Raw genomic sequence first — 71,278 nt, 5'->3', positions numbered from 1 at the left:
TTGTGCAATCATGAAGGCCTTTAAGAATTCCAACGCCTTTAACGGCAACAATGGCCCGGGCGGTGGCTCAGGCGCCGGCGGCTTTCATGGCCCGGGCGGCGGCTCAAATTCTAATCCTCAGAACGGTCAAGGGGGCTTTAATCAGCAGTCTGGCCAGGGTCATCAACAGCAGCAGGGGGGTTATCAGACCAATCCAAAGCAGCTTAGCGGTGGACAGTATCATGTGTTTACCACCAGTCTGTGTAAGCGAGATCAGAAGCTTCATAAGAGGGCTGTGAATGCTGTTGAGCCGGCGGTTCCACGCTACTTACGGTGGTCTGAGCAGCCTATAGTGTGGAGTAGGGAGGATCACCCTCCCCGGGTGGATAATCCGGGTCACTTGGCCTTGGTGGTGGCTCCTCAGGTGGGAGGATATAAGTTCACTAAGGTGCTCATGGATGGAGGCAGCAGCATCAACATCCTCTATTATGAGACGTTCCGTCGTATGGGGTTGATTGATAAGAACCTCAGCCAGTCAAACACTATTTTCCATGGTGTGGTACCTGGTAAGTCGGCTTATCCAGTCGGCAAGATCGAGTTGGAAGTGGCCTTTGGAGATGAGCACAACTACAGGGTGGAAAAATTGACCTTTGAGGTGGTCAAGATAAGAAGTCCGTACCATGCCATATTTGGGCGGCCGGCTTACGCCAAGTTCATGGCACGGCCGTGTTACGTGTATTTACAGCTCAAGATGCCGGGTCATAATGGGACCATTACGGTTCACGGCAGCCGGAAGGTGGCCTTGGAGTGTGAGGAAGGCGATGCAGCTTATGCAGAATCTGTTTGTGCAACAGAGGAGTTGAAGTTTTACAAGGACAATGTTGACCCAACAGATATGACCTCTCTGAAAAAGCCGACTACGGAGCATGAGCCGGCAATGAAATTTAAGTCGGCTGATGAGACTAAACATTGATTTCGTTCTAGGTGATTCATCTCAGCAGTTTAGCATCAGTGCTAATCTGGATTCAAAATAGGAAAGCGCGCTCATCGAGTTCATCCGTGAGAATAGGGACATTTTTGGATGGAAGCCGTCTGACATGCCAGGTGTACCTAGAGAACTCGCTGAGCACACTCTCAATGTTGATCCGAAATTTAAGCCGGTCAGGCAATTCCTTCGGCGGTTTAATGAAGAGAGGCGGAAAGCTATTGGAGAAGAGGTGGCCCGGCTCTTGGCGGCCGGGTTTATTGTTGAAGTATTTCACCCAGAGTGGTTAGCTAACCCGGTGCTCGTGCTCAAGAAGAACGGCACCTGGCGGATGTGTGTGGACTACACGGACTTGAACAAGGCGTGTCCGGCTGATCCTTTTGCCCTTCCCCGTATTGATCAAATCATTGATGCTACGGCGGGTTGTGAGCGCTTAAGTTTCTTGGATGCTTATTCTGGATATCATCAGATTAAAATGGCAGTTAAGGACCAGGAGAAGACGGCGTTCATCACTCCCTTTGGAGCCTTCTGCTATGTGTCTATGCCCTTTGGACTCAAGAGTGCACAGGCGACTTATCAGCGTTGCGTGCAGAACTGTCTTCATAACCAGATTGGGCGCAATGTTCATGCTTATGTGGATGATATTGTGGTTAAATCCAGGAAGGAGGAAACCTTGATAGATGATCTGAGGGAAACCTTTGATAATCTCCGGGTCTACAAGATGATGCTTAACCCGGCCAAATGTGTTTTTGGTGTTCCTGCAGGCAAGCTCTTGGGTTTCTTGGTTTCTAACAGAGGCATTGAAGCTAACCCGGAGAAGATCAAGGCCATCACCTCCCTGGCTAAGCCGGCGTGTATAAACGACGTCCAGCGCCTGGCGGGTCGTATCGCTGCTTTAAGCCGTTTATAAGCCGTTTGGGGAGAAGGCCATGCCATTATATCAGTTGATGAAGAAAACTGATGACTTTGTCTGGAATGATGCAGCTAATACTGCTTTTGAGGATTTGAAGAGACAGCTGGCCGAGCCCCCAGTCCTTGCTGCTCCGGTTGACAAGGAGCCTTTATTGCTGTATGTGGCTGCTAACACACGAGCCGTCAGTGTGGCCGTGGTGGTGGAGCGCAAGGAAGAGGGTAAGGAGCATCCGGTTCAGCGGCCGGTTTATTATGTCAGCGAAGTACTCATTGAGTCCAAGCAGCGGTATCCGCATTGGCAGAAGCTTGTTTATGGTGTGTTCATGGCAAGCCGGAAGCTTAAGCATTATTTCCAGGGTCACCCCATCACTGTGGTCAGTTCTGCCCCCCTTGGAGATATCATTCAAAACAGAGAGGCCACAGGGAGAGTGGCTAAGTGGGCTATAGAGCTCGGACCTCATGGTCTGAAATACGTGCCACGCACTGCTGTTAAATCTCAGGCCTTGGTGGATTTCATCAATGATTGGACAGAGCTACAAGTGCCCGAACAAAAGCCGGATAACACATATTGGACTATTCACTTCGATGGGTCCAGGCAATTGGAGGGCTCGGGGGCTGGAGTCGTATTGGCTTCCCCTAAAGGTGACAAGTTCCATTATGTGCTACAATTGATGTTTCCTTGCACCAACAATGCAGCTGAGTACGAGGCCTTGCTCCACGGTCTTCGGATGGCTAAGGAGATGAGCTTGAGCCGGGTAAGGTGCTTCGGCGACTCAGACTTGGTGGCTCAACAAGTATCAGGAAAGTGGGACTCCAAGGACCCTCTCATGGCGGCTTATCGCCGTGAAGTTGATGCCATTGCTGGGCACTTTCAGGGTTACCAAGTAGAGCACATCGATCGCAGGAAGAACGAGGCGGCTGATGCTTTAAGCCGGCTGGGCTCTCAGCGAAAACCGGTGCCGCCTAATACTTTCCTGGACGTCCTGCATAACCCTTCTGTTAAGTTGCCTACAGAGGAAGACTTGGCTGTCCCTGACCCGGAGGCACGACTGGTGGCGGCTCTCCACATCATCCCGGACTGGACAGTGCCCTATCTGGCTTACATGACCCGGGGAGATTTGCCTGAGGATGAAACTTTGGCCAGACAAATAACCCGGCGGTCTAAGTCAATGGTTGTTATCTATGGTGAGTTGCATCGCCGCAGTGTTACGGGAGCGTTCCAGCGTTGTGTCTCCCCTGAGGAAGGTCAAGAGATCTTGCGTGAGATTCATGAAGGGGATTGTGGCCATCACGCCGGCTCAAAGTCTCTTGTGGCCAAGGCTTTTCGTCATGGTTTTTATTGGCTGACGGCTCATGCTGATGCGGAGGACTTGGTCAGTAAATGTGATGGTTGCCAAAGGTTCTCGCGACGGGCTCATGTGCCGGCTCAGGAGCTGAGGATGATCCCAATTACTTGGCCCTTTGCGGTCTGGGGGCTTGATATGGTTGGGCCTTTTAAAAGGTCCAAGGATAAGAAGACCCACCTCTTGGTGGCAGTTGACAAATTTACCAAGTGGGTTGAAGCAGAGCCAGTTAGCAAGTGTGATGCAGCCACGGCGGTTCAGTTTATGAAAAAGGTGATCTTTCGCTTTGGCTTTCCACACAGCATTATAACTGACAATGGTACCAATCTATCCAAAGGCGCCATGGAGGAGTTTTGTCAACGAGAGCATATTCGACTTGATGTTTCATCAGTGGCTCATCCTCAATCCAATGGTCAAGCTGAGAGGGCTAATCAGGAGATTCTGAAAGGCATCAAGCCCCGGCTTTTGGTCCCTTTGCAACGGACGCCGGGTTGTTGGGTGGAGGAGTTACCCTCCGTGTTATGGAGCATCAACACTACTCCTAACAGGTCTACAGGTTTCACGCCTTTCTTCATGGTTTATGGAGCGGAAGCAGTCCTCCCCAGTGACATCCGTCATGACTCGCCTCGAGTGGCGGCTTATGTTGAGGCGGATAATGAACAGGCGCGCCAAGATGCTCTTGACTTGTTGGACGAACAGCGTGATGTGGCAGCAGCTCGCTCAGCGATTTACCAACAAGACCTGCGCCGTTATCATAGTCGCCGGGTTAAATCCCGGGTCTTCCAGGAAGGTGATCTGGTGCTCCGGCTCATCCAAGATCAAACAGATGCGCACAAGCTATCCCCGCCTTGGGAAGGGCCCTTTGTGGTCAGCAAGAATTTGCACAACGGGTCATATTACCTCATTGACATTCGGGAGCACAAAGATTCACGTAAGTCGGAGGAGGAGACCCGTCGGCCGTGGAACATAGCTTAGCTTCGGCCTTATTACACTTGAGCCGCCGGCTCTCATACTGTACATATTTCTCTACGCCATGTATATATTATGATAAGCAATAAAGCAGGACCTCTGTCCTTTTTTCTCCTCCAAAGGTGAATGTGTTGTTTCATTACAAGATCACATGGATAACTTGAAGGAGGATCCGGCTTATGATCGTATTCGAATCTAGCCATACGCAATATAGTCACTTGGGGGCTTCCTGTTCAAACATAGGTCGTATTCGAACCAAAGAGAACATAGCTGTCGATACCCATTTGATTGGCAAAGTGCCGAGCTCATTGGGGAGTTTTCTTTGATCATATTTGAATCATAGTTCAACCCCTTTGGGAACCGACGTGGATCGTATTCGAATCAGCGTCGTTAAACAATTCTTAAGGTCATTTGGGGGCTTCCTGTTCAAACATGGGTCGTATTCGAACCAAAGAGAACATAGCTGTCGGTACCCTCTTGATTGGCATCGCCACACCCACTGGGGGCTATATGATCGCATTCGAATCTTAGCATAACCCCTTTGGGACGGGTCTCTGGTCGTATTCGAACCGGAAGCCCCTAAGTTTTTCTGATTTATAGCGAAGTTCTTCTGATTATTTCAAGTATGCACGGCGGGTCTCACTTTGCCGGCTTAACTTTGATTATAGTACTAGTCGAATACAATCGGCGTTATTAAGACTGGTAAACCGGAATTGAGGTACCAACCTTATTACCCGGGTTATATAAGCCGGAAGTGTGCTTGCAGGCCGGTAAGTGTGTTATTACGGGTATATCAAGGACATAATTGAGGACCAGTCTTTTTGATTCATATTCCGGGTTATATGTCTAAAACTATGATTCTCAGTGCGGTAAGCCGCCTAGAGACTTGTGATTTGTCCTTCTATGCAGGATAGTTAAAGGCAACTATTTGAGCTTAAGGAAATGAATGATCGATTATGACCCGGGGAAATATAAAGGAGACAACTTCAATGGACTTCAGCATTCAACGCGTGCACGATGGCACGGCAAAGTTAAAGTGTTGGTCCTACTCTATTACAAGACTCATCGAGTCCAAAAGGGTGAAGCATTGTTTAGTAAGCCGCCTGCAGAGTTACGATGCTTGCTGAGTTGAAGTCTCCGGCTCGTCCCTCTCCGCTCCTCCGGCTGTTCCCAAGACTTGGAAAGTTGACGACTTCCAGTCAATGCCTCTTAGAGCTTCAAATTGAGCTTCCTCGTCAATTAACCCGGCCGGGTCAACTTCCGGGGCAAATGTGTGCTTACGAGTCGGCGGGACTAAGCTGATGGCTTCGTAACGCGGAGTGGGGATCCTCTGATTTTCTGCATCGTAACCCGGCTGGTACTTGGTCAGATCCGTGTCATTTCCAATGAGGGTGTCCACTGGGCGCACGATCTTCACGCAGGCGGCAAAGTCCTTTTGGTCGAAGGGCGTGCCGTCTTCCTTCAAGCTGGGATAGCCGAGGGCAATGTCCGCCGGGTCTAGTTCTGGAAGGAACGCCTTGGCCCGGCTCATAGCAGCTATGGCTCCGGCTCTTGCAGAAGCTCGCCGCAGCTCTTGGACCCGCTGAGGAAGAACGGCAAGCCGGCGAAGAACTTCTGCCAGGTGAGTCGGCACCTCATTGGATAGGGCCACCACGGCCAAGGCGCGCTGTGACCCGGTGTAGAGTTGCTCCACCAGGGTGTACACGGCCTTCAGCTTGGTCACCACACTTTGGTTGAGGTTGGCGCTTCTGGGACCTGTGTAACAGAGTAAGATAAGCCGCCGGCAATGATGGGTTATGAGAAATAAAATTTTTAAACTGGACGAAAGCCGGTGGAATGACTTACCGAAGATTGCGGCAACCATCTGGGACACTTGGCGCTTTAAGCCGGAGAGTTCGGCGGTTTTCTCTGTCAGAGCCTTCTCCGCCTGTTCGGCCCGGTTCACCAGAGTAGCCTTCTCTTCGGCCCAAGCTTTCCGTTCAGCGTCAAAGTCCGTCTTCAGCTTTTCTTGCGCAGCAATACTGGACACAAATTTGGCATTGGCCTTCCGGGTCTCAGTTTCTTGCGTCTTCAGGCGGGTCTTCAGATCGGAGATGTCAGCTTCAAACTTCTTGCAAGCAGCCTGCATAATTTCCGGGTTATAGGATGAACAGTTATTATACAATTTTAAAGTCCCAAGCACTTTCCAAGCAAAGACACTTGGCACTTGGGGGCTAATGCATATCGAACGTTTCTATCTACAATTGCCGGTTCAAGTGAGTAAGCCGGAACTTAAGTCTACAACATATTCTATCATAAGTCGTAGACTTGGGGGCTAGAGCATGGTAAGAATAACAAGATAACTATACAGTAAGCAAGAAGAAAGAAGAGTGGTACCTCAGACTTCTGCTGAATCTGGTTCACCATGCCGATCTCTGCATCCCGGCTCTTGTGCACTTGGCTGACGTAGTCGGAGACGATCTCTCTGATGTTCAGGTTGGCGTAGTCGGTGAGGTCCAGATTAACCCAGCGGGGCTGTAGCAACTCCCCCTTGGCGGAACACTTGGCCAGCGCAGTAGGTCTCCCCGGCTCAACAAATTCCGTCCGGGTGATTACCACGTCCGGGTCATTGGCCGGCTGAGCCGAGCTGGAAGTCTCCGGGTTAGCGGAAGCTTCTGCAGTTGCCTTGTTGGTTGGAGCGGTGGCTTCGGGAGCGGAGGCAGCTGGCGGTTCTTGAGCTGCTACCTCCGGTTCAGGCAAGTCCGGCTCTTCGACCGGCTTGTTCTTCTTCGCCTTCTTGGTGAGTTTTGCCTGGGCACTGAAAAGACAAAAAGGTTAAGCACGAAAGTGTAAGTAAAGACAAGTACAACATGAGATGATCATCATTACCCGAGCACGGTTTTGAAAGCCGGCAGGTTCGACTGCATAGAGTCGCCAGAAGAGGGGGAAGTTTCCTGATAATTTGAGTCAGAAGAATTGAGTGGTTGACGTATAACACCCGCCAAAGGATGAAAAGGGTACAAGTTGGAGATAACCTCAGTTTGGCGTTTCCTCGATGCGTCAGGTAACCTGGAGGAGAGGTCAGCGTCTTTGTTGGTCCGGGTGTGACGCCGGCTCTCATGAACCTGTCGCTTCAAAAGAAATTGAGGATCTTGATAAGCTAAAGGATGTGAAAATCTTACTTTCCGGGTTACCCTTCGGACTTTCAGCCTTGGCAAGGGCTCCGAGTCGGAGGAAAGTATCATTACCTCTTCAACCACCGGGTTACTTGCTCCGGTGTCATCCTATTGATGAACAGTATTGATAAGGTGGACAGAAATAAACAACAAATACAACAAGAGCTTACAGGTTCAGGGGTTACCTCTGACTCGGAGCTGTCGCTTAGTTGCATCAGCTCTGAAGCAGTAGGCCTACTTCCCTTCTTGCGGGGAGCGGCTCTCTTGGCGGCTTTCTTAGCCTTCCTGGCCTTCTTGGCCGCCTCATGGTCATATTTGACCTTCCAGAATTTGTCATCAGCCTGAAAAATACAATGATGATTTCTTAAAGATTCAGATGAAGGTTATCTACAGGAAGAAGATAAGATGTTCAGATCAGCGGCTTACCGCTGGGGCTGGGTTGGTCTTGCAGAAGGGGCTAACCCGGTCCTCCGCAGTCTGCCAAGCTCTCGTTCAAGAGAGCCTTGGTCATGTCCTCGGCAATGTCTTCAGGGAGATCGTTGCGGCTGTGTCACAGGGGGTCATCTTTCCGGCCTGTGTACTCACACATTAAGCCGGGGCGGCGGCTCAAGGGGATCACCCGCCACGAGATCCAGAACCGGACCAGATCAATCCCATTGAGACCATTGCCCAGGAGAGCCTTGATCTTGTTAATAGTGGGGAGGAGAGGTTGGCGCTCCGCTTGAGTCAGCTTGTCTGACAGTGGGTGTGTTGGTTCTAGACGCGAGGGGCGAAAGCCGGGCAGTGGACTCTCGTCAGCCGGCGACGTGTCTTGGCAATAGAACCACGTCTGGTTCCAGTCTTTTGGGTGGCTTGGCGGTTCTGCGTAAGGGAAAAGGCAGTCCCTCCGTCGCTGGATGGAGATGCCACCCAGTTCCAAGCTTGGCCCGTTGGCGCACTCGTTCTGATGATTCAGGTAGAAGAGCTCTCTGAAGAGCAGCAGGCTGGGCTCTTCTCCAAGGTAGACCTCACAGAACACTTGGAAATTGCATATATTTGACACCGAGTTGGGTCCTATGTCTTGAGGCCGCAGGTCAAAGAAATTCAGCACGTCTCTGGAGAACTTTGAGCCGGGCGGTGCGAAGCCCCGGCTCATGTGATCCGCAAAAATCACTACCTCCCCGTCCTTTGGCTGTGGTCTCTCCTCTGACGGGTCAGGGGCACGGTAGCACATGACGTCCTTCTTGGGCAGGTAACCCGACTTCATAAAATCCGTTAAGGTCTCGTCGGTGACGTTGGACCTCATCCAATTGCAAGTGATGGGTGCTTTAGGAGCCTTGGGAGGCATCGTGAAAGTCGGAAGCCTATGATAAAAGGAAACATGCCGGTTTAATTATAAGCCGGAGGAAATTTACAGTTCAAGGTTTAAAGTGGCGGCTTATGGAGGGGCCTAATGACATATATCCTAAGTGCATCGGGTTATCTAAGCCGCTGAAAAGGTGTTAAGAGTAATTCAACTTGTCTACAGCCTTGTTGTAAGTGAGCCGGAAAATTTTACGGCGTGTGGCTTCCTTTGAGCCGGAAGATCCTACGGCGCGTGGTTTCTTTAAACCGGAATTGTAAACCGCCATGACTCAACGAGTGCAGTTTTTTACTAAGTGTGGTGAAAACAGGTTTCAGACATTGCAGTAAATAGTTTGGATCAAATGGTCGGCTGAAAAAGAAAATTTCTAGACCTAAAAACAGACGCGAGGGAAGTTCTTGGGCTCGAACGGAGCCTTTATGCAGCCAAAAGAGGTCTACGTGCATTTGAAATGGGTGCCAAATAGCTACCGCGGCAGGTCTATACAGGTCTAAGATCAAGAAGGGCAGTAAAAATAAAAACTACCAACAGCTCGTGGGTGACGGCGAAGAACACGGACGAACCCTACTGCAGATCTGTTCTACGGGGCAGCCAGGACTTACAGGTGCTGGTGAGTCGCGGAGGTCGCCGCCGTTTTCTCTGGACACAACAGGTTGATGCAGCGGCCGGAGTTGGTGAGGAGGAGGAGACCCGCGGCGGCGACAGCAACAGAGCTCGAGCGGAGGAACAGTGGCGCGAGGAGGAAGACGGGTGGCTGAAGACCCGAGGGTCGGACTAATTATAAGGGTGAGCTCATAAGTGGGCGCGAGAAACGAGGAGGTCACGGCGCGGTTATCTCGCCCGAGAGGCGCCTCGATTTTCAGGACGGCAGTAAAGATAAGATCCGTTGCGGATCTGGTGGAGTAAAAAATGGACTTAATGGAAGATGACGTCACGGCGGATTACCCGGAGTCCAGAGGATGACGTCACGCCGGGTTATGTCCTTCATGCAATTATAAGCCGGAGAATTTCTGTCGAAGGAATTGAAGATTGACATGAGCCGGCTCAAATCAATCTGGGGCCTAATGTTGAGGATATAGACCTTAGAGTCACCCGCCAGAAGGGGCCGGGTTACTCATAATGGTCATCGCCAGAAGCCCGGCGACAAGCTTGAAGACGGTGGGCCAAAGATGGGCTTAAGACCCGGATATGGCTTAAGGCCCGTAGTTACAATCATCATTATGGTAGAACTTGTAGTGTAAGGCAAGAATAGTTGAGAGTCCGAGCCGGACACTCTTATGAGCCGGCCGGGACTCTATGAGCTGCTGGGCGTCGGCCTTCCTATATAAAGGGACGACCCGGCAGCGGTTTAGGGACAAGAAAGATCTCATCGAGAGCCAGGCATAGCAGTTAAAGCTCCCTGGTCATCGAAACCCTAATCAATACCACCTAAACTGGACGTAGGCTTTTACCTTCACCATAAGGGGCCGAACCAGTATAAACCCTCGTGTTCCTTGTCCCGTTAACCCCTTCAAGCTTCCTAGCGGCGATGGCTCCACGACTAAGTCCTAGCTTGAGGACATCTGCCGTGACTATTCCACGACACCGTTGTTTGGCTAAGTTACCACTTTTGCTCAGCCCTTCTTATAGCGTTGTTAGTTGCAGGTGAAGTTGAAGTTTGTTCCCTGTTGGAACATGGATATTTTGGGATATCACAATATCTCTCATTTAATTAATGCATCTATATTTTTGGTAAAGGGTGGAAGGCTCGGCCTTATGCCTGGTGTTTTGTTCCACTCTTGCCGCCCTAGTTTCCGTCATACCGGTATTATGTTCCTTGAGTTTGCGTTCCTTACGCGGTTGGGGTGATTTATGAGACCCCCTTGACAGTTCGCCTTGAATAAAACTCCTCCAACAAGGCCCAACCTTGGTTTTACCATTTGCCACCTAAGCCTTTTCCCCCGGGTTTTCGCGAGCCCGAGGGTCATCTTTATTTAAAACCCCCGGACCAGTGCTGCTTCGAGTGCTGGCCCAAACTGGGCGATGTCCGGCGCCCCCTGGGCAACCAGGGTCTATGCCAACCCGACGTCTTGCCCATCCGTTGTGCCCTGAGAACGAGATATGTGCAGCTCCTATCGGGATTTGTCGGCACATCGGGCGGCTTTGCTGGTCTTGTTTTACCATTGTCGAAATGTCTTGTAAACCGGGATTCCGAGACTGATCGGGTCTTTCCGGGAGAAGGTTTATCCTTCGTTGACCGTGAGAGCTTATGATGGGCTAAGTTGGGACACCCCTGCAGGGTATTATCTTTCGAAAGCCGTGCCCGCGGTTATGAGGCAGATGGGAATTTGTTAATGTCCGGTTGTAGAGAACTTGTCACTTGACCCAATTAAAATACATCAACTGTGTGTGTAGCCGTGATGGTCTCTTCTCGGCGGAGTCCGGGAAGTGAACACGGTTTGAGTTATGAATGACGTAAGTAGGAGTTCAGGATCACTTCTTGGTCATTGCTAGTTGACGACCGTTCCGTTGCTTCTCTTCTCGCTCTCATTTGCGTATGTTAGCCACCATATATGCTTAGTGCCTGCTGCAGCTCCACCTCATTACACCATCCTTCCTATAAGCTTAAATAGTCTTGATCTCGCGGGTGTGAGATTGCTGAGTCCTCGTGACTCACAGATTCTACCAAAACAGTTGCAGGTGCCGACGATGCCAGTGCAGATGATGGGATCGAGCTCAAGTGGGAGTTCGATGAGGAACGTGGTCGTTACTATGTGTCTTTTCCTGATGATCAGTAGTGGAGCCCAGTTGGGACGATCGGGGATCTAGCATTTGGGGTTATCTTATTTTCATTTGGATCTTGACCGTAGTCGGTCTATGTGTGTATTTTGGATGATGTATGAATTATATTTATGTATTGTGTGAAGTGGCGATTGTAAGCCAACTCTTTATCCCATTCTTGTTCATTACATGGGATTGTGTGAAGATGACCCTTCTTGCGACAAAACCACAATGCGGTTATGCCTCTAAGTCGTGCCTCGACACGTGGGAGATATAGCCGCATCGTGGGCGTTACAAGTTGGTAATCAGAGCCATCCCCGACTTAGGAGCCCCCTGCTTGATCGAATCGCTGGCGTTGTTGAGTCTAGAACAAAAATGTTTTGAGTCTTAGGATTATATATATCGGAGAGTAGGATTCTTTTTACTCCTCAGTCCCTTCGTCGCTCTGGTGAGGTCTCCTGACGTAGAAGTTTTGACTCTTCTCTCCTCAAATTTCACTAAAAAATTTTTAGGATCACGCGGGTATCTTGGAATCGTTCCGATGGTTTTGTGACGAGAACATTGTTCTTGGTGCCTCCTGACATTTAGGGGTTGTGGCAGTGTCCCGGGGAGTTGAGCTCCGAGGTGTTGTCGTCACAATTTTATCGTTGCAGTTCTGGAATACCTGAGTTTCGCCGACATCGAAATCTCTTTTATGCAGTTGTTGGTGAGATCACCTCGACGCCACCCAGTACTGGGGCGGGAGTTCGGGAGTATTGCCATAACTCGTATAACGGATGCTTTTTCGAAGGTTGAGGTACACGATTTCCGAAGGTTTCTTGGTTATGTGTTGACGGATGGATACAGCTGGATCTAGGGATTGCTAGTTTGGGTGATATATTTTGTGTCCCCTGTATCCCCAACACCAGATTGCATAACCAGAAAGTTTCGGGAGTTTATAAGTGGGAATTCAAGTAGCCTTAGGATATCTTTCCGACAGACGCATGATATGAGATTGGGGTTCGACGTCTAGTGGTCCGCCTTTCCACGGTTGGTTTTACAGTGGTCTCGTAGTGTCTTAAAGAGTCCTTGGCTATGCCGACTCGGGGACGCTTCGTATGTCATGTGCACAGCCTTGTACATGATGGTGCTGTACGATTGAGCCCGTGTGGGCCCCACCACGAAAACTTCGGACGAAATCTCTATCATATGTTTGTTCCGGCTTATTCTGCAAGCCAATACTTTGTTTTGTTTTATTGTGGTATTCGAGTTGCTTCGAAGTCAATGTTGATTCCATATCTTTTTCAAGTGGCTTCTCAACTTATGGAAGTGTGATGATTTACTATGGAATTCATTCGTTCATCCTCGTTCGAATGTTTATTGTGAAGACTATATGTTGCAATTTCTATCCGTTGATTCTACTTATCTATTTGTCTATCAAGATGCTAACGGATGTCACCCTCTTCAGGATGGCTCCGCCAACGCGTCAGAATCCGGAACGCAATGAAGGGAGTCAGGCGAACCCTCCGCCACCACCTCCGCCTCCGGAGGCATGGCAAGCTATCATGGCAGCCACCAACGCCAATGCTCAGATGATTCTGCAACTCTTGCAAGAACGCACCCAAGGGCAAGGCAATCAAGGAAATCAAGGTCAAGGCAACAATCAGCCTCACTTCGCTACCCTCAACCAGTTTCTCGCAAATCAGCCCAAGTCTTTCAGCTACTGTGCCGAGGCCACGGATGCCGATGATTGGCTCGTGGACATCAACAAGCATTTTGAATGTAGCAATGTCAGGCCTGAGGACTTGTCAAGTTCGCTTCTTTTCAACTCAAGGACCAAGCTGCTGATTGGTATCAACAATACAAAGATTCCAGAGGAGGTCGTGTGATCACTTGGACTGACTTCTGTCGGGATTTCAAAGCGCACCACATTCCACAAAGTGTTGTTGAGAGCAAGCGTGAGGAGTTCCGCAATCTCAAGCAAGGCAACATGTCTGTGTATCAATTCAACATCCAGTTTCAGAAACTTGCTCGCTTCGCTAAACAAGACGTTCCTGATGAAAAGAGCATGATCTATCACTTCAGAGGTGGCCTTAGAGAGGATCTGCAGTTAGCTCTCGTTCTTGTTGAGCCTACTCAGTTTGATCAATTCTACAATATGGCACTGAAGCAAGAGGCTGCTCAGCTCAAGTGTGAGGCTTCTAAGAAGAGAGTCAGGGACGCAGTTCAGTCTTCTTCTTCCTCACTTGTGGCAGCTAAGCAACAGAAGTTCTGGTTGCCTCCTCCTCCTCCGTTTCGTCAGCCTTACCAGCAGAAGAACAAAGGTGGCCATGGATCTTCCCACTCTTCCAACTCTGGCTATCAGAACAAGTCTCAGAATCAAGCTCCAAAGTCCAATGCTCCTTATCACCGTCCACTCTCAGAGGTGACTTGCAACAAGTGTCAGCAGAAAGGTCACTATGCTAACAAGTGCTTCAACCAAAGGCGTCTTCCGCCTCCTCCTCCTGTCAGATCTTCCAGCAATGCAGTGGTCAAGCATAATTCCAAGTTTGCAAAGGTGAACATGATGAATGCAGCTCAAGCGGAGGAATCTACTGATGTGATAATGGGTAATCTCTCAGTTAATGATTTTCCTGCAAAAGTTCTTTTTGACATTGGTGCATCGCTTAGTTTCATCTCAAGACCATTTGCATCCAAGCATGAATTGCATTTCCAAGAATTGCCTAGAACGTTAGCAGTTGTCTCTCCGGGCAAATGCATGAACGCAAGCTACATGGCTCCGGATGTTTCCATCAAGATGGGGAACTATAAATTTCTGTCTTCTCCTATTGTTCTTGGTGACTCGGATATTGATCTTATTCTCGGGATGGGCTGGCTTTCTAAGCACAAAGCTCAACTTGATTGTGCTGCCAGGGAAATTCAATTGACACACTCTTCTGAGGATGTGATTATTTATGCCGCTCGCGATGAAACCATTCGGTTGTTTTCTCTCAATGAGAAGGGTGAATTGAATGCCATCTCTCAGATTCCAGTCGTTTGTGAGTATCAAGATGTCTTTCCAGAAGAGCTTCCGGGTATGCCTCCTCACCGGCCAGTTGAGTTCGTTATCGATCTTGAGCCGGGAACTGAACCCGTTTGCAAGCGTCCATACAAGCTTGGACCCAAGGAGCTGAAGGAATTGAAGAAACAGCTCGATGAACAAGAGCGTCTGGGTTTGATCAGACCGAGTTCATCTCCATGGGGTTGTGGTGTTCTTTTTGTCCAGAAGAAGGATGGCACGGACCGACTTTGTGTCGACTACCGTCCATTGAACAAGAAGACAATCAAGAACAAGTATCCACTTCCCAACATCAATGAGCTATTCGAGCAACTCAAAGGTGCTAAAGTATTCTCCAAGCTTGACCTTCGTATGGGTTATCATCAGATTCGCATTCGTGAAGAAGATATTCCCAAGACAGCATTCAGAACAAGCTTTGGTTCTTATGAATATACTGTCATGTCTTTCGGCCTTGTCAATGCTCCTCCAACATTCTCTCGGATGATGAATTTCATCTTCAACCCCTATACCAATGAATTCGTCCTGGTGTATCTCGATGATATCTTGGTCTTCTCCAAGAATAAGAAGGATCATGCCAAACATTTGCGATTGGTGCTCGACAAGCTCAGAGAGTATCAATTCTATGCGAAGTTCTCCAAATGTGAGTATTGGCTCGATGAAGTTCTTTACCTTGGTCACATCACCTCTGCCAAGGGCATCGCTGTTAATCCCGAGAAGGTGTCCGCAATTGTGAATTGGTAACCTCCTCAGAATGTCAAGCAGCTCCGCAGTTTTCTTGGTCTTGCAAGCTATTGCCGAAGATTCGTTGAGAATTTCTCTAAGATTGCAAAGCCTCTTTCCAACCTCCTCCAGAAGCATGTGAAGTATGTCTGGTCTCCTGAGTGTGACGTTGCTTTCAACACTCTCAAAGAGAAACTAGTCACAGCTCATGTCTTGACTCCTCCTGACGAATCCAAGCCATTTGAAGTTTTCTGTGATGCTTCTCTCCAAGGTCTCGATGCTGTGTTAATGCAAGAGAAGAAAGTTGTGGCCTATACCTCTCGTCAATTGAAGCCCAATGAGAAGAACTACCCCACTCACGATCTTGAGTTGGCGGCAGTTTTCCATGCATTAATAACGTGGAGACATCTCTTGTTGGGAAGACAAGTGGACATTTTTACCGATCACAAGAGTCTCAAGTATATCTTCACTCAGCCCAATCTCAACCTCAGGCAGACAATATGGGTCGAAATGATTCAAGAGTACAATCCGAGTATTGAATATACTCCAGGCAAAGCCAATGTCATTGCAGATGCTTTGAGCAGGAAGGCTTATTGCAACATCTTAATTCTCTAGCCATTCCAACCGGATCTTTGTGAAGCTTTCCGCAAGCTGAATCTCCAAGTTGTTCCTCAAGGATTTCTTGCCAACCTCATAGTCGCTCCTACTTTGGAAGATCAAATTCGTGAGGCACAACTCCTTGGATGCCATGGTGAAGAAGGTGAAACGTGGTATCGACAAGGGTCTTTCCAAATACAAGTGCTATCGCATTGATGACAGAGACACTTTATTCTTCGAGGACCGGATTGTGGTTCCTAAAGGTGATCTAAGGAAAGTCATAATGAACGAGGCGCACAATTCTCTTCTTTCCATTCATCCTGGAAGTACGAAGATGTACCATGACCTCAAGCAGTCGTATTGGTGGACTCGAATGAAGCGAGAAATTGCTCAATTCGTGAATGAATGTGATGTCTGTCGAAGAGTGAAAGCAGAACACCAACGACCAGCTGGTCTCCTCCAACCTCTTGCTATCCCAGAATGGAAGTTTGATCATATCGAAATGGACTTCGTGACTGGTTTTCCAAAGTCCAAGCGCGGAAATGATGCTATCTTCGTTGTCATCGACAAGCTTTCTAAAGTGGCTCATTTCCTTCCAATCAAAGAATCCATCACAGCAGCTCAGTTGGCAGAGCTATACACCTCCAGAATTGTCTCCTTGCACGGCATTCCACAATTGATTTCTTCAGATCGTGGAAGCATCTTCACCTCTAAGTTCTGGGACTCCTTCCAGAAGGCCATGGGCACCAACATTCGCTTCAGCACAGCTTTCCATCCTCAAACTAGTGGCCAAGTCGAGCGAGTCAATCAAATTCTTGAAGATATGCTTAGGGCTTGTGTCATTTCCTTTGGCATGAAATGGGAAGATTGTCTTCCATATGCCGAATTCTCCTACAACAACAGCTTCCAAGCGAGTTCGGGCAAGGCCCCATTCGAGATTCTCTATGGCAGAAAGTGCCGTACTCCTCTCAATTGGTCAGAGACTGGTGAACGCCAACTTCTTGGCAATGACTTAATCACAGAGGCTGAAGAAATGTGTAAAGTCATCCGTGAAAATCTCAAAGCCGCGCAATCGCGCCAGAAGAGTTACTATGATAGTAAGCACCGTGACTTGGCTTTCGAGATTGGAGACCATGTCTACCTCCGCGTCTCTCCAATGAAAGGCACTCGTCGCTTCGGTATCAAAGGGAAGCTTGCCCCTAGATACGTGGGTCCTTTCAAGATCATTGGCAAAAGAGGCGACCTCGCCTATCAACTTGAGCTTCCTTCCAACTTCGCGAACGTGCACGATGTGTTCCACGTGTCACAGCTCCGCAAGTGCTTTAAGGCGCCCGAGCGCACCATCAACTTCGAAGAGATTGACCTCCAAGAAGATCTGTCTTATCATGAGCACCCCGTTGCTATTCTTGAAGAAACTGAGCGCAAGACTCGCAACAAGTCAATCAAATTCCTGAAAGTGAAGTGGTCGCACCTTTCCGACCGAGAAGCCACCTGGGAACGCGAGGACCACCTCCGTTCCGAATATCCGGAGTTCTTTCAGTCCTAGATCTCGGGACGAGATCCTCTCGTAGTGGTGGAGTGTTGTAACACCCCGCATGTAACTTTCCATATTTGTAACTCCAACTCTTGCCATTTCGTCTATGTGTTATGATATTCCCTCCGTGGTCGGGTTTTGTTTGTCGTTTTGCATTTTGTTCATGTCATGCATTTCATATCATGTCATCATGTGCATTGCATTTGCATACGTGTTCGTCTCAGGCATCCGAGCATTTTCTGTTGGGAATCGTAGCATAATTTTAAAATTTTCCTACGTTCACCAAGATGCATCTATGGAGTATCCTAGCAACGAGGGGAAAGGAGTGCATCTACATACCCTTATAGATCGCGAGCGGAAGCGTTCCAATGAACGTGGATGACGGAGTCGTACTCGTCGTGATCCAATTCACCGATGACCGAGTGCCGAACGGACCGCACCTCCGCGTTCAACACACGTACGGTGCAGCGACGTCTCCTCCTTCTTGATCCAGCAAGGGGGAAGGAGAGGTTGATGGAGATCCAGCAGCACGACGGCGTGGTGGTGGATGTAGCGGGTCTCGGCAGGGCTTCGCCGAGCTTCTGCGAGAGAGGAGAGGTGTAGCAGGGGAGGAGGGAGGCGCCCAAGGCTGTAGGTTGCTGCCCTCCCTCCCCCCCTTTATATAGGCCCCCTGGGGGGGGCGCCGGCCCTGGAGATGGGATCTCAAGGGGGGGGCGGCGGCCAAAGGGGGGAAGGGGTGCCTTGCCCCCCAAGGCAAGTGGGAAGCCCCCCACCCTAGGGTTCCCAACCCTAGGCGCATGGGGGGAGGCCCATGGGGGGCGCCCAGCCCACTAGGGGCTGGTTCCCTTCCACTTCAGCCCACGGGGCCCTCCGGGATAGGTGGCCCACCCGGTGAACCCCCGGGACCCTTCCGGTGGTCCCGGTACAATACCGGTAACCCCCGAAACTTTCCCGGTGGCCGAAACTTGACTTCCTATATATAATTCTTCACCTCCGGACCATTCCGGAACCTCTCGTGACGTCCGGGATCTCATCCGGGACTCCGAACAACTTTCGGGTTTCCGCATACATATATCTCTACAACCCTAGCGTCACCGAACCTTAAGTGTGTAGACCCTACGGGTTCGGGAGACATGCAGACATGACCGAGACGCCTCTCCGGTCAATAACCAACAGCGGGATCTGGATACCCATGTTGGCTCCCACATGTTCCACGATGATCTCATCGGATGAACCACGGTGTCGAGGATTCAATCAATCCCGTATACAATTCCCTTTGTCAATCGGTATGTTACTTGCCCGAGATTCGATCGTCGGTATCCCAATACCTTGTTCAATCTCGTTACCGGCAAGTCTCTTTACTCGTACCGCAATGCATGATCCCGTGACTAACGCCTTAGTCACATTGAGCTCATTATGATGATGCATTACCGAGTGGGCCCAGAGATACCTCTCCGTCACACGGAGTGACAAATCCCAGTCTCGATCCGTGCCAACCCAACAGACACTTTCGGAGATACCCGTAGTGCACCTTTATAGTCACCCAGTTACGTTGTGACGTTTGGCACACCCAAAGCACTCCTACGGTATCCGGGAGTTGCACGATCTCATGGTCTAAGGAAAAGATACTTGACATTGGAAAAGCTCTAGCAAACGAAACTACACGATCTTTTATGCTATGCTTAGGATTGGGTCTTGTCCATCACATCATTCTCCTAATGATGTGATCCCGTTATCAATGACATCCAATGTCCATAGTCAGGAAACCATGACTATCTGTTGATCAACGAGCTAGTCAACTAGAGGCTTACTAGGGACACGTTGTGGTCTATGTATTCACACATGTATTACGATTTCCGGACAATACAATTATAGCATGAATAATAGACAATTACCATGAACAAAGAAATATAATAATAACCATTTATTATTGCCTCTAGGGCATATTTCCAACAGTCTCCCACTTGCACTAGAGTCAATAATCTAGTTACATTGTGATGAATCGAACACCCATTGCGTCCTGGTGTTGATCATGTTTTGCTCTAGGGAGAGGTTTAGTCAACGGATCTGCTACATTCAGGTCCGTATGTACTTTACAAATATCTATGTCTCCATTTTGAACACTTTCACGAATGGAGTTGAAGCGACGCTTGATATGCCTGGTCTTCCTGTGAAACCTGGGCTCCTTCGCAAGGGCAATAGCTCCAGTGTTGTCACAGAAGAGAGTCATCGGGCCCGACGCATTGGGAATCACCCCTAGGTCGGTAATGAACTCCTTCATCCAGACTGCTTCCTGTGCTGCCTCCGAGGCTGCCATGTACTCCGCTTCACATGTAGATCCCGCCACGACGCTTTGCTTGCAACTGCACCAGCTTACTGCTCCTCCATTCAAAATATACACGTATCCGGTTTGTGACTTCGAGTCATCCAGATCTGTGTCGAAGCTAGCGTCGACGTAACCCTTTACGACGAGCTCTTCGTCACCTCCATAAACGAGAAACATATCCTTAGTCCTCTTCAGGTACTTCAGGATATTCTTGACCGCTGTCCAGTGTTCCATGCCGGGATTACTTTGGTACCTTCCTACCAAACTTACGGCAAGGTTTACATCAGGTCTGGTACACAGCATGGCATACATAATAGACCCTATGGCCGAGGCATAGGGGATGACACTCATCTTTTCTATATCTTCTGCCGTGGTCGGGCATTGAGCCGTGCTCAATTGCACACCTTGCAATACAGGCAAGAACCCCTTCTTGGACTGATCCATATTGAACTTCTTCAATATCTTGTCAAGGTATGTACTCTGTGAAAGACCAATGAGGCGTCTTGATCTATCTCTATAGATCTTGATGCCTAATATATAAGCAGCTTCTCCAAGGTCCTTCATTGAAAAACACTTATTCAAATAGGCCTTTATACTTTCCAAGAATTCTATATCATTTCCCATCAATAATATGTCATCCACATATAATATGAGAAATGCTACAGAGCTCCCACTCACTTTCTTGTAAACACAGGCTTCTCCATAAGTCTGTGTAAACCCAAACGCTTTGATCATCTCATCAAAGCGAATGTTCCAACTCCGAGATGCTTGCACCAGCCCATAGATTGAGCGCTGGAGCTTGCATACTTTGTTAGCATTCTTAGGATCGACAAAACCTTCCGGCTGCATCATATACAACTCTTCCTTAAGGAAGCCGTTAAGGAATGCCGTTTTGACGTCCATCTGCCATATCTCATAATCATAGTATGCGGCAATTGCTAACATGATTCGGACGGACTTCAGCTTCGCTACGGGTGAGAAAGTCTCATCGTAGTCAACCCCTTGAACTTGTCGATAACCCTTAGCGACAAGTCGAGCTTTGTAGATGGTCACATTACCATCCGCGTCCGTCTTCTTCTTAAAGATCCATTTGTTTTCTATGGCTCGCCGATCATCGGGCAAGTCAGTCAAAGTCCATACTTTGTTTTCATACATGGATCCTATCTCGGATTTCATGGCTTCTAGCCATTTGTCGGAATCCGGGCCCGCCATCGCTTCTTCATAGTTCGAAGGTTCACCGTTGTCTAACAACATGATTTCCAGGACAGGGTTGCCGTACCACTCTGGTGCGGAACGTGTCCTTGTGGACCTACGAAGTTCAGTAACTTGATCCGAAGCTTCATGATCATCATCATTAACTTCCTCCCCAGTCGGTGTAGGCACCACAGGAACATTTTCCCGCGCTGCGCTACTTTCCGGTTCGGAAGGGGTGACTATCACCTCATCAAGTTCCACTTTCCTCCCACTCAATTCTTTCGAGAGAAACTCCTTCTCTAGAAAGGACCCGTTCTTGGCAACGAAGATCTTGCCTTCGGATCTGAGGTAGAAGGTATACCCAATAGTTTCCTTAGGGTATCCTATGAAGACGCATTTTTCCGACTTGGGTTCGAGCTTTTCAGGTTGAAGTTTCTTGACATAAGCATCGCATCCCCAAACTTTTAGAAACGACAGCTTAGGTTTCTTCCCAAACCATAATTCATACGGTGTCGTCTCAACGGATTTCGACGGAGCCCTATTTAAAGTGAATGCGGCAGTCTCTAAAGCATAGCCCCAAAATGAGAGCGGTAAATCGGTAAGAGACATCATAGATCGCACCATATCCAATAGAGTGCGATTACGACGTTCGGACACACCATTTCTCTGAGGTGTTCCAGGCGGCGTGAGTTGTGAAACTATTCCACATTTCCTTAAGTGTGTACCAAATTCGTGACTTAAATATTCTCCACCACGATCTGATCGTAAGAATTTTATTTTCCTGTCACGTTGATTCTCAACCTCACTCTGAAATTCCTTGAACTTTTCAAAGGTTTCAGACTTGTGTTTCATTAGGTAGACATACCCATATCTACTTAAATCATCAGTGAGAGTGAGAACATAACGATATCCTCCGCGAGCCTCAACACTCATTGGACCGCACACATCGGTATGTATGATTTCCAATAAGTTGGTTGCTCGCTCCATTGTTCCGGAGAACGGAGTCTTGGTCATCTTACCCATGAGGCATGGTTCGCACGTGTCAAATGATTCGTAATCAAGAGACTCCAAAAGTCCATCTGCATGGAGCTTCTTCATGCGCTTGACACCAATGTGACCAAGGCGGCAGTGCCACAAGTATGTGGGACTATCGTTATCAACTTTACATCTTTTGGTATTCACACTATGAACATGTGTAACATCACGTTCGAGATTCATCAAAAATAAACCATTGACCAGCGGGGCATGACCATAAAACATATCTCTCAAATAAATAGAACAACCATTATTCTCGGATTTAAATGAGTAGCCATCTCGAATTAAACGAGATCCAGATACAATGTTCATGCTCAAAGCTGGCACTAAATAACAATTATTGAGGTTTAAAACTAATCCCGTGGGTAGATGCAGAGGTAGCGTGCCGACGGCGATCACATCGACCTTGGAACCATTCCCGACGCGCATCGTCACCTCGTCCTTCGCCAGTCTCCGTTTATTCCGTAGTTCCTGTTTTGAGTTACAAATATGAGCAACCGCACCGGTATCAAATACCCAGGAGCTACTACGAGTACTGGTAAGGTACACATCAATTACATGTATATCACATATACCTTTGGTGTTGCCGGCCTTCTTCTTGTCCGCTAAGTATTTGGGGCAGTTCCGCTTCCAGTGACCACTTCCCTTGCAATAAAAGCACTCAGTCTCGGGCTTGGGTCCATTCTTTGACTTCTTCCCAGTAACTGGCTTACCGGGCGCGGCAACTCCCTTGCCGTCCTTCTTGAAGTTCTTCTTACCCTTGCCCTTCTTGAACTTAGTGGTTTTATTCACCATCAACACTTGATGTTCTTTTCTGATCTCCACCTCCGCTGATTTCAGCATTGAATATACCTCAGGGAATGGTCTTTTCCATCCCCTGCATATTGAAGTTCATCACAAAGCTCTTGTAGCTTGGTGGAAGCGACTGGAGGATTCTGTCAATGACCGCGTCATCCGGGAGATTAACTCCCAGCTGAGACAAGCGGTTGTGCAACCCAGACATTCTGAGTATGTGCTCACTAACAGAACTGTTCTCCTCCATTTTACAGCTGAAGAACTTGTCGGAGACATCATATCTCTCGACCCGGGCATGAGCTTGGAAAACCAATTTCAGCTCCTCGAACATCTCATATGCTCCATGTTTCTCAAAACGCTTTTGGAGACCCGGTTCTAAGCTGTAAAGCATGCCGCACTGAACGAGGGAGTAATCATCAGCACGCTGCTGCCAAGCGTTCATAACGTCTTGGTTCTCTGGGATTGGTGCATCACCTAGCGGTGCTTCTAAGACATAATCTTTCTTGGCTACTATGAGGATGATCCTCAGGTTCCGGACCCAGTCCGTATAGTTGCTGCCATCATCTTTCAGCTTGGTTTTCTCTAGGAACGCGTTGAAATTGAGGACAACGTTGGCCATTTGATCTACAAGACATAGTGTAAAGATTTTAGACTAAGTTCATGATAATTAAGTTCATCTAATCAAATTATTTAATGAACTCCCACTCAGATAGACATCCCTCTAGTCATCTAAGTGAAACATGATCCGAGTTAACTAGGCCGTGTCCGATCATCACGTGAGACGGACTAGTCAAGATCGGTGAACATCTCCATGTTGATCGTATCTTCTATACGACTCATGCTCGACCTTTCGGTCCTCCGTGTTCCGAGGCCATGTCTGTACATGCTAGGCTCGTCAAGTCAACCTAAGTGTATTGCGTGTGTTCCGAGGCCATGTCTGTACATGCTAGGCTCGTCAACACCCGTTGTATTCGAACGTTAGAATCTATCACACCCGATCATCACGTGGTGCTTCGAAACAACGAACCTTCGCAACGGTGCACAGTTAGGGTGAACACTTTCTTGAAATTATTATAAGGGATCATCTTACTTACTACCGTCGTTCTAAGCAAATAAGATGCAAAAACATGATAAACATCACATGCAATCAAATAGTGACATGATATGGCCAATATCATTATGCTCCTTTGATCTCCATCTTCGGGGCACCATGATCATCTTCGTCACCGGCATGACACCATGATCTCCATCATCATGATCTCCATCATTGTGTCTTCATGAAGTCGTCACGCCAACGATTACTTCTACTTCTATGGCTAACGCGTTTAGCAACAAAGTAAAGTAATTTACATGGCGTTATTCAATGACACGCAGGTCATACAAAATAATAAAGACAACTCCTATGGCTCCTGCCGGTTGTCATACTCATCGACATGCAAGTCGTGATTCCTATTACAAGAATATGATCAATCTCATACATCACATATATCATTCATCACATCTTCTGGCCATATCACATCACATAGCACTTGCTGCAAAAACAAGTTAGACGTCCTCTAATTGTTGTTGCAAGTTTTTACGTGGTTTGTAGGTTTCTAGCAAGAACGTTTCTTACCTACGTATGACCACAACGTGATTTGCCAATTTCTATTTACCCTTCATAAGGACCCTTTTCATCGAATCCGTTCCGACTAAAGTAGGAGAGACAGACACCCGCTAGCCACCTTATGCAACTAGTGCATGTCAGTCGGTGGAACCTGTCTCACGTAAGCGTACGTGTAAGGTCGGTCCGGGCCGCTTCATCCTACAATGCCGCCGAAACAAGAAACGACTAGTAGCGGCAAGAAGAATTGGCAAACTCAACGCCCACAACTGCTTTGTGTTCTACTCGTGCATAGTAACTACGCATAGGCCTGGCTCATGATGCCACTGTTGGGAATCGTAGCATAATTTTAAAATTTTCCTACGTTCACCAAGATGCATCTATGGAGTATACTAGCAACGAGGGGAAAGGAGTGCATCTACATACCCTTGTAGATCGCGAGCGGAAGCGTTCCAATGAACGTGGATGACGGAGTCGTACTCGCCGTGATCCAAATCACCGATGACCGAGTGCCGAACGGACGGCACCTCCGCGTTCAACACACGTACGGTGCAGCGACGTCTCCTCCTTCTTGATCCAGCAAGGGGGAAGGAGAGTTTGATGGAGATCCAGCAGCACGACGGCCTGGTGGTGGATGTAGCGGGTCTCGGCAGGGCATCGTCGAGCTTCTGCGAGACGGAGAGGTGTAGCAGGGGAGGAGGGAGGCGCCCAAGGCTGTAGCGTGCTGCCCTCCCTCCCCCCCCCTTTATATAGGCCACCTGGGGGGGCGCCGGCCCGGGAGATGGGATCTCAAGGGGGGGCGGCGGCCAAAGGGGGGAAGGGGGTGCCTTGCCCCCCAAGGCAAGTGGGAAGCCCCCCCCCCACCCTAGGGTTCCCAACCCTAGTCGTATGGGGGGAGGCCCATGGGGGGGCGCCCAGCCCACTAGGGGCTGGTTCCCTTCCCACTTCAGCCCACGGGGCCCTCCGGGATAGGTGGCCCCACCCGGTGGACCCCCGGGACCCTTCCGGTGGTCCCGGTACAATACTGGTAACCCCCGAAACTTTCCCGGTGGCCGAAACTTGACTTCCTATATATAATTCTTCACCTCCGGACTATTCCGGAACCTCTCGTGACGTCCGGGATCTCATCCGAGACTCCGAACAACTTTCGGGTTTCCGCATACACATATCTCTACAACCCTAGCGTCACCGAACCTTAAGTGTGTAGACCCTACGGGTTCGGGAGACATGCAGACATGACCGAGACGCCTCTCCGGTCAATAACCAACAGCGAGATCTGGATACCCATGTTGGCTCCCACATGTTCCACGATGATCTCATCGGATGAACCACGGTGTCGAGGATTCAATCAACCCCGTATACAATTCCCTTTGTCAATCGGTATGTTACTTGCCCGAGATTCGATCGTCGGTATCCCAATACCTTGTTCAATCTCGTTACCGGCAAGTCTCTTTACTCGTACCGCAATGCATGATCCCGTGACTAACGCCTTAGTCACATTGAGCTCATTATGATGATGCATTACCGAGTGGGCCCAGAGATACCTCTCCGTCACACGGAGTGACAAATCCCAGTCTCGATCCGTGCCAACCCAACAGACACTTTCGGAGATACCCGTAGTGCACCTTTATAGTCACCCAGTTACGTTGTGACGTTTGGCACACCCAAAGCACTCCTACGGTATCCGGGAGTTGCACGATCGCATGGTCTAAGGAAAAGATACTTGACATTGGAAAAGCTCTAGCAAACGAAACTACACGATCTTGTATGCTATGCTTAGGATTGGGTCTTGTCCATCACATCATTCTCCTAATGATGTGATCCCGTTATCAATGACATCCAATGTCCATAGTCAGGAAACCATGACTATCTGTTGATCAACAAGCTAGTCAACTAGAGGCTTACTAGGGACACGTTGTGGTCTATGTATTCACACATGTATTACAATTTCCGGACAATACAATTATAGCATGAACAATAGACAATTACCATGAACAAAGAAATATAATAATAACCATTTATTATTGCCTCTAGGGCATATTTCCAACATTTTCCCCGTTGTCCGTTTTGCAATCCGGCACTCCCACCTCCTCCGGCGCACCCCTCTTGTTTTATTTCGTGTGCGGGTGTCAAACGTTCTCGGAATGGACCGAGGCTTGTCAAGTGGCCTTGGTATACCACCGGTAGACCGCCGGTCAAGTTTCGTTCCATTTGGAGGTCGTTTGGTACTCCAACGGTTAACCGGGCAACCGCAAAGTCCGTTTGTGTGTGCAGCAAAAACCCCCTCTCTAAACAGCCCAAAACCCACCAAACTCTCTTCCATGCTCTAGGTCGTTCGATCACGATCGTGTGGGCAAAAACCGCACCTCATTTGGACTCTCCTAACTCCCTCTAGCTATATATATGCCTCCCCTCCCGAAATAATCCGCAGTCCAAACCCTAAGCCTATCCCTCCGCGCCGCCGGACACGTCCGCCGCCGGCCGGACGCTCCCGCCGCCGCCCGCGGGCAACCAGGGGCTGCCACGTGGCAAGCCGCCCCCGCGCCGCCGCCGCGGCCCGCCGAAGCGCGCGGGAGGCCCGCGCGCCTGCCCGCGCCTCCCCCGGGAGCCTGCGCGCCTCCGCCGCCCGCACGCCTCCCCTGCTCCCGTGCGCCGCCGCCGCTCGCCGCCGTCCCCGCCGCCTCGCACGTCGCCGGCGCCTCCCTCCTCTGCCGCCCGCGGACCCGAGCATCGTCTCCCTCCGGCCTCTCCCTCCTCTCCTCCGGCATCGCCATCCACCGCCGGCGAGCTCGAAGCTCGGCCCCGGCCAGATCTGGATCGGACGAACCGTGGTTGACTTCTTTCTCCCTCTCCCGAAATCTCTGTCTTTAAGGTTTTACAATATCTTGTCCTGTTCATCGCATCATAACTCTCTGCATATAGCTCTGTTTCGCACGTGTAATATATCGAAATGTTCGTCTCGTGATGCTCTTCATTTTATTCCATTTCACCATGTTCATTAGAGTCCATCTTGATGCCCAAATCTCTGGTGTAAGAGTGCTAGTTGCTGTTATCTGCTGTTACTTAGCAGAATTTGGAGATTTGTTATTTTTGTTGCATTTAATCTGTGCATCTTATGGGCATGAACTCTACATGTGTTTTGTTGTATGCCATGCCATCTTTCCAGGGGTGTATGCCATGTATTTTTGTGATCTCTGTGGTGACTAGCACAAGCATGCAAACTAGGCTCCGTAATGTTTCTGATTTCAGGGACTTGGTAATTTCTCCAAGTCTTTGTCTGCTGTTATTTTGTTGCCATGTAAACTTGATGCTACAGAGAGATCCATGCATATTTTTGTGATGTTCAGTAAGGGTGTTTTGTAGATATTGTTGTAATAGATCCATTTCTGCCCTTGTTTGCATTTATCGAGTTCCATAGCATGACTCAATCTTGCTCTACTTTTGCTATAAAATATTTCTGGCAGATTCTTAACATGATATTCAATTTTGCCAAGCTTGTTGTAGTTGCTTAATTCATGCTATGTACTTGCTCTTGCCATGTATAGCTTCATAAACATGTCATATTGCTGTAGGTATGCTTTTTTTGTCATGCATTGCTCTGTAGTGAGTGCATCAAGCTCACCAAGATGCCTTCATATTATTGTTTCTGGCATGCTCTGTTTTCTGCCAAGTCTGAAACCTGTTAACGAAACTTGCTATGTTTACATGTTTGCCATCATATCTTCTGGTCCTTTTTGGCTTATGGTCGGTAAGGGACTTTTGTCATATGCTTTTAGTATAATACTGCCGTGCCTTGTTTTGCCATGTTAAGTTCCTGTAGCATGTTGATTTCATGCTCTGAACATTGCTACCTGATGCTGTTTCAGGCATGTCCAGTAATTTCACCAAGTCTGTGAACCTGTTATCTTTTGCACTTTTGCCATGCTTGTTTGAGCTTGTTATGTTGTGATCTAGCCGTAGGTCAGTGTTCATCTTTTGTCAAGCATCTCCTGTAGATTTCTGTCATATGCTTTGTTGCTATATTGGAGTGCTGTAGCATTGTTACTTGTTGCATTCTAAGTGCTATCACGCTGTTAATCACAGATTCGTGTCATTCTTGTTTTGCTTGCCATTTGCAAACCGTGCATCTGTTTCCGGTGATCTTTATATCGATTTCGACCGAAATCATCTCATATTTCCAATGGCATGCTTGGTTTGCCAAGTTACTGCCTTGTTCATCATTTTTCTACCGGAGCACGCATATGCATCGCATATCATATCTTGCATATCATTCATGTATTGCATCATGTTGCTTGTGCATTTCCCGTGATTGATTGTGGTTCCATTGCTTGTGTTCTTGTCTTGGGTAGAGCCGGGAGACGAGTTCGTGAACGAGGAACCTGTTGAGTACGCTTACGAGGATCAAGCTTTCGACAACTCTGAGAAGCTTGCAGGCAAGATGACCACCCCTCGAAATCACTTCTATCTTTGCTTTGCTAGTTGTTCGTTCTTTTGCCATGCTGCGCTACCTACCACTTGCTATAACATGCCTCCCATATTTTCCATGACAGCCTCTAACAATCTTTTCCTAGCAAACCGTTGTTTGGCTAAGTTACCGCTTTTGCTCAGCCCTTCTTATAGCGTTGTTAGTTGCAGGTGAAGTTGAAGTTGGTTCCATGTTGGAACATGGATAATTTGGGATATCACAATATCTCTTATTCTATTAATGCATCTATATATTTGGTAAAGGGTGGAAGGCTCGGCCTTATGCCTGGTGTTTTGTTCCACTCTTGCCGCCCTAGTTTCTGTCATACCGGTATTATGTTCCTTGAGTTTGCGTTCCTTCCGTGGTTGGGTGATTTATGGGACCCCCTTGACAGTTCGCCTTGAATAAAACTCCTCCAGCAAAGCCCAACCTTGGTTTTACCATTTGACCACCTACCACCTACACTTCCCTTGGGTTTTCGCGAGCCCGAGGGTCATCTTATTTTAGACCCCGCGGGCCAGTGCTCCTTCGAGTGTTGGTTCGAACCGAGCTGCCTGCGGGGCCACCTTGGGGAAACTTGAGGACTGGTTTTACTCGTAGCTAGTCTCATCCGGTGTTGCCCTGAGAACGAGATGTGTGTAGCTCCTATCAGGATTTGTCGGCACATCGGGCGGCTTTGCTGGTCTTGTTTTACCATTGTCGAAATGTCTTGTAAACCGGGATTCCGAGACTGATCGGGTCTTCCTGGGAGAAGGTTTATCCTTCGTTGACCGTGAGAGCTTATGATGGGCTAACTTGGGACACCCCTGCAGGGTAATATCTTTCGAAAACCGTGCCCGCGGTTATGAGGCAGATGGGAATTTGTTAATGTCCGGTTGTAGAGAACTTGTCACTTGACCCAATTAAAATACATCAACCGCGTGTGTAGCCGTGATGGTCTCTTCTCGGCGGAGTCCGGGAAGTGAACACGGTTTGAGTTATGAATGACATAAGTAGGAGTTCAGGATCACTTCTTGGTCATTACTAGTTGACGACCGTTCCGTTGCTTCTCTTCTCGCTCTCTTTTGCGTATGTTAGCCACTATATATGCTTAGTGCCTGCTGCAGCTCCACCTCATTACCCCATCCTTTCCTATAAGCTTAAATAGTCTTGATCTCGCGGGTGTGAGATTGCTGAGTCCTCGTGACTCACAGATTCTACCAACACAGTTGCAGGTGCCGACGATGCCAGTGCAGATGATGGGATCGACGTCAAGTGGGAGTTCGATGAGGAACGTGGTCGTTACTATGTGTCTTTTCCTGATGATCAGTAGTGGAGCCCAGTTGGGATGATCGGGGATCTAGCATTTGGGGTTATCTTATTTTCATTTGGATCTTGACCGTAGTCAGTCTGTGTGTGTATTTTGGATGATGTATGAATTATATTTATGTATTGTGTGAAGTGGCGATTGTAAGCCAACTCTTTATCCCATTCTTGTTCATTACATGGGATTGTGTGAAGATGACCCTTCTTACGACAAAACCACAATGCGGTTATGCCTCTAAGTCATGCCTCGACACGTGGGAGATATAGCCGCATCGTGGGCGTTACAGATTATATGTATGATCTTCTATTAGGAGTATGTTATATTGTGCAATCTGGTGCTCAGTTAACGTTTGGTTCATTTGTTGTGGTGTTTAGTTAACTATTTTGTTTGGTTCAATTCTGCAATGCGGTGTTCAATAGTTGTGGGCGCATTCTGTTATTGTATACCATGTGAGGAATAAATTGAATTTGGCTGTAGTAATACATGAGAAACAAATACAATTGCTATATTTCCAAGTTGTTAAGTATGCTTGGTTTGGTTAACTGTCTGATCTTCTACTAGGAGTATGTTATATTGTGCAATGTGGTGCTCAGTTAATGTTTGGTTCATTTGTTGTGGTGTTTAGTTAACTGTTTGGTTTAATTCTGCAATGCGATGTCCAATTGTCGTGGGTAGAAGTTTTTATTGTTGTGCATGTGAGGAATAAATCAAATTTGGCTGCACTTAATACATGAGAAACATATACAAGTGCTATATTTCCTAGTTCTTAATCATGCTTAGTTTGGATAAATGGGATTTCCATGTGGCTTGAATTAATCTGATGAATTTGCAATGTGCTTATTTTGCATCAACATATTTTACTGATAGCATGCAAACTCTTACTTAACCTGATGACTAACTACCTTATATGTGTTGCAGGGAAACAATGGGAAGTACTGAGGTTTACAATCGAGGTTAGCACGTGCATGGTCCATTGTCTAATAGCACATTATTGTGCAATTGCAAGAACCATTCTAATATTTAGGTTTTTAACAATTTTTTCTTGCACATGTAGGTCCTGCTATCAGAGGTTTTGACCCACTGTTCGATCCTTTTTGCATATGGGGAAATGAGTTGTCCATGAATATCAGTCAAGTCAAGAAACTCACAAAGATTGTTAGGATAAAGAAATTAGCGAAAAAAACAACAAGATCTTTGTCTGCACAATGAAGCCTTTTTTATTCCTTTGCCCCATTTCCAATATAGAGAAGATATTTATGCACATCCTTGTTTCCAGGCCTTTTCAAAGCAGTTCACTGATGATTACCTCTCAAACCACCTGTATGGTCTGGAGGCGAGGAAGGTATTCATACAACACCCACGGTTCAATATTGAAGTGTTCCTGAAGAGGACGAAGGATGGACGGTCAATCATCCACAGGCACTGGCCTAAAGTTACAAAGACCTTCAACACCAATGAAGGCTCAATATTCGCCTTCTGTTTCAACAGTTTTCCAGATGAGATACATCTGTCTATGTACCGTCTATGATGCTAATTTCGAAAGGTTATAGATGTTGCATGTGAAACTTGGTGCTGGTGTAGTTGTGTAATGGGTTAGCTGAGTGCTGAAGCTATATGATGTTGTACTCTGATGTATTTCAATTATGAAAATGAAATATATTGTGTGCTTAATACGAAATGTCAATTAGATTAATAAATGGATTATTAATAATCAGATAATTAGCCTGCTAATTGGGTTTTTCTATTGCAAACGGTTATTGAGAAAACACCGTGTGCGATGCATTCAATAACGCACACAGTTTCTAGGAATAAACTGTGTTAGATTAATGAACAATCACACACGACATCCTCTTGAATACTGTTTGCGTTAGGCCACCTGGCGCAAACGTTTACCACATAAAAACTATGTGTGATGGACAGCCCTTGACACACAGTTTCTTCTAGGCACCGTGTGTGATGCATTCAATAACACAAATGATAAAATTGTTAATACCGTGTGCAATGGAAACTCTATCACAAACGATTTAACGGAGAAAATTGTGTGTGATGTACTTGTGAACAGAAACGTTTTCCTTGGAGCGACTGTATGGGATGTATATATGAACGGAAACGTTTAGCGGTGACTGACTGTGTGGGATGTACTTACGACCGGAAATGATTTCGTCTGTATAATTGTATTTTTTTAGCACTACTGTACGTATTTCTATATTTGAGTGCTCGCCGATCGCACACGACCTCATTTTGCCGAGCGTGTGTGCCAGGAGGGCATATCCCCGACGGTTTCTGGGTCATGTGGGAACTACCCCCCTATCGCCCACACTCACTAGGCGACGGTTCCAAATGCCTTCGCGGAAAGGTGTTAAAACCGTTTGTATAGCACCTCGCTGTACTAGTGAGGGTCGTACTTAAAATAGACTTTGAAAAAGCTTATGACAAAGTCAAATGGCCCTTTCTTCAACAGACTCTCGGAATGAAAGGATTCTCTGCAAAGTGGCGCGCAATGATCCATAGCTTCGTTTCAGGAGGCAGTGTTGCCATTAAGGTCAATGATGACCTTGGACACTATTTTCAAACGAAGAAGGGATTGCGACAAGGTGACTCGATATCGCCCATGCTATGCAATATAGTGGCAGATATGCTAGCAGTCATGATTGAGCGTGCCAAGGCTGATGGACAAATTGATGGGGTAGTAAATCATCTAGTTGATGGTGGCCTCTCCATACTTCAGTATGCCGATGATACGATTCTCTTCATGGATCATGACCTCGAGAAAGCGAGAAATCTGAAATTAATTTTACCAGGATTCGAGCAACTCTCAGGTCTTAAGATCAATTTTCATAAAAGTGAATTGTTTTGCTTTGGCGAGGCCCAAGACGAGGCTCACCTGTACGCCAACCTGTTCGGATGCGGGTTTGGGCCAGTTTCCGATCACATATTTGGGGATACCGATACATTATCGGAGACTCACAAATGCTGAATGGAAACACGTCGAGGAGAGGCTGCAAAAAATACTTAGCAGTTGGAAAGGTAAGCTATTGTCTCTAGGAGGAAGATTGGTCCTAATAAATTCAGTACTAAGTAATATGGTACTATATATGATCTCCCTCTTCCAGTTGCCGAAAGGAGTTTTACATAGATTGGATTATTTCTAATCAAGATTCTTTTGGCAAGGAGATAGCGAGAAAAATAAATATCGACTGGCTAAATGGAGTGTGGTTTGTCGCCCCAAAGACCAAGGCGGGTTGGGCATTCATGACCTTGAGGTTAAGAATAGGTCCCTACTTGGTAAATGGTTGTTTAAATTACTGACGGAAGATGGTGTATGGCAAACCCTCCTCAGATGGAAATATGTGGGCTCCAAGGCGGTATCCCAAGTATACTGGAAGTCGGGGATTCTCACTTTTGGGCGGGTCTAATGGCTACGAAGAAATATTTCTTCTGCTATGGATCTTTCTCGATTAAGGATGGCTCGGAAATTAAATTCTAGGAGGATAAGTGGCTAGGAAATGGAACTCCCCGGGAAAAATATCCTGCTCTATACAATATTGTGCATCACAAGAGTGATACCATCGCCACGGTAATGGAACCATTTCCGCCAATGTGACATTCAGAAGGGATTTATTCGGACCCAGACTACAATCATGGACATCCTGCTCCAGCGGTTGTCCACGGTGCAATTGTCACATGGGTCCGATGTATTCTGATGGAACCTACATGAGAATGGACAGTTCTCACTGGAGTCTATTTATAGAGCGTTAATCCAGTCTGATGTCCCAGTTGATAATAACAAGAAGATCTGGAAGATGAAGATACCGCTTAAGAATAAAATCTTCGCACGGTATCTTCGTCGCGAAGTCATTCTTAGTAAAGATAACTTTATTTAGAGGAATTGCCATGGAAGTCCGCAATGTGTCGTTTGTCACCATGATGAGACAATAAAACATTTATTCTTCCAATGCAAATTGGCTCGTTCTAGATGGTCAGTCATCCAAATAGCTTCTGGTTTATATCCTCCTTGTAGTGTTGCTAATGTATTTGGCAACTGGCTACATGGGATTGATCACATGTTTTTAACGCTAAAAGTACTTCTCTTATGCAGGCTATCTACAGATGTACCGGGACTCTTCGTTTATGGTCCTCTCTACAACATGTGGAGAATTGAGACTTGTTTATGGAGGTGTGTACACGATTGGAGGCTACAACGAGGGATACTTTTACCCAACATGGGTGGCAGCATGATCTTAGGATCCCCCCCCCCTCCGCTTTAGGCGTTATACGGATACTACATGTTTTCCTTGTATTTCGCCTTTTTATATTATTTTTTATTTAAATGAGAGGACATTGTTTGGCTGCGTGCATCTTAGCTATGCAGAGGCCGGGTGTAATGCTTAAATCTTTTAAGTAATAAAGTGCCTCTTTTCCAAAAATATAATGTGTAAATATTATTTCGTAATGAATCTAGTTAAGAAAATTTGGTGTTTTAAATATTGCTATAATTTTATATAGATTTGGTCAAATTTAATGAGGTTTGACTTAGCAACAAGGTAGAGCTTCAATTATTTTGTAACAGAGTAATTAACAATGACACTCTAACATGGGAGATATAATAAGAGCATGGTTAATAATACAGCCAATAATCTGAGGAGTTGCCATGTCATCTATAGCCAGCATTGTGGTTCGCATGTACAATAGTAAATTTTATATGTGTACTATTTTATTAGTAGTTGGTCCATCTTACAATCTCATAAAGCGTCTTGGGGTTCGTGCTAGAGCCTACTACTAATCAAGAGCCCGCTTCTCTTCTCTCTCCTCTTCTCTCTTCTCCAACTAAGTGAGATATAATAGTCTATTCCTTATAGTATGCTTATGTCACCTTATTGTACTTGCTCTAAGTTGGTGATCGTAAGCATGTACAAATACATGCAATCTTTATTTATTACTCCCTCCGTTTTAAAATAAGTGACTCAAGTTTGTACTAACTTTGTAGTAAAGTTAGTACAAAGTTAAGTCACTTATTTTGGGACGGAGGGAGTAGTAATAATAATAAATGATAATAAAATGACGACGCAAAGAAATTATACAAACCAGGGTTGATTATTTAGTGTATATACCAAATTAAACTAAACTGGGGTTTGGGTATCAGAAATGGGTATCCTGATATAAGTATCTAGGGAGAACATGGGCCTCCTCATAGCTCAGCGATTTCTGGCCGTCAGATCTATTGTTTGATGCGTTTTCAGCCGTCAGATCAGGCCACCGGAGGACCTCGGCCGTTGCATCGACCCGGTAACACTGCTACAATGAATAGTTACCTCCCGCTGTAAAAGATCTCGTGCCACCGCCTGTAATTCTCGTGCCACGCCGAGGGCATTTTAATCATTTCACTATAGGGTATAAAATCTCACCAGCTCCCCGTAGAACCCTAGCCGCTCGCCCCGCCGCCTCGCTCGTCCTGCCCTGCCGTCTCGCCCGTCCCGCCGCCCCGTCGTCTCGCCCGCCCCACCTCCCCGCCCCGCCCCGCCCGTCCCGCTCGCCGTGGCCGTGGCTGATGACCGTGGCCCCGCCATCCCGCCCTGTCGTCTCGCCCGTCCCGCCGCCCCGTCGTCTCGCCCGCCCCACCGCCCCGCCCCGCCCCGCCCGTCCCACTCGCCGTGGTCGTGGCCGATGACCGCGGCCCCGCCGTCCCGCCCTGCCCGCCGCGGCGGCCATGGACGGTCCTTGCTGCGCCGCATCCCCCGCCGGTCCTCCTTCTCCTCCTCCCGCACGCGCGCCGCGCCCTCACCTCTCTCTCTTCCTCCAAACCCTGCACCGCGCCCGCCTCCCAGCCCCGCCGCCGTCGTCTTCTTTGCCCAGCGGCCGCCGCCGCACCGCATGCTTGTGTGCAGGGGCGAGAAGGGGAACCACCGCCCGCCCCCGGAGCGCGAGAGGTGAGACAGCGCCCAGATCCACGGCGGCATCGACGCGCCGTCGTCCACCTGAGCCGCTATGGTCTCACCCTGCTGTGCTCCTTCCCCTCCACAGTGTTGGGGAACGTAGTAATTTCAAAAAAAATCCTACGCACACGCAAGATCATGGTGATGCATAGCAACGAGAGGGGAGAGTGTTGTCTACGTACCCTCGTAGACCGACAGCGGAAGCGTTATCACAACGCGGTTGATGTAGTCGTACGTCTTCACGATCCGACCGATCAAGTACCGAACGTACGGCACCTCCGAGTTCTACACACGTTCAGCTCGATGACGTCCCTCGAACTCCGATCCAGCCGAGTGTTGAGGGAGAGTTTCGTCAGCACGACGGCGTGGTGACGATGATGATGTTCCACCGACGCAGGGCTTCGCCTAAACTCCGTAACGGTATTATCGAGGTGTAATATGGTGGGGGGCACCGCACACGGCTAAGAGATCTCAAGGATCAATTGTTGTGTCTCTGGGGTGCCCCCCTGCCCCCGTATATAAAGGAGCAAGGGGGAGGCAGCCGGCCAAGGGGAGAGGCGCGCCATAGGGGGGAGTCCTACTCCCACCGGGAGTAGGACTCCTCCTTTCCTTGTGGGAGTAGGAGAAGGGAAGGGGAAAGGAGAAAGAAGGAAGGGTGCGCCCCCCTTCCCTAGTCCAATTCGGACCAGACCATGGGGAGGGGTGCGGCCACCTTTTGAGGCCTTCCTCTCCTTTCCCGTATGGCCCATTAAGGCCCAATACGAATTCCCGTAACTCTCCGGTACTCCGAAAAATACCCGAATCACTCGGAACCTTTCCGAAGTCCGAATATAGTCGTCCAATATATCGATCTTTACGTCTCGACCATTTCGAGACTCCTCGTCATATCCCCGATATCATCCGGGACTCCGAACTCCTTCGGTACATCAAAACTCAATAAAACTGTCATCGTAACGTTAAGCGTGCGGACCCTACGGGTTTGAGAACTATGTAGACATGACCGAGACACGTCTCCGGTCAATAACCAATAGCGGGACCTGGATGCCCATATTGGCTCCCACATATTCTACGAAGATCTTTATCGGTCAGACCGCATAACAACATACGTTGTTCCCTTTGTCACCGGTATGTTACTTGCCCGAAATTTGATCGTCGGTATCTCGATACCTAGTTCAATCTCGTTACCGGCAAGTCTCTTTACTCGTTCCGTAACACATCATCCCGCAACTAACTCATTAGTCACAATGCTTGCAAGGCTTATAGTGATGTGCATTACCGAGTGGGCCCAGAGATACCTCTCCGACAATTGGAGTGACAAATCCTAATCTCGAAATACGCCAACCCAACAAGTACCTTTGGAGACACCTGTAGAGCACCTTTATAATCACCCATTTACGTTGTGACGTTTGGTAGCACACAAAGTGTTCCTCCGGTAAACGGGAGTTGCATAATCTCATAGTCATAGGAACATGTATAAGTCATGAAGAAAGCAATAGCAACATACTAAACGATCGAGTGCTAAGCTAACGGAATGGGTCAAGTCAATCACGTCATTCTCCTAATGAGGTGATCTCGTTAATCAAATGACAACTTATGTCTATGGCTAGGAAACATAACCATCTTTGATTAACTAGCTAATCAAGTAGAGGCATACTAGTGACACTCTGTTTGTCTATATATTCACACATGTATTATGTTTCCGGTTAATACAATTCTAGCATGAATAATAAACATTTATCATGATACAAGGAAATAAATAATACTTTATTATTGCCTCTAGGGCATATTTCCTTCACACAGCTCCTAGCTTGGGTAAGCACCCCCATCCCCATGGCCGTTTCACATTCCAGATCCTCCTTCTCTTATCTTTTGTGTGTGTGTGTGTGCTCAACTGCTCATGAAGCTTCTCTCTTCTCCATGGACGGGCCTCACCAGGCAGCAACAAGCCATCTCAAGGGAGTGGATTCTCAAGTCACCCCACTTCCAATCCATGGACGCCATCCACAAGGACCAAGATGACGACGCGCACATCCTCCCTCTCCGGTGAGTGACCCCACATCTCCTACCTCTGGCTTCATCTCTTTCTCTTGTGCTGCTCTAGGTAGGTGGTACTATATGCTCTGTTTCATGGCTATGTGTGTAGTGCTTGATGTGCTTCGATTATACTCTTGTGTCATATCATGGGAAAGATTATGTTCCGTATCTACTATCACCTCCACATTACTTACTTGTTTGTTTGATATATTCAGAGCTGCAGGCACCCTCCGTGGATGAGGACGACAACCAGGGCATCCATGGTCGACAGCTCGATGGCTCCTCGGGTAAGCAACACCCCCACATGGTCGCTTCAGTTTTCAACGCCTTCTTTTCTGTTTGTGTGGGCTGAAAATGTGTGAGCTTTATATGGCACAAGGGTGTGCATTCACTGATGAATCATTATATCTTTGATATTACGAATGTTTGAAGTCTGAACCTCCTATGTACGACGATGTGTATATTCTGTAAAATGTGTATTTTCGTCATTTGTCTGACAGTCTAATACTGAGCTTAAACATGTACTCTTGGATGATATGTGTGAGTTGTGGACTTCCTGCCCTTTATCACAAATCTACAGTACGTGCTTCAGAATTTAGTTGGCATAAGATTAACTGTGATTTTTATTTTGAGGAGGAAAGAGTACCTTGTTGAACCAACTCTTTGGGACTAATTTTAGGGAGAACCTACTCGGCGGTCCTGATGTTGCACTCGGCAGCGGCGCCGGCGGTGGCATCGTCTTGTTTCAGATTTACTGAATGTGAGTGTGCATCAAGTTTCAGATTTGTGCAAGAATCATCTTGTGTCTTTCGCGTTGTGTCTTTGTGTTGTTGAATTCAGGTTCCTGTCTTTCTGTTCGTGGAAAATCTTGTTCCTCCAAATATATTTGAGAGAGAGAGAGAGAGAGGATTGCGATCTTGCTTGGGTCGTGTAATCAGATTTAAAGGACACTATTTATAGTAGATAGGCATATGGTTCATTGCTAGCTTGCTAGACCTGCGTGGCAAATGCCAGTGTGTATTTATGCAAGGTATAGCTTTCTGGATAAGTAATACCCCTTTATCTGTACATATAGTGGCCATGAAGGGTGGCTGAGCCATCAGGAGCGGCAGCGGTGGCCTGCTGTGGACGCTGCTGCGGCTCCCTGTTCTTCATCGCCTGCGTCTACCTGCTCCGTGCCGACCCCATGTATATCCTCTCCTCCCCGTGCTTCTCTTGCCTAGGAGGCAACTCTTCAGTGTGCTTGACATGGTCCATCTTCTCCTCCCCATTGCTCTCTCTAATCCCCCAATGTTCACATTTGGTCTGCTCTTGTCTTGTAGATGTGCAGGAAGAAAAGGGCCATAAGATTGTACAGACAGATTAGCATGTTGTTCTGTTCAACCACATTGATCCTGGTAAACACGATGTAGGCAGTGTGGCGTGGATAGCCGATGCTTTAAAATAATTATAGCGTTGATCCACTTTTCACATACTGAATCCTAATAACAGGGAATAAGGGCTAGGATCAAATACAATGAGTAAGTAGCAAAATTAGAACGATCATTGTCGATTAGAAGCATTCATCCGGATGGATTTATGAGATGCATGTATGATGATGGCTCCAGTTCAAGTGATGACATAGCACTAGCTGAAATAGAAATTTAGTGAGCATCTTCGCGTTAGATTTCATTTAGTTTCAATTAGCATTGGGCACTGGCTGGTTTCAATCTTGCTACCATCTATTTGGGAGCCCCCTTCTAGAGGTTAGCACGGATGAAGTGGCAGCCACTGATTGCATTGTAAACAACATGAATAGTGAGCCCGATGAGCAGGCTAACGGTGCGGGCGAGATCAGTTAGTACGACAGATAGAATGTTCATGCATATTGAAATGTGCCTTATTGACTAAATTTGATATTAACATGTGTTGTTCACCTTACGCGCAGATATGGTTGCAAAGGTTGAAGAAGAGTATGTCGATCCAGAGCCTACGCAAGCTACCACCCCCAGCCAACAGTAAGTTCCTGCAAGACAAACACAACAACATGTGTGTGGCATAAGTAAATAACTGAGTTAATTTTGTTCCTATGATATGACCTGAAACATCTTCGCGTTAGATTTCATGTACTTACTAATGCTTTGACCTGAAACTGGAACCACTGTAGCTGTTCTGCTGCCAATATAACTTCGTTTGCATTTAGTTTGTCGTAATATTAATTCAGGTTCTATAGTCTGCTAGGTTAAGTTGTTTATTCAGTTAAGTTCCCATCTAATTGCCTGAATTAGTCATGTATGGAGAGCAGCTGAAAGTTAGAACAGGGTATGCAACAATAGTGTGATTTATGTTGCTGGAAGTACTGCCAATGCTCTTGTCATTTTTTAGCTTTGCTCTCGGTTTTGTTGGCAAGGGGTCTTTGGTCATGAATCCATATTAGAATGTAAATAGTTCGGCACCAAGGGACAATCGAAATTACTATCATGATATTCTAGGTAGTAATTACTCAAAAATAATTTTTTTTGTTCTTTCAGTTTTCTCCTTTAGTTTGGTATGATGATGAGTTGATGCCCCCGTCATGTAATTATTCCAAGATAACATGAGTGTAATATTTCTGGGAGAAATATTATTACGAATGGAGAAAGCTTTATTTCAGGCATCTCAATTATCATCCTAATATTACAATCAGACTATCTTGGATGAAAGACATAGTTCGTGTGCATCATGACATTCCCTGGAATATTTCTTTCTACGTAATCATTCATGTGTGTGTATGTGGGTATGTTTGTTGGTAGAACATGGGCCTCCTCATAGCTCAGCGATTTCTGGCCGTCGGATCTCTTGTTTGATGCGTTTTCAGCCGTCAGATCAGGCCACTGAAGGACCTCGGCCGTTGGATCGACCCGGTAACACTGCTACAATAAATAGTTACCTCCCGCTGTAAAAGATCTCGTGCCACCGCCTGTAATTCTCGTGCCACGCCGAGGGCATTTTAGTCATTTCATTATAGGGTATAAAATCTCACCAGCTCCATGTAGAACCCTAGCCGCTCGCCCCGCCGCCTCGCTCGCCCTGCCCTGCCGTCTCGCCCGTCCCGCCGCCCCGCCGTCTCGCCCGCCCCACCTCCCCGCCCCGCCCCGCCCGTCCCGCTCGCCGTGGCCATGGCCGATGACCGTGGCCCCGCCGTCCCGCCCTGCCGTCTCGCCCGTCCCGCCGCCCCGCCGTCTCGCCCGCCCCACCGCCCCGCCCCGCCCCGCCCGTCTCGGTCGCCATGGCCGTGGCCGATGACCACGGCCCCGCCGTCCCGCCCTGCCCGTCGCGGCGGCCATGGACGGTCCTTGCTGCGGCGCATCCCCAACCGGTCCTCCTTCTCCTCCTCCCGCACGCGCGCCGCGCCCTCACCTCTCTCTCTCTCTCCCTCCAAACCCTACACCGCGCCCGCCTCCCAGCCCCGCCGCCGTCCAGGTCCAGCCCCATGCTGCCGTCGTCTTCTTTGCCCAGCGGCCGCCGCCGCACCGCATGCTCGTGTGCAGGGGCGAGAAGGGGAACCACCGCCCGCCCCGGAGCGCGAGAGGTGAGACAGCGCCCAGATCCACGGCGGCATCGACGTGCCGTCGTCGACCTGAGCCGCTATGGTCTCACCCTGCTGTGCTCCTTCCCCTCCACGGCTCCTAGCTCGGGTAAGCACACCCCATCCCCATGGCCGTTTCACATTCCAGATCCTCCTTCTCTTATCTTTTGTGTGTGTGTGTGTGTGCTCAACTGCTCATGAAGCTTCTCTCTTCTCCATGGACGGACCTCACCAGGCAACAACAAGCCATCTCAAGGGAGTGGATTCTCAAGTCACCCCACTTCCAATCCATGGACGCCATCCACAAGGACCAAGATGACGACGCGCACATCCTCCCTCTCCGGTGAGTGATCCCACATCTCCTACCTCTGGCTTCATCTCTTTCTCTTGTGCTGCTCTAGGTAGGTGGTACTATATGCTCTGTTTCATGGCTAGGTGTGTAGTGCTTGATGTGCTTCGATTATACTCTTGTATCATATCATGGGAAAGATTATGTTCCGTATCTACTATCACCTCCACATTACTTACTTGTTTGTTTGATATATTCAGAGCTGCAGGCACCCTCCGTGGATGAGGACGACAACCAGGGCATCCATGGTCGACAGCTCGATGGCTCCTCGGGTAAGCAACACCCCCACATGGCCGCTTCAGTTTTCAACGCTTTCTTTTCTGTTTGTGTGGGCTGAAAATGTGTGAGCTTTATATGGCACAAGGGTGTGCATTCACTGATGAATCATTATATCTTTGATATTACGAATGTTTGAAGTCTGAACCTCCTATGTACGACGATGTGTATATTCTGTAAAATGTGTATTTTCATCATTTGTCTAACACTCTAATACTGAGCTTAAACATGTACTCTTGGATGATATGCGTGAGTTGTGGACTTCCTGCCCTTTATCACAAATCTACAGTACGTGCTTCAGAATTTAGTTGGCATAAGATTAACTGTGATTTTTATTTTGAGGAGGAAAGAGTACCTTGTTGAACCAACTCTTTGGGACTAATTTTAGGGAGAACCTACTCGGCGGTCCTGATGTTGCACTCGGCAGCGGCGCCGGCGGTGGCATTGTCTTGTTTCAGATTTACTGAATGTGAGTGTGCATCAAGTTTCAGATTTGTGCAAGAATCATCTTGTGTCTTTCGCGTTGTGTCTTTGTGTTGTTGAATTCAGGTTCCTGTCTTTCTGTTCATGGAAAATCTTGTTCCTCCAAATATATTTGAGAGAGAGAGAGAGAGGATTGCGATCTTGCTTGGGTCGTGTAATCAGATTTAAAGGACACTATTTATAGTAGATAGGCATATGGTTCATTGCTAGCTTGCTAGACCTGCGTGGCAAATGCCAGTGTGTATTTATGCAAGGTATAGCTTTCTGGATAAGTAATACCCCTTTATCTGTACATATAGTGGCCATGAAGGGTGGCTGAGCCATCAGGAGCGGCAGCGGTGGCCTGCGGCGGACGCTGCTGTGGCTCTCTGTTCTTCATCGCCTGCGTCTACCTGCTCTGTGCCGACCCCATGTATATCCTCTCCTCCCCGTGCTTCTCTTGCCTGGGAGGCAACTCTTCAGTGTGCTTGATATGGTCCATCTTCTCCTCCCCATTGCTCTCTCTAATCCCCAATGTTCACATTTGGTCTGCTCTTGTCTTGTAGATGTGCAGGAAGAAAAGGGCCATAAGATTGTACAGGCAGAACAGGATGTTGTTCTGTTCAACCACATTGCCCCTGGTAAACACGATGTAGGTAGTGTGGCGTGGATCGCCGATGCTTTAAAATAATTGTAGCGTTGATCCACTTTTCACATACTGAATCCTAATAACAGGGAATAAGGGCTAGGATCAAATACAATGAGTAAGTAGCAAAATTAGAACGATAATTATCGATTAGAAGCATTCATCCGGATGGATTTATGAGATGCATATATAATGATGGCTCCAGTTCAAGTGATGACATAGCAGTAGCTGAAATAAAAATTCAGTGAGCATCTTCGCGTTAGATTTCATTTAGTTTCAATTAGCATTGGGCACTGGCTGGTTTCAATCTTGCTACCATCTATTTGGGAGCCCCCTTCTAGAGGTTGGCATGGGTGAAGTGGCAGCCACTGATTGCGTTGTAAACAACATGAATAGTGAGCACGATGAGCAGGCTAACGGTGCGGGCGAGATCAGTTAGTACGATAGATAGAATGTTCATGCATATTGAAATGTGCCTTATTGACTAAATTTGATATTAACATGTGTCGTTCACCTTACGCGCAGATATGGTTGCAAAGGTTGAAGAAGAGTATGTCGATCCGGAGCCTACGCAAGCTATATTACCACCCCCGGCCAACAGTAAGTTCCTGCAAGACAAACACAACAACATGTGTGTGGCATAAGTAAATAACTGAGTTAATTTTGTTCCTATGATATGACCTGAAACATCTTCGCGGTAGATTTCATGTACTTACTAATGCTTTGACCTGAAACTGGAACCACTGTAGCTGTTCTGCTGCCAATATAACTTCGTTTGCATTTAGTTTGTCGTAATATTAATTCAGGTTCTATAGTCTGCTAGGTTAAGTTGTTTATTCAGTTAAGTTCCCATCTAATTGCCTGAATTAGTCATGTATGGAGAGCAGCTGAAAGTTAGAACAGGGTATGCAACAATAGTGTGATTTATGTTGCTGGAAGTACTGCCAATGCTCTTGTCATTTTTTAGCTTTGCTCTCGGTTTTGTTGGCAAGGGGTCTTTGGTCATGAATCCATATTAGAATGTAAATAGTTCGGCACCAAGGGACAATCGAAATTACTATCATGATATTCTAGGTAGTAATTACTCAAAAATAATTTTTTTTGTTCTTTCAGTTTTCTCCTTTAGTTTGGTATGATGATGAGTTGATGCCCCCGTCATGTAATTATTCCAAGATAACATGACTGTAATATTTCTGGGAGAAATATTATTACGAATGGAGAAAGCTTTATTTCAGGCATCTCAATTATCGTCCTAATATTACAATCAGACTATCTTGGATGAAAGACATAGTTCGTGTGCATCATGACATTCCCTGGAAGATTTCTTTCTACGTAATCATTCATGTGTGTGTATGTGGGTATGTTTGTTGGTAGAACATGGGCCTCCTCATAGCTCAGCGATTCCTGGCCGTCGGATCTCTTGTTTGATGCGTTTTCAGCCGTCAGATCAGGCCACTGGAGGACCTCGGCCGTTGGATCGACCCGGTAACACTGCTACAATAAATAGTTACCTCCCGCTGTAAAAGATCTCGTGCCACCGCCTGTAATTCTCGTGCCACGCCGAGGGCATTTTAGTCATTTCATTATAGGGTATAAAATCTCACCAGCTCCATGTAGAACCCTAGCCGCTCGCCCCGCCGCCTCGCTCGCCCTGCCCTGCCGTCTCGCCCGTCCCGCCGCCCCGCCGTCTCGCCCGCCCCACCTCCCCGCCCCGCCCCGCCCGTCCCGCTCGCCGTGGCCATGGCCGATGACTGTGGCCCCGCCGTCCCGCCCTGCCGTCTCGCCCGTCCCGCCGCCCCGCCGTCTCGCCCGCCCCACCGCCCCGCCCCGCCCCGCCCGTCTCGGTCGCCATGGCCGTGGCCGATGACCGCGGCCCCGCCGTCCCGCCCTGCCCGCCGCGGCGGCCATGGACGGTCCTTGCTGCGGCGCATCCCCAACCGGTCCTCCTTCTCCTCCTCCCGCACGCGCGCCGCGCCCTCACCTCTCTCTCTCTCTCCCTCCAAACCCTACACCGCGCCCGCCTCCCAGCACCGCCGCCGTCCAGGTCCAGCCCCATGCTGTCGTCGTCTTCTTTGCCCAGCGGCCGCCGCCGCACCGCATGCTCGTGTGCAGGGGCGAGAAGGGGAACCACCGCCCGCCCCGGAGCGCGAGAGGTGAGACAGCGCCCAGATCCACGGCGGCATCGACGCGCCGTCGTCGACCTGAGCCGCTATGGTCTCACCCTGCTGTGCTCCTTCCCCTCCACGGCTCCTAGCTCGGGTAAGCACACCCCATCCCCATGGCCGTTTCACATTCCAGATCCTCCTTCTCTTATCTTTTGTGTGTGTGTGTGTGTGCTCAACTGCTCATGAAGCTTCTCTCTTCTCCATGGACGGACCTCACCAGGCAACAACAAGCCATCTCAAGGGAGTGGATTCTCAAGTCACCCCACTTCCAATCCATGGACGCCATCCACAAGGACCAAGATGACGACGCGCACATCCTCCCTCTCCGGTGAGTGATCCCACATCTCCTACCTCTGGCTTCATCTCTTTCTCTTGTGCTGCTCTAGGTAGGTGGTACTATATGCTCTGTTTCATGGCTAGGTGTGTAGTGCTTGATGTGCTTCGATTATACTCTTGTATCATATCATGGGAAAGATTATGTTCCGTATCTACTATCACCTCCACATTACTTACTTGTTTGTTTGATATATTCAGAGCTGCAGGCACCCTCCGTGGATGAGGACGACAACCAGGGCATCCATGGTCGACAGCTCGATGGCTCCTCGGGTAAGCAACACCCCCACATGGCCGCTTCAGTTTTCAACGCTTTCTTTTCTGTTTGTGTGGGCTGAAAATGTGTGAGCTTTATATGGCACAAGGGTGTGCATTCACTGATGAATCATTATATCTTTGATATTACGAATGTTTGAAGTCTGAACCTCCTATGTACGACGATGTGTATATTCTGTAAAATGTGTATTTTCATCATTTGTCTAACACTCTAATACTGAGCTTAAACATGTACTCTTGGATGATATGCGTGAGTTGTGGACTTCCTGCCCTTTATCACAAATCTACAGTACGTGCTTCAGAATTTAGTTGGCATAAGATTAACTGTGATTTTTATTTTGAGGAGGAAAGAGTACCTTGTTGAACCAACTCTTTGGGACTAATTTTACGGAGAACCTACTCGGCGGTCCTGATGTTGCACTCGGCAGCGGCGCCGGCGGTGGCATCGTCTTGTTTCAGATTTACTGAATGTGAGTGTGCATCAAGTTTCAGATTTGTGCAAGAATCATCTTGTGTCTTTCGCGTTGTGTCTTTGTGTTGTTGAATTCAGGTTCCTGTCTTTCTGTTCGTGGAAAATCTTGTTCCTCCAAATATATTTGAGAGAGAGAGAGAGAGGATTGCGATCTTGCTTGGGTCGTGTAATCAGATTTAAAGGACACTATTTATAGTAGATAGGCATATGGTTCATTGCTAGCTTGCTAGACCTGCGTGGCAAATGCCAGTGTGTATTTATGCAAGGTATAGCTTTCTGGATAAGTAATACCCCTTTATCTGTACATATAGTGGCCATGAAGGGTGGCTGAGCCATCAGGAGCGGTAGCGGTGGCCTGCTGTGGACGCTGCTGCGGCTCCCTGTTCTTCATCGCCTGCGTCTACCTGCTCCGTGCCGACCCCATGTATATCCTCTCCTCCCCGTGCTTCTCTTGCCTGGGAGGCAACTCTTCAGTGTGCTTGACATGGTCCATCTTCTCCTCCCCATTGCTCTCTCTAATCCCCCAATGTTCACATTTGGTCTGCTCTTGTCTTGTAGATGTGCAGGAAGAAAAGGGCCATAAGATTGTACAGACAGAATAGCATGTTGTTCTGTTCAACCACATTGATCCTGGTAAACACGATGTAGGCAGTGTGGCGTGGATAGCCGATGCTTTAAAATAATTATAGCGTTGATCCACTTTTCACATACTGAATCCTAATAACAGGGAATAAGGGCTAGGATCAAATACAATGAGTAAGTAGCAAAATTAGAACGATCATTGTCGATTAGAAGCATTCATCCGGATGGATTTATGAGATGCATGTATGATGATGGCTCCAGTTCAAGTGATGACATAGCACTAGCTGAAATAGAAATTTAGTGAGCATCTTCGCGTTAGATTTCATTTAGTTTCAATTAGCATTGGGCACTGGCTGGTTTCAATCTTGCTACCATCTATTTGGGAGCCCCCTTCTAGAGGTTAGCACGGATGAAGTGGCAGCCACTGATTGCATTGTAAACAACATGAATAGTGAGCCCGATGAGCAGGCTAACGGTGCGGGCGAGATCAGTTAGTACGACAGATAGAATGTTCATGCATATTGAAATGTGCCTTATTGACTAAATTTGATATTAACATGTGTTGTTCACCTTACGCGCAGATATGGTTGCAAAGGTTGAAGAAGAGTATGTCGATCCAGAGCCTACGCAAGCTACCACCCCCAGCCAACAGTAAGTTCCTGCAAGACAAACACAACAACATGTGTGTGGCATAAGTAAATAACTGAGTTAATTTTGTTCCTATGATATGACCTGAAACATCTTCGCGTTAGATTTCATGTACTTACTAATGCTTTGACCTGAAACTGGAACCACTGTAGCTGTTCTGCTGCCAATATAACTTCGTTTGCATTTAGTTTGTCGTAATATTAATTCAGGTTCTATAGTCTGCTAGGTTAAGTTGTTTATTCAGTTAAGTTCCCATCTAATTGCCCTGAATTAGTCATGTATGGAGAGCAGCTGAAAGTTAGAACAGGGTATGCAACAATAGTGTGATTTATGTTGCTGGAAGTACTGCCAATGCTCTTGTCATTTTTTAGCTTTGCTCTCGGTTTTGTTGGCAAGGGGTCTTTGGTCATGAATCCATATTAGAATGTAAATAGTTCGGCACCAAGGGACAATCGAAATTACTATCATGATATTCTAGGTAGTAATTACTCAAAAATAATTTTTTTTTGTTCTTTCAGTTTTCTCCTTTAGTTTGGTATGATGATGAGTTGATGCCCCCGTCATGTAATTATTCCAAGATAACATGAGTGTAATATTTCTGGGAGAAATATTATTACGAATGGAGAAAGCTTTATTTCAGGCATCTCAATTATCATCCTAATATTACAATCAGACTATCTTGGATGAAAGACATAGTTCGTGTGCATCATGACATTCCCTGGAATATTTCTTTCTACGTAATCATTCATGTGTGTGTATGTGGGTATGTTTGTTGGTAGAACATGGGCCTCCTCATAGCTCAGCGATTTCTGGCCGTCGGATCTCTTGTTTGATGCGTTTTCAGCCGTCAGATCAGGCCACTGAAGGACCTCGGCCGTTGGATCGACCCGGTAACACTGCTACAATAAATAGTTACCTCCCGCTGTAAAAGATCTCGTGCCACCGCCTGTAATTCTCGTGCCACGCCGAGGGCATTTTAGTCATTTCATTATAGGGTATAAAATCTCACCAGCTCCATGTAGAACCCTAGCCGCTCGCCCCGCCGCCTCGCTCGCCCTGCCCTGCCGTCTCGCCCGTCCCGCCGCCCCGCCGTCTCGCCCGCCCCACCTCCCCGCCCCGCCCCGCCCGTCCCGCTCGCCGTGGCCGATGATCGCGGCCCCGCCGTCCCGCCCTGCCGTCTCGCCCGTCCCGCCGCCCCGCCGTCTCGCCCGCCCCACCGCCCCGCCCTGCCCCGCCCGTCCCGCTCGCCATGGCCATGGCCGATGACCGCGGCCCCGCCGTCCCGCCCTGCCCGCCGCGGCGGCCATGGACGGTCCTTGCTGCGCCGCATCCCCCGCCGGTCCTCCTTCTCCTCCTCCCGCACGCGCGCCGCGCCCTCACCTCTCTCTCTCTCCCTTCCATCCCTGCACCGCGCCCGCCTCCCAGCCCCGCCGCCGTCCAGGTCCAGCCCCACGCCACTGTCGTCTTCTTTGCCCAGCGGCCGCCGCCGCACCGCATGCTCGTGTGTAGGGGCGAGAAGGGGAACCACCGCCCGCCCCCGGAGCGTGAGAGGTGAGACAGCGCCCAGATCCACGGCGACATCGACGCGCCGTCGTCGACCTGAGCCGCTATGGTCTCACCCTGCTGTACTCCTTCCCCTCCACGGCTCCTAGCTCGGGTAAGCACCCCCATCCCCATGGCCGTTTCACATTCCAGATTCTCCTTCTCTTATCTTTTGTGTGTGTGTGTGTGCTCAACTACTCATGAAGCTTCTCTCTTCTCCATGGACGGACCTCACCAGGCAACAACAAGCCATCTCAAGGGAGTGGATTCTCAAGTCACCCCACTTCCAATCCATGGACGCCATCCACAAGGACCAAGATGACGACGCGCACATCCTCCCTCTCCGGTGAGTGACCCCACATCTCCTACCTCTGGCTTCATCTCTTTCTCTTGTGCTGCTCTAGGTAGGTGGTACTATATGCTCTGTTTCATGGCTATGTGTGTAGGGCTTGATGTGCTTCGATTATACTCTTGTATCATATCATGGGAAAGATTATGTTCCGTATCTACTATCACCTCCACATTACTTACTTGTTTGTTTGATATATTCAGAGCTGCAAGCACCCTCCATGGATGAGGACGACAACCAGGGCATCCATGGTCGACAGCTCGATGGCTCCTCGGGTAAGAAACACCCCCACATGGCCGCTTCAGTTTTCAACGCTTTCTTTTCTGTTTGTGTGGGCTGAAAATGTGTGAGCTTTATATGGCACAAGGGTGTGCATTCACTGATGAATCATTATATCTTTGATATTACGAATGTGTGAAGTCTGAACCCTCCTATGTACGACGATGTGTATATTCTGTAAAATGTGTATTTTCATCATTTGTCTGACAGTCTAATACTGAGCTTAAACATGTACTCTTGGATGATATGCGTGAGTTGTGGACTTCCTGCCCTTTATCACAAATCTACAGTACGTGCTTCAGAATTTAGTTGGCATAAGATTAACTGTGCTTTTTATTTTGAGGAGGAAAGAGTACCTTGTTGAACCAACTCTTTGGGACTAATTTTTAGGGAGAACCTACTCGGCGGTCCTGATGTTGCACTCGGCAGCGGCGCCGGAGGTGGCATCGTCTTGTTTCAGATTTACTGAATGTGAGTGTGCATCAAGTTTCAGATTTGTGCAAGAATCATCTTGTGTCTTTCACGTTGTGTCTTTGTGTTGTTGAATTCATGTTCCTGTCTTTCTGTTCGTGGAAAATCTTGTTCCTCCAAATATATTAGAGAGAGAGAGAGGATTGCGATCTTGCTTGGGTCGTGTAATCAGATTTAAAGGACACTATTTATAGTAGATAGGTATATGGTTCATTACTAGCTTGCTAGACCTGCGTGGCAAATGCCAGTGTGTACTTTTGCAAGGTATAGCTTTCTGGATAAGTAATACCCCTTTATCTGTACATATAGTGGCCATGAAGGGTGGCTGAGCCATCAGGAGCGGCAGCGGTGGCCTGCGGCGGACGCTGCTGTGGCTCCCTGTTCTTCATCGCCTGCGTCTACCTGCTCTGTGCCGACCCCATGTATATCCTCTCCTCCCCGTGCTTCTCTTGCCTGGGAGGCAACTCTTCAGTGTGCTTGACATGGTCCATCTTCTCCTCCCCATTGCTCTCTCTAATCCCCAATGTTCACATTTGGTCTGCTCTTGTCTTGTAGATGTGCAGGAAGAAAAGGGCCATAAGATTGTACAGGCAGAACAGGATGTTGTTCTGTTCAACCACATTGCCCCTGGTAAACACGATGTAGGTAGTGTGGCGTGGATAGCCGATGCTTTAAAATAATTGTAGCGTTGATCCACTTTTCACATACTGAATCCTAATAACAGGGAATAAGGGCTAGGATCAAATACAATGAGTAAGTAGCAAAATTAGAACGATAATTATCGATTAGAAGCATTCATCCGGATGGATTTATGAGATGCATATATAATGATGGCTCCAGTTCAAGTGATGACATAGCAGTAGCTGAAATAAAAATTCAGTGAGCATCTTCGCGTTAGATTTCATTTAGTTTCAATTAGCATTGGGCACGGGCTGGTTTCAATCTTGCTACCATCTATTTGGGAGCCCCCTTCTAGAGGTTGGCACGGGTGAAGTGGCAGCCACTGATTGCGTTGTAAACAACATGAATAGTGAGCCCGATGAGCAGGCTAACGGTGCGGGCGAGATCAGTTAGTACGACAGATAGAATGTTCATGCATATTGAAATGTGCCTTATTGACTAAATTTGATATTAACATGTGTCATTCACCTTACGCGCAGATATGGTTGCAAAGGTTGAAGAAGAGTATGTCGATCCGGAGCCTACGCAACCTATATTACCACCCCCGGCCAACAGTAAGTTCCTGCAAGACAAACACAACAACATGTGTGTGGCATAAGTAAATAACTGAGTTAATTTTGTTCCTATGATATGACCTGAAACATCTTTGTGTTAGATTTCATGTACTTACTAATGCTTTGACCTGAAACTGGAACCACTGTAGCTGTTCTGCTGCCAATATAACTTCGTTTGCATTTAGTTTGTCGTAATATTAATTCAGGTTCTATAGTCTGCTAGGTTAAGTTGTTTATTTAGTTAAGTTCCCATCTAATTGCCTGAATTAGTCATGTATGGAGAGCAGCTGAAAGTTAGAACAGGGTATGCAACAATAGTGTGATTTATGTTGCTGGAAGTACTGCCAATGCTCTTTGTCATTTTTTAGCTTTGCTCTCGGTTTTGTTGGCAAGGGGTCTTTGGTCATGAATCCATTGTAGAATGGAAATAGTTCAGCACCAAGGGACAATCGAAATTACTATCATGATATTCTAGGTAGTAATTACTCAAAAATAATTTTTTTTGTTCTTTCAGTTTTCTCCTTTAGTTTGGTATGATGATGAGTTGATGCCCCCGTCATGTAATTATTCCAAGATAACCTGACTGTAATATTTCTGGGAGAAATATTATTATGAATGGAGAAAGCTTTATTTCAGGCATCTCAATTATCGTCCTAATATTACAGTCAGACTATCTTGGATGAAAGACATAGTTCGTGTGCATCATGACATTCCCTGCAATATTTCTTTCTACGTAATCATTCATGTGTGTATATGTGGGTATGTTTGTTGGTATCTACTCACTATATTATATACTGTGTTATTCAGAGATCCCGGGCCCTGCTGGGAGATCAAAGGCTGGAAGTGCATGCAAGAGGGCATGTTAATCAGGCAGATTATCATTCAAAGTGTGGATCTATGATGCTTGTGGCGCAGGTCCTGTTTCTCTCATTCCTCCCTCCCAATCCTCAACTTTCTGGATCATGGACGTAATCTGGGCACAGTCACATCTTTTTTTTGGTAAATGCATATGAGCAACGAACTTGGGAGGATTTTTATTCTGTTGTTAGTTTGCTTCATCTAAATATATGATGTATTAATTTGTACGCTGATGAACAATTTGGCTGATACATATGGTTCCTTAGCTTATATTTCCGACCATTACAGTTAGGTGTCTTGATTGGCTTTGTGACTTGATAACATATTGTGGTTCGACCAGATTGGATTGCGAGATGCGACATTATGCAGGGGAGTCCTATTTTTATTTCAAAAGCTCGGTATTTTTTTTACAATGGATGGCACAACTTAGGCACGCTTCGCTTCTTTGCCCAACTTGTTCCCGGAATGTTTATTTTAGTTCCTTCCCGCTTCAGTTCTTTTTTATCTTTAGGCTGAATGATAGAGTGGAGATGTTAAACTCCTTCATGATTTGAACATGGTGATAAGGAGAACATCTTTTTTGAGTTATGATTTATTTGAGATGTTTAGACAACGATTGCTACTTTCAAATTGATTTGATATGTTTCTCTGAAGTTTCATTCATTTCATGTGTGTTCAGGTATATATACTAGAAGTTGTTATGGCTCACTTCCATTTATATCATGTTGACACGGCGAATCAGCTGGTTAGAATTCTGTATATTTTTCTTCACCTTGTGAGAGGCACGTCTTTCAACCAAGAATGTCACCAGTGACTATCCGGAGGACATGGTAAGAATACAATCTCAACACTTGCATTTTCATCTCCTTCTACCTTTTTGTTTCTTGAGGTGTTAGAATTTGTGGGAAACAGTTCTGGATTTTTTTTGTGTATGGTAGTTTGCAAGTGAATTTGCGACTATTTTGGATACTGTCCCCAATTAAGGTTAATTAGAAATTGTGGATGCACACGTGGTTTGTGTTCTTTATCATGGGGTATCTGTTCTTTTGCACATAGGTAGAACGTGCAATATAAAGATTAATTAAAGGTATACATTAGTGTCTATGCATTTCTAATCTCTGTTGAACTGATGAAAGGATGCACAATTATGTTTCTACTTAGGAAAACCAGTTTGATTAGAGTTTTTCGTTCACGTGAACTTTGGGACGGTCAATGTGATGTTCATTTAGCTTTCGACTATGCAATGTGAGGCAAGCCGCGCCCCCTATATCACGTTTGTGGTAAATGTAGCAAAGCTTGTGCCTACCCTTTTAGTATCAATATGGTTCAGATGCAATATTTTTTATTTCATTTTTTTGCTTCCATCACACACATATGGCATTAAAGTTCTTTATCATGTATGTAGGCAGAGTTGCTGTATCACTTACTGATGCTCTTATGGTAAACTGTACAATATTAAGGTGTTGGGCCCAGAAACAGGACGAGTAATCCTCTTTCAAGGTTAGTTTTGTGCCTACTTCTTTATGTACATAACTCGTGATTTGATGAATAGTTAAGTTCCCTATATTTTAGTATTTTTTCTCTTTCTCTTTCTCTTTCCTATTTATGGTTCCGGAACTGAACTTCTACCATTTTCTACAAAATTAGAAGAGCAAATAATGTTGACAAATGATTATGATTGCTTATTTATTTTCTTGGTGTTAGATTACTATTGTGGAGAAATGTAATTACTTACATACCAATACCATGAGTCCGCTGTTCATTAATGTTCACCAAAAATGATGATAAATTTGGTAATTAATTGGTGTCTATTAAGTGTAAACTTTATTGAAAAATATTTTGTGTTCCGGGCCTATGAGTCTTTGTTTTGTTTGTTTTCCAGAGCACACAGTAAATACAACATAGCACAGAGCAGTAGCCTTTGGAGCAGGTTACAGTTTCTACTTGGTGTTGGAAGGATTTGGAGCAGGCTACATCTATGATGACACAGATTGGTTATGCAGGATCTCTTGGTAATGAAACTCTTCCATTGGTTGTACCTAATCTTGTATGTTCCATTCTTTTTCCTTTTGAGTGGATTGCTATATGGAATACCATCTATTTCTAATGAATTTATATGTTGCTTGCTACCTTTTTTAATTAGATAGATCTAATAACTATACCAATTAATAGATTTTTTTGTGACTGATATATGATTCAATGATATAAATGCTATATATTTTGTATCCGATATGCAAGGTTACTTGAATCTCCTCGCATTTTTTTTGCCATTGTTGCTTTGTATGGAAAATAGCCTACTTAGTTGATTTTGGTTTAGCCCTGTATGTGGTTTGCTTACTCAATATTGACCTCAGTGCCACTATGCCTGCTTCTGAAACTCTTTAGCACTGATATATATGCTCTATTACTCTTAATCAAGCTGCTTTTGTACTGAACTCTATGTCATGCTGCACTTACTCAGGCTAAATCCTTCTGCTTTACCATTAGGACAACAAATAGTGGTTACTTCTCATCTGAGCTTGAGCTGTGGTGAATGCGACCGATGTTTCGACCGCATATGAAGATGTAGTTCTTTTGGTTTATCAACTAATATTATCGTATATAGACGTGATGCCTGTACAGAGGCGATTTGAATCAGTATGGTAGCAGACTACCTTGTTCTTATCATAAATTACGTGTGATCACCACTATGAGACAGTCCTTCAGATGGATTTACCACTTCATGGTTATTGTAAATTATGAACGAATTATGTAGTTTTAGTATCGGTTCTTTAATCTACTTCCTTTGCATGTGTTATTCTTTATTAATGCATATACAAAACCTGGATTCCTACTAACTTATCATTACCTGATTGATCAAAATGTTGGGACCGGCACCCTCGCGCCAAGGCGCGATCCCAATCTAGTGGGTATGAGTGTGGGCGGCGTGATCAATCCACCGGAACCAAACCATGGAATGGAACCCGATTCTACCACCTGTCTACATCACGTTTGCATGCTGTACGTGAAAACTGTGCAACGTTGCACGCATGGCTAGGCCACGCAAATATTGTGCCTTATTCTTCTCCCAACCTTTCGGTAAGCATCCACATAAATCCGTTGATTCATATACTCGGAGCCACTTCCGGATCGTCATCGTCATCATCATGAACTATACCATTCAGTACACGTGCCATGATAAATATATTCTCCGTCCAAAAAGGATAAAAGAAAGGTGAGATTGGAATTTAGCAATATGTGAGATCCTTGCGTCTAGAGTCCTCAAAGGACAAAATTAGCTTTCTTCTCAACGAGTCGTCACTTGCCACGAGTCATTTGCACTGGAAATAAATACTATAGCTTCTATTTTTACAAAAAAGGCATCCAGATCTCTTATAAAAGTTCATTATAAATACAAAGCATTTTAAACATAATAAAAATTATATCGAGATACTTAGACCACCAAACTACAAATACTACCGCGAATGAGCCGATGACGCGTCGTTGTCGCCGCTCCCATACCAGAGCCGGTTTGACCTTATCGATGACAGTCGGGAAGTCTTCATGCACGTGCCCTTAAGGACGAGTGCCCTGGAGCCGCAGTCGTCGTTGTTGAACCCTTGAATCGTTCTGAAGTGCCTGACATCATAACTCGCTGCCGCACACGCATGACAAGAAACTCTAACCTCACCGTGCCGAGGAGACGACAGGAATCTACGCCAGAGCTCTGTCGATTCTGTCCAAATGATGAACTCGAGGAGGATTGGAGCCCGAAAAACCAACTCAACAAACATGCGTCGTCATCCGCCCAAACGCCGCCCTGCAAGGACTAAAAAAAATCCTAACCTAAACTACTAGCCAAAGCAGAGGCACTGGGACTCTCCTCCCGCCATGGGCCGCCAGAGTGGCAGGCAGAAGGAAGATGAATCCACGGGTTAGTTGGTGGTGCTTGTAGGTGAGTTGTAAACCCTAGCCTTTGCTTGGGAAAAAGAACGCTTCGTTGGTGCGTTGGTCCTATGAGGTCTTAGCACGGTGACTTCCCGACTGTCTATCATAACAAATTATATCTGACTCTGGCGAGGAAGGGGCGATGACGGCAGCACGCCTTCGGCTCGTTTCAGTGTTTGTAGTCATCGCTAGTTGGTCTATGGATTCGAATGTAATTTTTATTATTTTTGATGTTCTTTGTACTGCCATGATTGAAAACAAATAGAAAGTTTTCTTATAAAAAAGAAAACGCTGCGCTAAAAACGGATGTAGTACTATTACTTTATTACTCACACAATAGTAGTGGGTCTGATACAGTTTCCACAGCGTCACGCTGGGAGAGAAGACCACGCCGCTCTCGCCTATTTAGCTGTTGCGTCTAGGCCCTCGCTCTTCTTTTTTTTAGAATTCTAGGCCCTCGCTCATGGGCTGCTTCCCTTCCCTCTTGGGTTTGCTTGCTAACTGGGCCTCACTCTGTCTTTGGCGTTCATATTTTCTCCTTTTCACCTTCATCGCTTCAGGTACATAGCTAACTTTGTCTAAAAAAAAAGGAAACGTTTCCTGACAGCAGGCCGGCGGAACGCTCCGCCGGTCCAACGCGCGTCACTCGATCGTTTAGATCGTACGCCTCATGTCTCGCGTCCCTCACGTAGAAACCACGCTTTTTGATGGCCCCACGTCCCCGCAGCCTGCCTTATCTACTTTAACTCGTCCTCCTCCACACATCTTCTTCAAAACACATCTCTTCTTCTCTCTCTCAAATAAGTCACAGTTCATGGCGACGCACGGTCCGAAAAGGAGGCTGCAACCGGTGCCGGAGGAGGCTGCGACCGACCATGAGACGGCGAGCATGGTCACCGCAGGATGGCGAGGATGGGGCAACGCTCCTCCGCTCCTCCGAGGAAAACCGATGTCGCAGTTTTTGCTACATGCTTCAACCAGCGTTTGAATTTGCTACAAACGGCATCACATACTGCTGCCACCGGCGTCATGTTTTGCTACAATGCACAAGTGGGTCGCGTTTTTGTTGCAACCAGTGTCGCATTTTGCTACAACTATTTTCATTTTTTGCTACATACACGATTGAAGCTTTTTCCGTCCATGGTTGAAACTTTTGTGTAAACTATTGAAACTTGTTTTGTTTTGAGCAGCCCTTGGTTAAAGCTCTCTCTATCATCTGGTTGAAACTTTTTTCATCTAAGGTTGAAGCATTTTGCGTCAGCTGTTGTATCTCCTCGTGAATCGCAGTGCCAGTTGAAGCTTTTTCATCTAGGGCTTGAAGCTTTTCCATCCAGGGGTTGAAACTTTTTTAACAACGTTTGCAACACAGAGGGTGTGCGACGGTTCAAGCCTTGCCTCGGTTCAGACGTGAGCTCGTCTTCGAGGGCGCGCGTCCGGTGATCTTCGCCGCCGCAGCTCCGACCGTCGCAGCGGAGTTGCGACCATCACCGGGGGAGCTGCAACCGGCGCACACGCTGCTGCATGCGCCGAGCCAGCATGAAACACAGGTGGCCACCGGCGGCGAGGGCGGCAACCGATGGCGAGGGCGGTGACCGGCGCCGGGGGCGGCCAAGCCCGGTGGTGCTTCGAGTCTGGGTGCCTCGCTCATCCATGGCGGCTAGATGTGTACACCAGCGGAGGAAGAAAATGAGCTGCGTTTGACTTGGCGAGGATTAGATCTGACGGTTAATATAGAGGTAAATCGGGCGGCTGCGGTGCGACCGGCCGAAACTTTCGGCCGGTGCACCGGCGCAGATTACTGCCAAAAAAAAAGGTACATAGCTAACTCGTGACACAGTCACTCATCACTGTGACCATCTCAAATGTGAGATTCGCACACATTTTCATAAAAAGATGACGTTTGAACCACCCTGAGCATAAAAGAAACTATCGCCACAAAATGCATTCATATTTCCACAAAACGATTCAGATTTCAAGTCCGGCAGCCATTCCAAGGACAAAAGTAAATATGTTGACAGGAACAAACAAAACACCCTTTCTTGGAACGAAAATATTAAGGAAGAAGAAACGGCTTCAAATTGAAGTTCAAACATTGGGGGGTGGCCAGATCTTGGCGAAGAGCTCCTCCACGCGCCGCGCCTGGTTCGCGTACCCCTCCAGCCCAGAAGCAAGCAGCTCCTCCGCCGCTGGCCCCATCGCCGCCGCCAGGCTCAGCTGGTCCCACTTCACAAGCTGCGTTCATCGCAACTACCCACTTAGCGCACAAATACCACATCAAAACTACACTTCTGTTCACATAAGATGTGAACAAGCCAAACGAACGAGCGAACGAACAAACCTCCTCTTGGCTGAAGTTGTACATCTTGTCAAGCGAAAGAGTCAGCCTCTGGACATAACCGTACTTTTCATCGGAATCGGTCACAGATTCATCCAAGGACTGCAGTATCTTCAGGGGCGCTATGATGTAGTCGATCCTAAAATACTCAAAAACATTAATTAGTACAGTACCTACCAATTCAGGTCCACAGTCTATATTAAGGGGAAAAAGGCAAGTATTTACCCCAGAAGGCTAAACACGTCTTGCTTGTTGCGCACGGCAGCGGCCATCAACTTTGTCTTGTACCCATTCTTGTGAATGTACACATACGCTTTCTTCACCTGAAATCCAGATCAGAATCATATATAAAGTCCAACTCCTAGCCAAGGAAATAGCACAGCATATTATGTAATCCACTGCAAATATGGAAAACTCGACTCGACGCCGTGTTATCTTCAGCATCTAATTGGGCAGACAAGAGCTCCTGAATAACCCTACTCTTGTTCATTCAAACTTTCCTTATTATTTTCATTAATTGTTCAATTAATCTATTCTCACCAAAAAACAGTATAAGTGTACTGCCATTCAACCCTAGTTCCCTTGCAACTCTCATTAACGCTAGTTACGATATAGCATGGCAAACCAGCATATGATGTGCTAAAAGAAATGATGAGAATTTTGCATCAAGTAAAAGGAAACAGTACAAAATGGGCAAAATACCCAGGACAGAGAACACAACAACAGCAGAAAGGACTGGAAATGGTCAGCACATTTTCGCTGTACAGGGAGCCCTGTTCATGGGCCAGACCCCTCTACAAGGAGGCTAATGTCGTCTTGAATGAGGCGTGCTGCTATTGAGCACATGATCGCAGTTTGGCTTTCAAGAGATGATGCGAATCAGGTGGAATTTTAAAATAATAGTCAGTGCTATTACTTGCTGGTAGTGACCGCAAAACTTTTGAAATTTTCACTTTTTAGCACAAAACATAGCTACCGTAAAGTACTGGGGAAAGCGACACCAGGAACATTAAAAATTGCAGAACTGCAGAGTAAAGAAGCCCTGTTTCCAGATATTAGCTTATGCTGATAAACACAAAAATGAAATGGTAACTGATGCTAACCAAGGCAAGCCCAGCATCTTCTCCCTTCTTTAAAGCTTCATCGATCTCTGGGTCACCAGAGTGATTCTTTGCCCAATCCTGTATAGTTTATGGTCATTGGTCAGCATAACATCTACTTACATTTTAGCGCGAGGTAATGAAAACAGAACATGGTAAATTTACCCGAATACGCCCCACAAATATTTGTACGACGGATGCACCAGCTTGCGCTGCAGCTGCTGCTTGTGCAAAACTTAAGAAGAAGACACACACAAGGCTTCAGTTATTAACTATCAGGTCAAAGTTACAAATTCTACAGAGAAAAAATATCTTTCCAAAATTGCCTTACTATCTTACATAAATTGAAAGTCTATGTAAGTGCACCTACAATAGTGCATGTCTTTTCGTAGTAAACATGTTCGTCTCAATAACTAGTAAGGCCTGTTGAGCTGTCTTGTGGAGCCTCCCATACAAAGGGGTGCCAACCCTCGCAAAGATATGAAAATCTTTGAGTGAAGTGCATTGTAGGTCCTCAAACTATTTCAGAGGTGTCACATAGGTCCTCGAACTATGAAAAGTGTCATCCAGGTCCCCGAAGTGCAATATGCGTGGCATCCAGGTCCTCGAACTATTTTAGAGGTGTCACGTAAGTCCTCGAACCCATTTTAGAGGTGCCGCATATGTACACACTTATTGCACTTCGAGGACCTTCGAGCACAATCCCGCAACTACTCATCATGTGAGATGAGTACTTCACTTATAAGTTACAAGACAGACTGGACTGACAACCTCTCCTTGTGCTAACACCAAAGCGCAATAGGTATTGATGTTGCCGACAGGCAAAAAATGGGATACTTTAGCCATTTAGCCCTCTTCAGCTTTCTACAAGTCCCATGCTAAGTAATTTAAAGACAGTTCTGTGGTTCCAAATTGTGACAAGAAGTTTCAGGCATCAAAGCATTGTAACATTAAAGAAGAGAGGGAAAAACATTCATACAACTCCCCACTACAAGAAATATGGTTGGGACCAAATTAAGCAAAGTGCATGTACGTGCCTGTAAACGAATGTTAGATGTGTTTGAGTTCCTTCAGATTCAAGTAATCTTGACGCTTCTATACCCTGATGATTGTAAACAAGTTGACGACAAAAATGCATAGTCAGCAGGTATGAACAAGACCACACTTAAGAGATTAATGCAGTGCAAACTTACTTGCCATGTAGCAGGAATTTTGAATAACAGACGTTCTGATGGGATATCATGTTCATTGTATATCTGCAACAGTTCATGCACCTGAACATAGAAATACCAAATATTTTTCATCAAACATAAGTTCTTTTTGTTTCTTCAAATGATATCAGCCAACAGCACACATGCTTTACTCTGAAGCATCAGCCAGACAAGGCTATGAGTAAAAAGCATATGCCAAAACTTAGATAATAAGTAACTACACATGCTCTCGGCCTTAACTTTAGGAAAAGATATTACAGACATCAAACGGATACTTGCAGTTAAATAGTACCATCACGACTAAGGTATGATTTGTGGGAATATTGGAAGTGAAGCAGAAGATACTCAATAAGTTCATCAATGTTGACAAATTGAATATGACAGTGATGAAAAGAACTCAAAGCAATCAAAAAAGAACGAAATGTTTGCCAAATCTGTTATCAATTTGGAGAGAGAAAATATTCACTCCGGAGCTAATAGTAAAGATTTGGCCAAACGAGGATGGAACCACGACCCGATCTGCTCGCTTTGCTGGCATACTTCAGAAGATGCTGTGCATCTGCTGGCACCTGCCTCTTCACCACTGCGCTATGGCGACGGGCCTTGCAGCTGTGACATCTCCCGACGACGCTGGCTCCTGCCTAATCTACAAGCTCACTTCTTCAGTCGTGGGAAGATGGTGCCCGCACCATCGCGTGCATGGAGCTCACTGGTGCAGCTTGTGTGGTGGCACGTTTGGAAGGAACGCAACGAGCACATCTTCACAAATAAGGCATCAACAACAACTGCCACATTCTACTGATTAAAATATGGGCTGGCTAATTGGACAGCCGCAAAGAGGATCAGAATCGATCAACTCATACAAAGACCCAGAGAGCCTGATTAGAATAGTTATGGAGCTGTGGTTGCCGTTGCCTGCATGAGCCATATGCAACTAAAATCCTCTTGTAACCGTGTACTACACACCCTGTACTCTCTCCCCCTAATGAATGAAAAGCCGATCCAGCATTTTTGTCAAAAAAAATTTGTTCTATCAATTAATGTCTAGCTAGTGGGGGGAAACATAGATATCCTAATTCTGTGTACCGTATGTAATATATCAAACTTATGTTAATGTTAGTGGTTATTTTGCTCAATATTCTGTTTAGCCCATTAGAAGTAAACAAATCCTTGTTTCATGGAAATTGTCAAATATACTTTTGTTTTTATTACTAAAACTAACTGATTACTTACTCATGCATACTTAAGCATCATCAATGTGATGAAAATAAGCTACTATGGTCTACAGATTGATGTTTTGCCCACATCAAAATAACTTGTCATCATTGAGAACACACAAAAATATTGGACTAATTAAACTGAAAGTAGATTCAAATAAATGAGGGTCTTGGTAAATACTTCACGTTCACGGTATGCTAGTAAAAATACTTAAGTTCATAACCATCTATGCAAATCACAATGTGGGTACTTTGGTACACAATTCAGTTACCGAACACGAGAACAACAAAAGAAGAAAGAAGCTCATACCCTCTGGACGATTCCTTGGGTATCGTAAGCCAATCGAGCATCTATTTCCGTGGACACTCTTCCAGGAACTTGAAGAGCCAGCTCAGCTCCAACATTCCCCAGGGCCTGCCAAATTTCGTATCAAATCAACTCGTCAGATGAACAGAACAGGTGATACTGAAACCGAAATGCAAAGTGCACCTTGGTAAGGTAACAGGACATCCGGTCCCCGGGCTTCTCCATTGTGTTACATTCACCATCTACCAATGCAGTATCTATGGCACTCTACAAAAAACACGCAGCCCGAGCACTAGTCATGTGACCCTTCCTTTGTTCAGTGTTCACCATCTGCCAGTTAAACATGCCAGTAATAATTTCTCACCTTGAACTTGGTATCCGGGAGCCCTGCGATCCCAAGCAACAGTGAAGAGCTCACGGTGGCCGCCGTCGGTGCAAACCTGCAATCGACCAGCAGTATCGTGTATCACTTACCATCGCCCCAACCAGATTCATTCAAAGGGGTACAGGAGCAAAGAGCAGAGCGGTTACCTCTCAAAATCATCGAACACGACTGTGTCCGGCACGATCTCGCTGAAGCTGGAGACCACGTCGAGCTCAGTTACGACCGCTGCAAGCAACCCACAAGCAGGTAGCGCGGATCAAGACTCAAGAACACCGAACATCATAACAGGCCGGGGGGCAGGAAGGAAACCAAGAGAGACCCAGTACCGCCCGCGGGGGAAGAGGGCGCGTTGCCGGCGGCGGCCCGTGCCACCACAACCGGCCTCCGGAGGCTAAAACCCGCGGGCTTAAGCGAGCTTGGTGACGAGCTCCACCTGCCGACCTGGAGCGGCGATCAAGAACGGGTCAGACCGTGCAAGCGGCCAAATCGAGCAAATGGGAGCTCGTCGGACGGAGGATGAAGAACGCGAGCGAGAGAGTGTACCTGGCGGGGGGCGGGGAGGAAGGGAGACGAGGTGGGTGCGGAAATGGAGAGCGCCATGGGTGGAGCTGGGATCGGAGGAAGTGGGGGAGTGAGAGCGTATATTTACAGGATCGCAAGTCGCATAAATTAGCTCGCCGTTTGGGGTTGGTTCATCAATTTATTGATGTGACGACTTTGCCCTCGGATGAGTCGATGGCTCATTTCTCTATGTGCGCCCCAAGTTTGAGTGTTTTTTTTAGATCCGGCAATTGCTGTTTTTTTTAATCCGTTGCATAGTCATGGAATAAAAAAATACCTGTCCTCTTTTCTTCTTTCTTTCTTTCTTCCGATATCACTTGGAGACCTTATTTAACTTTAGCAATTTTGTAGAATAAACTTGACCATCGATGCCTTATTACTCCAAATAAAATTAGTTCCAACGTGTCCAGCAACATCTCTAGATTTACAAATTGACTACACAAAAGAAGTGCGTGAAAAACAGGTCAGCAACCATGTCGATGGACCATTGCTTCTGCTTGCTTTAGTGCATGTATTCACGGTAAGCGCAGCTGCATTTCCAAATTATATCACTTGCAAGATCACAATTACATTTAAAGGAATACATTGCTGAATTCAAACCAGCCTCGTATTCACATTTCTTTAATTCTCTTGAAGGTAATCCTTCGATACATCAATTCAGCCACCACAATAGATGGCCGCAGATAAAAATGTGCTTTTATAGATGTATTTATTTGAGATGAGAAGAATAACCGGTAGGTGTAGCTCATTCCAAGAGGGAGATCTAATAAACAATATAATAAACATCTCTAATTTATGTTAATTACTGAAGTAAAAATGGGATGCTATTCACCTCAATAGAAAAACATAATAAACATCTCTATTTTATGCCTAGTCAATTCAGATATATTGACATACAAATCGAGCATGTTTATGGAACCTTGTAATGGGAGTGCTTTGCCAAGGCTTGAATCCATGAAGAATTAATCTGTGAGTTTCAGGTTCAGGACGATACTGATTTGTATTGCGGTCGACACATTTTGTGGCCGCACTGGTCGCTTGACAGAAAGATTGAACACCAATAACTTTGATCATTCTCTCTCGTGCACATTAGTAATAATATTTGCAAAGTCATCTAACTGTAACCATTCCAATTCAAATTTTAGTGAGTGGCTTGCGACGCGATGGTGTTTGACAATGCGGTTGCTTGTAACATGATGGATGTTGCACATTGGCCACGGTGACGGGTATTGCGACGCGGTGGTCTCATATGGTGGATGTTGCAGCGGCAGTAGGGTAGCCTTGCAACTGGGTGGTCTTCCACAATTGCCTTGCAACAAAGGTGGCTGTTGGAGCGACAACATGCGGCGACAAGGTAGCCTTGCAACTGGGTGGTCTCCGCGGTTGCTTTGCAATACATCGGTTCTCCCAACAGCGGGTAGCGATGTGTGCGGTCTTCTCCTCTCCAGCAGCACACAAGTGTCTAATTTGATGGCGATGGAGACATCAGACATGATGATTGTTCAGTGGGGAGAAAAAGAAAAATGAAGGGGTCCAAGAAAAATTGTGTGAAGGAGGAAGGAAATAAGGCAAGAAAGAAGAAAGGTCGCGTGGGGCTCAGGACACGAGCCGTGACACACAGCTCACACAGCCGGCTGATTTCTTTTCAAAAATCAGTTGGTTGTGGCGCACTAGCGCGTTTGGATCTAGGGTGAATATATACCCTATATAAAATATAGTAATTATAAAAATCCAAAAAAAGTAAACTTTATTTGCGGGTAAAAAAATAAACTTGATCTTCTACTGTATTCATATAAAAAAATTGGCCAAGGAATGACTTTCATGGTATTCATGGTGGAAAAAAAACACTATATACAAGTTACTATTCACAATGTTTTCCTTAAAATTTGGTCTTTTTTCCTTTAAGTTGACGGTAGTTTTTTCGTCACGAAACTTTTTATACGAGTACAACAGAAGGTCACGTTTATTTTTTAAAAAGTTTTTTTTACTTTTTCTCTTTGCTACTATAATTTTTTCTCAGATTTATAAATACACTCAAGAGCTCAGGGTATTTCCCTACTTAAATTGTACTAGGTGTCAGGTTGGCGATAGAAGTTGCGTAGAAAAATATGAAAATGGTTCCGATTCCACATCCACGTGACATCGGGATGCAAAAGTAAAGCAAGGCTAGTTTGGTAATCCGGACGATGGTTAGTTACTTGGTTAGCATCGATCTGCTCTCTATTGGGGTTTAGTTTATTCGCTTAGCTCCGTGCGGGGCTGATGCATAGGTTTCGATACCACCGAGGCCCGAGGGCGAGCGAGGAGGATTTGGATAGAGCTTTGCTCATGTGATGACGCGCTCTTGGATTTGGATAGTGCAACTAGTCTATTTTCTGTTTTCTTTTGCATTGTCTTTTGCGTTTGGGATACACGATCAGTTTGAGAATGATTGGATCGACACGATCGATGTTACACTTGTTTTCCAAGGATAATGTGGTACGAGTACCAAAGCATGAGATTAAAATGAAACTGGTTCACAAGATAAGTTAAGGCGATTGATTATCATACGGAGAAAGTTAGATGAAGGTGTGGTGATTTTTTTTAAACATGAAAGTAAGTAGAGATTAGGGAAAAATAACTAGTGATAGAGACGAAGGTGTCCCGATGTTTCGATGAGATAGCTATCGTTTTCTGACGGAGTCGACTTTGACAATCCGACTACGAATGTGTGAAGATGTCGCGCCTTAACAATCGCTAAATCAATTTCCGAGGGGTTATTGACCACGTCGGATCACGATCAACCTGACCACGAGGGTCTATTTCCTGCGAGCAAACGAAGAACAAGCAAGAAACTGAGATTGCAATCAGGATACTGCGAATATAAGAGGAAATATTTATTAATGAAGGTGGGGTTCTGTGACGTCTTGGTCTGATTGTTGAACACAAACGAAGTACGCGAAGTTGCAGCTATGGCGAACTTTTAATCTAAACAAAACCCAAAATCTAAACAGCGCTCTAAGGGCTGTATATATGGAGGAAGAGGGGGGATTTCGTGGCCCTTGGAGGTGGGGTCCGAAACCAACCCTAACTCTTGTTTCCCCACACATACGGACTCTAAAAACAGCCTATACTTAAGTATTTCGAAATTACATGGGCCTGGCCCAATAGTAAGGTGACGCAGCACCTAGAATAGTCTCTGGACGAAATTTATGAAGTGACATCTTGTATATTTCATCCAAGGCTTCATGCACTCCTTATGGTGGCTTCAAAGTCCTGAAATCATCACTTGTAACTCTGTTCTTGTTCCCCTTACGCATGACATCATCTTCATGCTTGGTCTTGCTCCAGTGTTCATCCCTCTTATCCATGCCAGACCCTTCATTTGTAAGCAAAACAAACGTATCCAATTTAGGCAGCATCATATTCTCATGAACATTAGAATCATTACCAAGAAACGAAAATACCTGATAATTTAATTGATGTGCGCGAGCTCTAGTAATTGGTCCAGTATGTATAGCAGCAGGGGCTGTTGGTGTAACAATGGTATTCATGTCCTCATCATCCTCCCCTTTTTAAAATGAAATCGTCCTCGACGGAAGCTCATCTTCCTCACCCAAATAAGGCTTCAAAACTGCAATGTTAAAAGTGGGACTAACCCCAAAATCTGCAGGCAGCTCAAGATTATATGCATTATCATTTATTTTCTCTAACACCTTAAAAGGACCATCATCACGTGGCATTAGCTTTGATTTGCGCAAATCAGGAAATCTATCCTTACGCAAATGTAACCAAACAAGATCTCCAGGCGCAAAGACAACACGTTTTCTACCCTTATCTCCAGCAAGTTTATATTTAGCATTCATACGCTCAATGTTCTCCTTAGTTAACTCATGCATTTTTAAGATCAATTCAGCATGTTGTTTAGCATCAAAATTAACCGTCTCCGAAGATGGAAGAGACAACAAATCAATAGGTGCACGAGGAAGGAAACAATACACAATTTCAAAAGGGCACATCTTAGTAGTAGAATGCAATGAACGATTATAAGCAAATTCAATATGAGGCAAGCATTCTTCTCACATTTTCTTGTTATTCTTCAAAACAGCTCTGAGCATAGTAGACAATGTTCTATTGACTAATTCAGTTTGTCCATCAGTTTGGGGGTGACATGTAGTACTAAAAAGCAGTTTGGTCCCCAACTTAGCCCATAAACATCTCCAAAAGTGGCTAAGAAATTTAGTATCACGATCTGAAACAATAGTATTTGGTACACCATGCAAGTGAAGAATTTCACAAAGAACAAATCAGCAACATTAACAGCATCATCGCTTTTATGACATGGTATAAATTGTGCCATTTTCGAGAACCTATCCACGACAACAAATATGCTATCCCTCCCCTTCTTTGTTCGAGGTAAACCTAAAACAAAGTCCATAGATATATCCTCCCAAGGAACACTAGGTACAGGCAAAGGCATATATAAACCATGAGGATTGAGTCGTGACTTAGCTTTTTGACATGTAGTGCAGCGAGCAACAAAACGCTCAAGATCCCGTCTCATCTTTGGCCAAAAGAAATGTGTAGCAAGTATATCCTCTGTCTTCTTCACGCCAAAGTGTCCCATTAATCCTCCTCCATGCGCCTCCCGCAACAACAAAAGACGAACGGAGCTAGCTGGAATGCATAGCTTGTTAGCACAAAACACAAATCCATCTTTAACGATGAACTTGTTCCATGTTCTCCCTTCCTTACAATTCTGCAATACATCTTTAAATTCAGCATCATGCACATACTGATCTTTGATGGTCTCCAAAGCAAATATTTTAAAGTCAAGTTGTGAAAGCATAGTATAACGACGAGACAATGCATCAGCAATAACATTTTCTTTACCCTTCTTGTGTTTAATGACATAAGTGAAAGTCTAAATGAATTCAACCCATTTAGCATGTCTACGGTTCAGTTTTGCTTGACTTTTAATGTGTTTCAAAGATTCATGATCAGAATGTATAACAAATTCCTTGGGCCATAAATAATGTTGCCATGTTTCTAAGGTCCACTCAATTTTTCATAAGTAGAATAGTTCAGACTAGGCCCACTCAATTTTTCAGAAAAGTACGCGACAGGTTTGCCATCTTGTAATAACACACCTCCTAATCCAATTCCACTAGCATCACATTCAAGCTCAAAAGTCTTATTAAAATTAGGAAGTTGGAGTAAAGGAGCATGTGTCAACTTATCTTTCAATACCGTGAAGGCTTCTTCTTGTGCGGTACCCCAAACAAAAGGCACATCCTTCTTTGTAAGCTCGTTGAGAGGTGTGGCAATGGTGCTAAAATCTCTCACAAAACGCCCATAGAAACCAGCGAGGCCAAGGAAACTCCTTGAGGGAGTCTTGGATTAGGGGGTCCTCGGACAGCCGGACTATATACTTTGGCCGGACTGTTGGACTATGAAGATACAAGATTCAAGACTTCGTCCCGTGTCCGGGTGGGACTCTCCTTTGCGTGGAAGGCAAGCTTGGCAATTCGGATATGTAGATCTCCTCCCTTGTAACCGACTCTGTGTAACCCTAGCCCCCTCCGGTGTCTATATAAACCGGAGGGTTTAGTCCGTAGGACAAGAACAATCATAACCATAGGCTAGCTTCTAGGGTTTAGCCTCTACGATCTCGTGGTAGATCAACTCTTGTAATACTCATATCATCAAGATCAATCAAGCAGGAAGTAGGGTATTATCTCCATCGAGAGGGCCCGAACCTGGGTAAACATCGTGTCCCCCGCCTCCTGTCACCATTAGCCTTAGACGCACAGTTCGGGACCCCCTACCCGAGATCCGCCGGTTTTGACACCGACATTGGTGCTTTCATTGAGAGTTCCACTGTGCCGTCACGTAAAGGCTTGATGGCTCCTTCGATCATCGGCAACGATGCGATCCAGGGTGAGTTTTTCTCCGCGGACAGATCTTCGTATTCGGCGGCTTCGTACTACGGGCCAACTCGCTTGGCCATCTGGAGCAGATCGAGAGCTACGCCCTTGGCCATTAGGTCAGGTTTGGAAGCTTGAACTATACTGCCGACATCCGCGGAGACTTAATCTTCGACGGATTTGAGCCCATGTCAGGTGCGCCGCACAGTCACGACGGGCATGACCTAGCTCTGCCGTCGGACGGTGTTCGGGAGATCACACCTGTGGCTACTCCGGCCCTCAATCTGGAGCAGATCGTGCCGTCCAAGGACGGGTGGATAGACCCCGCCACGGAGGCCGCACACTCAGCGGCGATAGAGCCGAATACTGACTTCACCTCCTATGAGAGCTGTGTCACCAGACCCTTGGATTCGTCCCCGGCCACAGGCTCCGAACCGCTTGCGTCCGTGCCTATCGAATCTGGTTGGGCACCGATCATGGAGTTTCCTCCGCGGATATCTTTCAGCACTTGCCCTTGGGCGACGTGCTAAACTCATTAAGGTCCCTCTCCTTGTCAGGAGATCCTTGGCCGAACTATGTCCGGCTCGAGTGGGAAGCGGATGATGAAGAAATTCGTTCCCCACCCACCACCCACTTAATAGCCACTGTCGACGACTTAACCGACATGCTTGATTTCGACTCCGAAGACATCGACGGTATGGACGACGATGCAGGAGAGGAACAGGAACCACCGCCCACAGGGTACTGGACAGCCACTTCATCATATGATATATACATGGTGGATACACCCAAAGAAAACATCGACGAGGAACGGAAGAATGCAGCGAAGGATAATCCCCTCGAGAAGCAACCAAAGCGAACACGTAGGCGCCACTCCAAATCCCGCCTCAGCAAAAACAGCGATGACAGCCCAAGAAAAAATAATACCCCGGTCGACTCCAAAGGAAACGACGACCACATGGACCCAGCGATGGAGAAGGATGAGCCAGCGGACTGCGAACATAGTACGGAGCCGCTGTCTGATCACGGTGACGCCGAGGGTAAAACTCATCAACCTGTCTCCGGAGAGGAGAATAGTCCGGACGACAACGCACACATCATCCCGGAAAGGCACTTGGATAAAGAGAACCTCCATAGAAGGCTTATTGCCACCGCGAGGAGCCTGAAGAAGCAGAAACAAAGGCTTAAGGCCGCGCAGAACACGTTCAACAGCAGATGGAATAAAGTGCTTGACACTGAAGAAAAGTACGGCGGCAGTCGCCACACAAAGAGCTATCCAAAGCGCAAGCTGCTGCCTGAATTCGACGATGAGGCTTTAGAGCCCATTCAGCCGAAAAATAAAACGGCCGATCAGCCGGACCGGCCACCCCGTGGCCGCGATAGGGCAGCTAACGATGTCGCACACAAGTCAGCACACAATTTACGTGAGGACCTACACAAAAAAGCCGGTACGACCAGGTCCATCTACGGATCTAGGAAGCGCGCTCCGGCACAGAATCATGGCCGCCCAAACGACTATACTGACCGAATAACAGCTCGGAATCAAAACCGAACACTACAACCGTCAGAAGAATGCCATGACACATCCAAACACAGGGGTGCCGCGCACCCCCTATGCTTCACTGATGAGGTGCTGGATCATGAATTTCCAGAGGGATTCAAACCCGTGAACATAGAGGCATACGACGGAACGACAGACCCTGGGGTCTGGATTGAGGACTTTATCCTTCACATCCACATGGCTCGCGGAGATGATCTCCACGCCATCAAATACCTGCCCCTCAAGTTGAAAGGACCAGCTCGGCACTGGTTGAA

General features: G+C 46.7%; 2 protein-coding genes across 46 annotated transcripts; one reads left to right on the top strand and one right to left on the bottom strand.

Moving 5' to 3' along the window:
* The first annotated feature begins 37,963 nt into the window (after positions 1 to 37,963).
* On the top strand, positions 37,964 to 55,293 carry LOC123169409 (uncharacterized). 45 transcript variants are annotated; one of them, XM_044587254.1, is made up of 24 exons: positions 37,964 to 38,033; positions 38,240 to 38,311; positions 38,666 to 38,784; positions 39,952 to 40,021; positions 40,861 to 41,680; positions 41,807 to 41,914; positions 42,121 to 42,192; positions 42,585 to 42,665; positions 43,830 to 43,904; positions 45,690 to 45,797; positions 46,004 to 46,075; positions 47,714 to 47,783; positions 48,625 to 49,437; positions 49,561 to 49,668; positions 49,875 to 50,239; positions 50,341 to 50,421; positions 50,731 to 50,843; positions 50,977 to 51,062; positions 51,582 to 51,656; positions 52,464 to 52,571; positions 53,194 to 53,344; positions 53,920 to 54,014; positions 54,397 to 54,526; positions 54,976 to 55,293. In XM_044587254.1, exons 5-13 carry the CDS (start codon positions 41,272 to 41,274, stop codon positions 48,686 to 48,688), a joined length of 1,059 nt encoding a protein of 352 aa, XP_044443189.1. In that variant the 5' UTR covers positions 37,964 to 38,033; positions 38,240 to 38,311; positions 38,666 to 38,784; positions 39,952 to 40,021; positions 40,861 to 41,271; the 3' UTR covers positions 48,689 to 49,437; positions 49,561 to 49,668; positions 49,875 to 50,239; positions 50,341 to 50,421; positions 50,731 to 50,843; positions 50,977 to 51,062; positions 51,582 to 51,656; positions 52,464 to 52,571; positions 53,194 to 53,344; positions 53,920 to 54,014; positions 54,397 to 54,526; positions 54,976 to 55,293. The 45 variants fall into 45 exon arrangements, 43 of the variants coding, with proteins under 43 accessions (XP_044443189.1, XP_044443184.1, XP_044443221.1 ...); XM_044587249.1 differs by having other exon boundaries at positions 39,952 to 41,680; positions 49,875 to 49,946; positions 50,161 to 50,239; XM_044587286.1 differs by lacking the exons at positions 48,625 to 49,437; positions 49,561 to 49,668 and adding exons at positions 46,430 to 46,548; positions 46,862 to 46,974; positions 47,109 to 47,183 and having other exon boundaries at positions 39,952 to 41,680.
* A 3,065-nt stretch (positions 55,294 to 58,358) lies between these two features.
* LOC123165449 (transaldolase) lies at positions 58,359 to 63,704 on the bottom strand. The gene is made up of 13 exons (XM_044583093.1): positions 63,540 to 63,704; positions 63,323 to 63,437; positions 63,143 to 63,221; positions 62,976 to 63,051; positions 62,795 to 62,878; positions 62,615 to 62,719; positions 61,070 to 61,150; positions 60,914 to 60,978; positions 60,042 to 60,111; positions 59,880 to 59,957; positions 59,002 to 59,099; positions 58,780 to 58,915; positions 58,359 to 58,673 (listed from the first exon to the last, which is right to left on the bottom strand). The coding sequence occupies exons 1-13, from the start codon at positions 63,594 to 63,596 to the stop codon at positions 58,527 to 58,529; spliced, it is 1,191 nt and encodes a 396-aa protein (XP_044439028.1). The 5' UTR covers positions 63,597 to 63,704; the 3' UTR covers positions 58,359 to 58,526.
* Between the last annotated feature and the right edge of the window lie 7,574 nt (positions 63,705 to 71,278).

This window comes from Triticum aestivum, chromosome 7D (genome assembly GCF_018294505.1).
Source record: "Triticum aestivum cultivar Chinese Spring chromosome 7D, IWGSC CS RefSeq v2.1, whole genome shotgun sequence".
Classification (NCBI taxonomy): Eukaryota; Viridiplantae; Streptophyta; class Magnoliopsida; order Poales; family Poaceae; genus Triticum; species Triticum aestivum.
Note: the sequence above shows the minus strand (reverse complement) of the source record. Positions and strands in the feature narration are given on the sequence as shown.

What these genes read in the sequence shown, in the direction of transcription:
- LOC123169409 (XM_044587254.1), top strand. Translation starts at nt 41,272, where the DNA reads ATGGCCGTGGCCGATGACCACGGCCCCGCCGTCCCGCCCTGCCCGTCG. An exon ending in GCGCACATCCTCCCTCTCCG is followed by an intron (nt 45,798 to 46,003) that starts GTGAGTGATCCC and finishes TGATATATTCAG; the next exon opens with AGCTGCAGGCACCCTCCGTG. An exon ending in ACAGCTCGATGGCTCCTCGG is followed by an intron (nt 46,076 to 47,713) that starts GTAAGCAACACC and finishes CCTTACGCGCAG; the next exon opens with ATATGGTTGCAAAGGTTGAA.
- LOC123165449 (XM_044583093.1), bottom strand. Translation starts at nt 63,596, where the DNA reads ATGGCGCTCTCCATTTCCGCACCCACCTCGTCTCCCTTCCTCCCCGCC. An exon ending in CATCTAACATTCGTTTACAG is followed by an intron (nt 60,112 to 60,913) that starts GCACGTACATGC and finishes CTTCTTCTTAAG; the next exon opens with TTTTGCACAAGCAGCAGCTG. An exon ending in GACGTGTTTAGCCTTCTGGG is followed by an intron (nt 58,916 to 59,001) that starts GTAAATACTTGC and finishes TGAGTATTTTAG; the next exon opens with GATCGACTACATCATAGCGC.